Consider the following 72,089-nt stretch of genomic DNA (forward strand, 5'->3'; position numbering starts at 1 on the left):
AGGGTGTGGGGGATCCTAAATCGAGTGACAATATTTTTCTAAACAAATCTCTTGGCGTCCATGACCCTGATATTTACCAATGGTTCAGCTTCAACCCACTTGGTAAAGTAATTCATGCCGACCAACAACCACCTCTTATTCCCTACTGCCTTAGGGAAAGGACCAACAATATCCAAGCCCGATTGAGCAAAGGGCCAAGGGCTGGACAGAGGATTAAGGACTCCTCCTGGTTGACAAATGTTTAGGGCAAATCTTTGGTACTAGTCACACTTTTTCACATATTCTTGTACTTCATTTTGTATGTTCGGCCACCAATATCCCTATGTAAGGGCTCTGTGACACAAGGATCTGCCTCTCGTATGGCTTCCACAAATCCCTTCATGTAACTCTTTTAGAAGTAGCTTTGATGCCTTAGGGTGTATGCACAGTAAGAGCGTTTGTACAATTTTTGGTCCTCGGACAACCAAAATCGAGGAGCCTTTCTTCGCACCTTGTCAGCTTTTGATTTCTCCTCGAGTAAGATATCCTCCTTAAGAAATAGCACTATAGGGTTCATCCAGCTGGGCCCTACCCTAATTTGATGGATATGGACTGTCTCCCCTTTCATCTCAGTGGGCTTGCACAAGTCCTTAACAAGGATGACCCGAGGTAAGCCCTGTGCTGAGGAGGTTGCAAAAGTGGCTAGAGAATCAGTATGTGTGTTTCCACTCCTAGGGATGTGCAACAAGTTGAAAGATTCAAACCCTGATTGTAAATGCCTAACTCAATTCAAATATTCTTACATTCTCCCATCCCTAGCCTCTAACTCCACCATCACTTGGCCTACGATTAATCTTGAATTCGAGAATATTTCTACTGTCTTTCTGCCCATTTTTTGAACCATGGCCATCCCTACCAATAGAGCCTCATACTCAGCCTCGTTGTTTGTGGCTGAGAAGTGCAGTCTTAAGAATTTCTCAATAGTGATCTTCTCAGGAGATATTAGAACTAGCCCCACTCTGGATCCCCTCTGATTTGCTGCACCATCAACATATATCCTCTAGGATAAAGGCTCTTGCAGGGAGATCATGTCAACTAATTTTCCATCCATGCCCTGCTTCTCTACCTCTTCCTCTAATGGGGATTCAGCGAACTCAACCACCAAATCCGTGAGTACCTGACCCTTAACAGATGTGCGAGGCATATATTTGATATCAAAAACCCCTAGAATCGTACCCCACTTGGCAATCCTCCATCTATAATCAGCACTCCGAAGTAGAGATCTGAGCGGAAGTTGGGTTAGGGCAACAATTGTGTGTGATTGGAAGTAATGGGGAAGCTTACGCGTAGCATACACCACTACCAAAATGGCCTTCTCCAGTGGTAGGTAACGAACCTCGGCCTCATGTAGTGATTTGCTCACATAGTAAACTGGCCTCTGCACACCACTATTAACTCGTACCAGCACCAAGCTCACTGCATGGGAGGCCATTGCAATATAAGCAAACAAAACCTCATCCACCTCGGGTCTGGACATAATGGGTAGCCGAGAAAGGTATTCCTTCTACTACTGGAAGGCCAGGACACACTCCTTGGCCCATTCAAATCCCTTCCACTTATTCAACAACTGAAAGAAAGGTCTACACTTGTCTGCTGACCGAGAGATGAATTAGTTTAAGGTAGTAGTCATTCCTATCAACTTCTGAACCTCTTTGAGGTTCTGAGGTGGCTATAAATTGTTAATTGCTCTAATTTGGTTAGGATTGACTTCAATTCCACGATGAGTAACCATGTATCCCAAGAACTTCCCTAATCCAAAACTAAAAAAACATTTAGAAGCATTAAGTTGCAGCTTATGTCTCCTTAAGATCTAAAGATATTCCCGAGGTCGTTAACATGCTCAAATTCTAACTTACTCTTAACCACCATGTCGTCTATATAAATCTCAATGTTTTTTCCTAGCTATGGTTTGAACATCCTAGTCATCATCCTTTGGTAGGTAGCCCTAGCATTTTTTAAACCAAAAGGCATCACTTTGTAGTGGTAGTTTCAAGTGGGGGTGACAAAAGCTATCTTCTCTTGATCACTCAAAGCCAGTGGTATTTGGTGGTACCCCTAGAAGGCATCCAAAAAGCTCATTCAAAGATGGCCTACAGTTGAGTCCACTAGATGATCAATCTGAGGCATGGGGCAGTTCAAGTCCGTGAAATCCACACATACTTGCCACTTTCCACTTTTCTTCTTTACTACCACTGTATTGGCCAACCATTTAGGGTAGAAAACTTCCTTAACAGACCCAGCCTGCTTAAGCTTGTTCACCTCTTCTTCGACAGCATCAGAATGTTCTTTAAATGAGCGCCGAGATGGTTGCTTCTTAGGGAGGACAGCTGGGTTGACATTCAAATGATGGCAAATGAAGTCTGGATCCACCCCAAGAGCTTCATAAGCATTCCATGCAAACACGTCAACGTTCTCTCTAAGAAACGCTATCAACTTTTCCTTCTTTTGAGGAGGCAGCTGAGCTCTGACCCGAAAGAACTTCTTTGGATCACCATCCATAATGATTTCTTCCAGCTTCTCACACTTTTCCCTTTCTGACATCGCATCCGTAGATAGGACCAGAATCCTTGATTGCTATAAGCCCCCCTTAGTAGAGGCCGATGACCCAGCTTCAGGCTGGTGCATAATTGCAGCCACCAGGTACTGTCTAGCCATGGATTGACTCCCAACAAGCTCTTCAATCTGGTCTCCGGACGGATATTTTATGATGCGAACCTCAATAGACACGCTTTGAGACCCAACAAAAGTATTGGAATACTTGCCCAAGAAAGCTAAAATTCAGATTTTGATAAAAAAAAAACCTTGACCCAACGTTTATAAGTGAAACGCAAACCAAAGGTATAAGTAACACCTTGACCCAATGATTATAATTGAATCACGAACCAAAGATATAAAGTTTGAACGCCACAAGGAAGAATCCCTGATAAGTTCACAGTTCTTAAAGAACCAAAAGAAGAGCAAAACCTCACCTTTTCTAATTTCTATTCAATAATACATGAAAAACGTTTACAAACTTAAATGACTATTTAAGGGCTCCATAAAACTTGACAGACAAGAAAATATATTCTAAAATAACTCCTAATTGATACCTAACCATATCAGGAATAAAGTTTGACCTAAAAAGCATTAAATGCACCTAAAAACAAGGAAATAAATCACCTATACCTAAAATAACGTTTTTTACATAAAAATACCAAAAATAATAAATTACAATAATTAAATAGTAAATTGTGTCCTGCATCAGACCCCTCCTCTTGAAACAAACTCGTCCTCGAGTTCATCTTTGAAATCTGAAATCTTCCACTCCAAATAAACAAATATTTCGAATGCTTTAATAACTTGATCCGATTCTGAAACTTGAATCCTTCATAAAGTGTAGCATAAAATTTCTTCTTATCTACTTTCAATTTACTTGCAACATCAATCAACAAAGGGTTGATAATAAAATTAAAATTTTCTACTTCAAGAAAATCAACATATTGTATAGTCATCTTCAACAAATCAACTGAGACTTGAGGATTGTGAGTTGTGGACTCATCCTCATATTTGACCTCAATTGAATCTTCCATAATGTTCTCAATAATTACCATCTCTTTTTTTTTTTTTTTCTTTCACTTTATTTTTTTTTTTTTTTGAGCTTGGTGCACGATTTTGACCTAGTGCACGTCACAAAACAAGAACAAGGAATAAAGAACACAAAAGGAACAAGATAGGATGATAGCAGTAAACAAAAGATAAAAGAGATAGAAAACTGATTTTAGAACTTGTGCTCTGACACCAAATGATGCGAACCTCAATAGACATGCTTTGAGACCCAACAAAAATATTGGAATACTTGCCCAAGAAAGCTAAAATTCAGATTTTGATAGAAAACCCCGACCCAACATTTATAAGTGAAACGCGAACCAAAGGTATAAGTAACACCTTGACCCAATGATTATAATTGAATCACGAACTAAAGGTATAAAGTTTGAACGCCACAAGGAAGAATCTCTGATAAGTTTACAGTTCTTGAAGAACCAAAAGAAGAGCAAAGCCTCAACTTTTCTGATTTTTATTCAATAATATATGAAAAACGTTTACAAACTTAGATGACTATTTAAGGGCTCCATAAAACTTGACAGACAAGAAAATATATTCTAAAATAACTCCTAATTGATACCTAACCATATCAGGAATAAAGTTTGACCTAAAAAGCATTAAATGCACCTAAAAACAAGGAAATAAATCACCTAAACCTAAAATAACGTTTTTTACATAAAAATACCAAAAATAATAAATTACAATAATTAAATAGTAAATTGTGTCCTGCATCATTTTACCTTCAAATGCAAGGTGGAAGAAACAGCCCCCAGGGCATGGAGCCAAGGTCTTGCCACAATGGCCGTGTAAGGAGAATAAGCATCCACCATAATGAAGTGGCTTACATGCTCCACAGGGTCTGTACGACCATTGTACATGGTGAACGTGGGCTGAGTGAACCGCCGAAGGAGTCTCCCTCCCTCAATTCTATGCGTGAAAGGTGATCTGGAAATTTGGTTGAGCGCTTTGCTCATTGCAATGAGCAAAGCGCTCAACGCATCATTTCCCAAGCCTCTAGAGGATGAGTTCTTGTTTCTATGCTTATGGTGATAGTCCTTATCATATGAGAAGGACTCACTAGGAGGTATCCTTGACCTGGGTTTATAAATACCATCCTCCTCATCGTCAAAAGAGAAGTTAGATTTGAAGGGAGTTCGCCTTCGCTGTTCGTGGCGCAGCTTTCTCTTCAAATGATCAATCTCCAGTTGCAGGGCTCTGATATCCTCCTCATGAGAAAGGTGGCTCCCATTTCGGGCCTAGATCCTACTAATATGGGTGGTATGCACACTAACCTCCCGGTCCCTTCTTCGATCAAGGTTGACAAAATAATCTTCACATTAGGATCCCATAGATTCTGCCTGGTTTGGACCTGAACCTATCATAGTTGAACGTCAAACTCACTAAAACACAAGAATTCCCACAGACGGCACCAATTGTAAGGACACAATTTGAGTCCTTAGCCCAAAGGATAAATGAACTTAGGCCTAAAAAGCCCAATACAATGAATTTGTAGAGAGTAGGTTGGAAACCTGGGTTTTAATGAATCAAATAACAAATAAAGTGGATTCAAATGACAAGAAAATGAAGATAGACTGGTTTAATCCAAAGAAAATCATCCTCGGCACAGTCCAAGGAGACCGGTTCTTTATATATTTCTCTCATGATTGCTACAGTATTTTTCTCTTAATTTCTCGATCCCCTTCTCCTAGGGTCTCTCTTCCATTTTATACTATCTTCCCCTTTCATCTCCACCTTCCACGTGCAGATCAGATTGTTAGTGTTGATCCTTATCCCATCAGTACCTTCTTGAAATCTTTAGGTAGTAGCTGTAAGGCTAAAAATTACTGTTCAGATATTACTTCCTCATTAATGTGGCCAGAGAGTTAACTGCAGAGCATTTAATGAGGTGGTAATAGCTTTCTCTTTAGATATTTCATAGCCTCCCTATATCCTGTTCTTTCTTGATACTTATCCTCATCAGTGGAATTGTTCGAAACGTTGCTTTTGATGTCAGACCGTACCTTCCGACCTCAGCTTTGTTTAGCCGAGGAGGCATTCCTCCTCGGACCAACTTTTTGGATGTTCATGATCACACTTCACCTTTTCAATTACTAACACGAATTCTCATGAAAGTGTTTACTCGTCCTCAGACTACTTAATGTCTTCGAATTGGGCCCCTGGCCCAATATGTACATAAATATGTTCTACTGGGCTTATTATCCCTACAACTAGCATAACTCTAACATTTTTACCCTAAAAAAAACTCTAATATTTTAGGCCTTCTTAAGATTAGGATAAAATATACACCTAACTCACACTTTTTCTTTAATTAAAAAAAAAAAAAAAAAAAAAAAAAAAAAAAAAAAAAAAAAAAACTTGTTGTCCAATATTTAGGGGCCTTTTTATGTCAGTAGGCCTTAGGCCATGGCCTAGGCCTAGGGCCGGCCCTAGGTAGTGCATAAGCTTGTTATGCTTTGGAGTTCTTTGGATTACTTATAACATGAATTCTAAAATCCAAATTTGGCTAAGTTGAACTTGTTAATAGAAAAATAAAAGACTTTGGTTTTGGGTAGAACCTTATATGCTTTTATTATGTAAAATTTGATGTATATGGATCTACAAAATAGTTGCAAATATAGCGTATGATGACAAGGGATTGTGGTTTGGTTGGCCAACTCCTTTTGTTAATTGATAACAATTTTTTTATTGTTTTTAAAAGCCAACAAAATCCAAGTCTAAGACTAACACAAATGATAAAGTAGTCGTTATCTCTAATTCATATATATATATATATATATATGTATGTATGTATACTATTGTTTAAGGGACTTCCCCTGTTTGGGATCCTCTATTTTTTAGTTAAAAAATGCCTCTACACTCCTATGTTTAAGTAGAGACAAAACTAAATAACAATTCGGTAAAAATATAATTCTAACTCTCACAAAAGCATTGCCTAAAAAGTAGAGTCACTCTTCTGTTGATTTTCAAATTATTTTATCCACTTATAAATTAGATTTTCAAAATAAAAATTATACTATATAAAAAATAAAGACACGGTTTTTTTTTTTTTTTTTGGCTATAAAATAGGACCTCTAAATCCAAAAAAATCCTCATTGCACGCGGAAAGCGCATGTGACAAGGTTAGTATATATATTAATAAGTAAAACTGAGAGAAAGTTCAATTAGATTTTAAATTAAAATTCAATTAGAGTCTAATTTTACACCACGTGTCCTATCTAATTTAAATTTTGAATTTTTGTGCCAAGTGAGTTAATTCATTGTAAAAATTGGATTTTAATTACTCTCTCTGTCCTAGTTTTTTTGTCCTCTATTCCATTTTGGAATGTTCCAAAATATTTTCCTATTTCTAAAAATAAAAGTCATTAATTTACTAATATTTATATTATACCCCTACTTTATTTTCAAAACTATTTGAAAAGAAAACTAACAAATACTTAAAAAATCAATCTAATTGAGGCACCTTTTTAGTTGCCTCATTAAAAATAACTCTTTTAAAAAAAAACAGATATATTTATTTAAGGGTAGATTTGTAAACTTATATATTTTTATGAAGCAAACAAAACAATAAATGATGTTTCCTTAAAAATTTGACTTTTCAAACAGGACAAAAAAAATGAGACGGAAGGAGTATAATTTAATTTTGTGACACGAGTCCCATCTAATCTAAGCTTTTTAATTTTTGTGCGAAATGGGTTAATTTAGTGTAGAAAACGAGAAGTCCAATATAAATATACCATAAAAAACCTAATCATATGACTAAAAATAATTCAAATTTATAAGTAATCTATATATATAAATATATATATATATATATTATAATAATAATAGGTAAAGCTGAGAGAAACTCAAATTAGAATTTCAAATTAGAGTTCTAATTTTGTATCATGTGTCCTAAATTATTTATTCTTAAAGAGTTTTATTTCTTAATTTTGGAATAAATTGTGGGATCACATCATAAATATTCATCCAAGTGAGTTATTAAGTATAAAAACTAAAAAGTCTAGAATAAATAAATAAATAAAAAAAGTGCATCACAATAAATTTTTTTTTTTTTTTAAATGGAAAATTTACATTTTATACCTAATGATATCCTTACAAAAATTTTTAAAGAGTTAACAAAATATAAAAATAACTATCAATAGTATTTAAATTTTATATAGGAATTATATTATGCATCTTATTATATATTTTTAAGTATATCCATGCATATATATGGGGTTATAAGCTAGTTTATGTAATATACTATGATTATGTACGGTCCATTACTAACTAGATTTTATATATATATATATATATATATTGGATTTTGCTTTTGTTAGCTTTCCATATAAATTAAATTGTTTATATTTCTGTTGTTATTTTTTCTCTAAACTAATGAGCATATATTTTTATACAATTTCTATCAGATATTTTGTATGTGAAGATATTAAACGTAATAAACTATAATTGAGGTGAATAATCCCATACACCTATCCCAATTCAATTTAGGAGATACTATTTGACCAATTTATTATTTTATTTTGTGTTGTATTTAGTAGAATTTCACAAGCAATAATTGTGAATTGATATTGTATATGTAGTATCCAGTAGTAATTTTCAAAATTATATACGTAAAAGCGGTGTAACTAATATTATGAAAATTGTAAGGAAAAACTATTTTAGTACCTCCAAATGTCCTGGTAAAATTATGTCCTATATATTTAATAACCCAAGTTAACATCAATAGTATCACTATAATTTATCATTCTCGTGCGTAAGTATGAGTTACATACTAGTAGCAATAATAATCGGCTACGTACATCTTTAAACACTTCTCACCATAATAAATGGAGAGAATCTTGATTTGGGGTAGCATAGTTATTAATTACAATATTTACAAGTGCAGATATAGGGTTCGTTTGGATACAGCTGAAAACTAAAAACATTGTAGCAAAATAATTTCTAAAAGTGTGAATAGTACTGTGGGACCCATTTTTAATGAAAAAGTTGCTGAAAAGTGATGTTTGTGGGTCCTGTGAACAGTGCACCCGTGCACTGTTTATGGGAAAAGTCAACATTTACGGTTAAAAAAAGAAGAAGAAGAAGAAGAGAAAAACGCGATGCGGAAATGCAGGAAACAAGAATCCAAACAGCACCATAATGTTCCATAATTGTTAAGTAGTAAGTACCACAATTTTAGTTGAGAATCTTAAAAAAAAATTAGGGTAACTTCACCATGAATTAAGATTTTTCTAAGTGGGTTCCAGTTAACTAACCTGGTAAAATCTCTGATGGTTGTTTAAAAGATCTGAGGTTCAACCCCTGCCTATACCAAACACTAATTGGTGTCTTAATTTAATAATAAAGAGTTATCATCAAGAGCGGACATCATATATTGAAACTTTCTTTAAAAAAAAGATTTTTCTAAAATTATTAAAGTTATATATATTCATTTTTGGCGTAAATGCTCTTTTCGTCCCTACATTTTGGGGTCATTTCTATTTTGGTCCCTACATTTCTATTTTACCACTTTTAGTCTTTAATCCAATTAACGCTTATTATTTTAGTCCTTTCCGTCACTTAACTAACAGAAAAAGCTAACGTGACAAACGGAGTGCACTGTTGACACAGTAAATGCTGATATGGCGAATAAAATAATAATAAAAAAAATTATTTATTATTTAATAAATGCCAAGTCAACATAAAATAATAATAAATGCCACATCAAATCCATGTTAGTTTAGAATTTTAAATTTTAATTGATCAATTTTTTAATAAAAAAACAGAATTAAAAATAAAAAACACATGAATTTTGATCTAACAGCCTCTTCATCAAGAACATAGAAGAGCACAACCCAGGAAAAATATTCAAACCCAGAATATCAAACACAAAGAACACAAGAAAATCAAACTCAGAAAAATCATAAATGAACATTGTACAAAACAAAATCAATCCACATATATACATAAACCAAATTAATAAATGAATAAATAAATAAAACTTGAATTCAGATCTGGTAATTCATTGATTTCTCCATCTTCATCTCTCTCTCTCTCTCAAACACAGAAAAGAAACAAAACAAATCTAAAGTTGGGCTTTGAATCTAATAGCAACCCATGAATACAACAATTACAACCAAATCTGAACAAGGTGGAAACCCAGATCAGCAAAATCATAACCCACAATTACATAGACAAAATTTCAGAACCCAAACCCAAAGTTTTTTTCACATAATTGAACAAAGTAGAAACAACTACAAATAGAACCCTCTCTACAACATGAAAAATCTTTGACTAAGAATCGAAGTAATCCATTTCAGTGAGTGAGGAGAATGTCATTACTGAGCGAATCGGACGAGTCTTGGACCGAGTTAGGGATCGGGTTGAGGAAAAGCATAAACTTGGCCGCCACGAGCTTCTTCCTCTAGGGACAGCGCGGGCCATAGATCCTGCCGGAGAAGCAGGGGATACCATTGGTGAAGGCGTTGACCGGAGTTTGTTGAGCGGCAACGTTGGAGGACGGTGGAGATGACGTGCGGTGGGTTTTGAGGTTGAGAGTAAGAGAGTAGAAATTGGAGATAGGTGTTGTTTTGGCTCGGATTTAAAGGGATCGAGATGTGGAACCACCGTTTGTGGTGGTGATGAGGATCAGAGATAGTGAAAGCTTGGGCTTCAGCCATGGGAGCTTCAGAGGTTAAAGACAGAGCTCGGGTTTAGAGTGAAAGAGAGGGCTCGGTGAGATTTATTGTGGTGGCATTGATGTTCAAAGTGGGAGCTTGAAGTGGAGAAGGGTTTGGTAGATGCTCTGATTCTATGGTTCATGTTGAATGAAGAGAGAAAGAGAGAGTGGGGCATTGAGGAAATGGAGTAGTGAAAAAAAACTGGGTTAAGTTTTGGGTTTGGGTTCTGAAATTTTGTCTATGTAATTGTGGGTTCTGAAATTTATGATTTTTCTGAGTTTGATTCTCTTGTGTTCTTTGTGTTTGTTTTTCTGGGTTTGTATGATTTTTTCTGGGTTGTGCTCTTCTATGTTCTTGATGAAGAGGATGTTAGATCTAAATTCATGTGTTTTTTTTTTATTTTTAATTCTGTTTTTTTTTTTTTTTTTAAATTGATCAATTAAAATTTAAAATTCTAAAGGATCTGAGGTGGCATTTATTATTATTTTATTATTATTTTATGCTGACTTGACATTTATTAAATAATAAATAATTTTATTATTATTATTTTATTCACCATGTCAGCATTTACTGTGTTAACAGTGTACTCCGTTTGCCACGCCAGCTTTTTCTGTTAGTTGAGTGACGGAAATGACTAAAATAACAAGCGTTAATTGGATTAGGGACTAAAAGTGGTAAAATAGAAATGTAGGGACCAAAATAGAAATGACCCCAAAATGTAGAGACGAAAAGAGCATTTACGCCCTCATTTTTTAATAATGCTAGAGATACAAATTATTTTATGAAAAAAGTACAAACTGCCGATGTGGTGTGTGATTATTGGTAAATGAAAAAATAATATTAATTGTGGGATTAATTCAAAACCAATAAGAGGTTTGCCACGTTAATATTTTATAAAAATACTGTAAAATAGTTTGTGATTGTAGCATTATTCTTCATTCTAAAATAAGTAAAGTGGATCAAATTTTTAGGAATTCTAAAGCTGCCAGAAGATCTTAATCTCACAATATTGCCTTAATTATTGTTGTTAATGTTTACACGTGGGTGTGGCTTGTGTCCAGTGGAAGTTTCCACTACACATTGGATGGTGGACACATATCCAAGAGTGGACACGTGTCCATCATCCAACGTGTCCAGTGAAAGTTTCCACTGGACACAAGCCGTGTCCTACACATGTGAATTAAAAGATACACATTACATTAATTAGATGTTACACACTATGTTTGTGTGGCATTTTTTTAGTATAAATTAAATTAACTGATAAAATTAAAAATATCCTAATACCATATGATAATAGAAAGTTAGGAAATTTATCCATTGGACACAAGCCGTGTCCTACACATGTGAATTAAAAGATACACATTACATTAATTAGATGTTACACACTATGTTTGTGTGGCATTTTTTTAGTATAAATTAAATTAACTGATAAAATTAAAAATATCCTAATACCATATGATAATAGAAAGTTAGAAAATTTATTTTGTACATAGAATTCCTATACGAGACGATATCTCTTATTTTGGATATATTCAGTGGGGGTATCTCATCACAAAGATTTCGTTCTTTTCTGCAACTCTAATTCAGCGAAAAAAAGGACAGTCTGCAACTTTAATGCTTAATTTGTCTTCAAATATTAAATGCAATGTCTCAAACCTAATCTAAAGATTCCATTCTACTACCTATACTATAACTAGAGTAATTGGACATTTAGTAAGCATTTTCCCATATATATATATATATATATATGTTGCCAGCTCAGATTTGTAGTATTGTTAACTAATATGAATTGTTTCCTTATTTATTTGCTCCTTAATTATTCCCATTGATAACCTTTTCTTTTCTTTTCTTTTTTCTTTTTAATTATTTTGATACAAGATAAAAATTCTATATTAATCTAATTATTTTGATACAAGATAGAATTTAAGTGTATATGTATGTAAAACTCCCTTTTGAAAACTTAAACTACGGTCATTGCTTCTCACACTCCACGAATACTTATACTGGTGGAATGACTATCACGCCAAAGGTGCGCGGTAGTCTTTTCTTTTTCTTATCCATACTCTTTTGTTACTTTACTAGTAGTTTTAGGACCAAAAATTATTCTATAATTTTTTTTTTTAATCACAACCCTAATGTGGCAGATTGTAAAAAATTAACTACCACTTACACATGTATCTACTATTTTTTATTTACCAATCACACTCTGTCACGTTATAGTTATAGTAAGAAATTGTGAAAAAAAAATTAGTCCTAGGCTTTTTCGTTACTTTACTCAACTTTCTTATTTTTTGAACTCCATTACTTTACTCTTATTATTATTTTCAATATTTTTTTCTACAAGTCTCCCAAGTCCCAATCTCATTTCTTTGATTCTTTCTTCTCCCTTTTAGCCTTTCAGTTTTCCCAATTTACTAATTATTAAGATTAACTGACGTTTGACTTTCTATATTCTTAAAGCCAAGAGTCTTTTTTTTTTTTCAAGAATAACAGCCAAGAAAAAAAGAATGTAGTACGTTTTTTTTTTTTTTTTTTGGAAAGGGCCACAAGCAGGAAGAGAGGGAGAGAACACACTAACGCCACTCTGCAACTTTAATACTTAACTTGCATTAAATTAGTAATGTCCTAATTCTAATTAAGTATCCCGTAATAAATACAGGAGAATATGAAGATTAGATTAAGCTGTAGGAAAATATATACCTTTTATATGATTTTAGTCTTTTATGTGACTATGAATTTGAGTTTGATTTAATGACCAATTGGGAAGATAAGTTATTGGATAGCTAGATCTAACCATGTAGCATTTCTTTTTTCTTTTTTTGGAGAAACTATTTAGCATATTTATGACTTTTTTATGTGCCAAAAACATAACTTTTCTATGAATAAAAAGGAAATCCCACAAAAGAAAGAATCAGCCTTTTTTATTGTCTTTCAATGGTAGAACTAATAGACCACTGTATCTCATCCACTGGCATTTATTTATTTTTTTTGTATGGGGCACAGATCTGGCTTTAGATAAATAGTGGAGCATCTCGGTGCTGACTTGGCTTCAGAAGAAAGAACCTTAATTGGAACATCCTTAACAAAAGCAGCATAATATTAATATATAATTGATATCAGTGGTCTGGACGAAACTGTTTATATTTCTATACCATCACAGAGAATCAGAAGCCAGGGGATGCAAATAATGTGAAGTGCACAAATTAGGTATCACTGTCCGAAATATTTTTTTTACAGCAAAAAGATCAGTGCACTAATCTTACTGGCATTTGTTTTTTCCTTTTTTTTGTTTATTTCTTTTACACAACAATCTAAGCTCACCTTTTTTTTTTTTTTTTTGGATAATCATCTAAGCTCACCTTAATTTGTAGTACAATTCATAAATTTTGTCGTGACAACCGTAAAATAAGGCATTAAAAACTTATTAAACTGACTTAAACAAATATAAACTTATAAATTATCTGTAACTTACACTTTACACCCTGACCAGGGATATGCTTTGACTTTTAAACATCCGAGGTTTCCAGGGACCAGGAGTCCTTCACAGTTCACCCACCATTGTCGGCAAAAATCAAATTAGGCAAATGCATGTGTTACTGTTACCTTTTAAAAAAAATAAAGATATAAAATTTTTCAAAACTTTTTTAGAATTATTTATTGGGAAAATTGTCCTTACAATTTTGTCTAGAATGCTCGCTGTCTTGGGGCAATGATTAAGGAGAATGAAATGTAATCAACTACCTTTTAGGAAGTAGGAAAAGTAACAAAAATTTAAATAAAAAATTGAATTCTTTTATTGAAAGTGAGTCGATTATCTTAAAAAAAATAAACAAAATACACAAAAAATTCAACCTTAAAGTTTGATTGTACGAAAAAGTGTGAGTATAAAAAATTGGTAGGATAAAAACATGTGTGTTTGGTAAAAATGACGAAAAATAAGGAAAGTACAAGGATAAATAACAAATTACTATTATACATTTATTATGAAAAGTAGAAAAATGCAAAATTAACACTTTTTTTGATAAGGTTTTCAATGCCACTTATTCCTACCTAGTTTGGAGAGGGTAAAAAAAAAAAAAAAAAAAAAAAAGGGATGGATCCATAATGAAAAACTTTACTCACCTCATTTTCTTTTTTCTCCCTTCGTAATTTCATATTTTGTATCATTGTTTTTCACCCAACCAAATATAGCGTAAAGGCTTACCTTAGGAGTTAGGACAGGGACAGGGATAGTGGGAACGTTTATTTCGTTTTTGGTTTGAAAAAGCTTGGACAAAAAATGAGGCAATATATATAGTGAGTGGGAGTGGGAGAGATAGGAAGTCAAAGGGCAGCAGTAGAATTCGAAAAACGTAGCCGTTAGAGACATGGACGGCCTTAACAAACCCAATTTTGCCGACAACTAAATCCAAGTGGTCCCTTCGTTTTTTAAGGTTTGGGGTTGGAATGGGGGAGGTTGTGTCCCCTCTATTATGTAGGAGTAATAGTCTAAAACTAATAAATTATTCAAGAAAACATTGAACTCCCATAATTGAACGGATTCATTGAATTAAAAATTACTAAATTACAAAAAAGAAACTGAAACAAAAAAAGAAGCCGAAAGCTGAATCGACTGTTGTCACTTGTCAGTGTTAGAATTACATAACCGGTGCCACCTCATCTCCGATTCACAATCTTAACTCATTTTCCAAACTTGCTCTCTCTCTCTCTCTCTTTTCTTTCAGATAAAGAAAATAAACACACATTTATTGCATTCCATTTAGCTTCGAATCTGCAGATAAAACGCTGCGTTTTGGCTCTGCTCTGAACTCTTGAGGACTCTTTTTAACTCTCTTTTATTGCTTCACTCGTACAGTACACATAAATAGAAACAGAACGGTACTACTTTCTTTCTCTCTTTCTCGTTGATCTTCAAAAAGCTGCGTTTTTAGCTCCGTTTCCCGAGGTCTGTCTCTTGCTTTTGTTTTTTTTTTTTTTTTTTTTCCCTTGTGAGATTTAAAGAGCAGTAGCAGTTATCATTGATCACCAAAACGCAACGTTTTGGCTCTCTGGCTTTGGAGGGAGGCTTCTTCTTGTTTTCTGTGGTGGAGTCGATAGAGACATTGAGAGGTGTGAGAGTGAAAAATTTTATGTTTTGTTTCTGTTTGGTTGCTGAGGAATTGAACTAAAATGACAAGACTAGATCCAATGCATGTTGCGTTTGGTTCTTGAGAAAATGGACCGAAAGTAGAACCAGATGATTTTTCTATTTCTTTGTTTATTTGGGTTCCAAATGCAAATTTTTTTTTTTAAAAAACTCTAATGACTGTCTTTTTAATTTTCATAGTCTGTTTGGTAGCTGAGAAAATTAGAATTTGAGTTTTGTTATATTTTTATGTATGTATGTACATACATACATACATACATAGTATGTTTGGTTATAGTAAATTTTTCCCTTTTTTGTATGTTTGTATATATAGTAAATTTTTTTCCATAATTTTTTAACTTTCAGCGATTAAAAAGATGATCTGAACCCAATGGCTGTTTGGTTCCTGAGTGTTTATCTTACAATTTCACTGCTGTTTGGTTACTGAGAAAATGTGGGGAATTAATAGAGAATAGAACATATATTTCAATTAATTTTTCATTTCTTTGTGGCATAACTCGGAAAAATCAAATGGTGTTGTTTTCAGATATATTGATTAATGAAATCCTCTAGAATTGAAAATTCTCCACGCTCAATTTGGTTGCTGAAAGATGGAGCAAAATTTGACTCTTAAAATTGTGATGGTTATTCAAGTGGAATTTTTTTTTTTTTTTTTTTTTTTTTTTTTTTTTTTAATTTTGCATTTTCTTGGCAGCCAAACAGATTATTTATGGATTCCATCTCTTTTCCTTTCCTAAGTTTCAAAGTTTTTTGAAGGTCATTTATCTTCGTGTCAAGGATTTAACTAATTGTTGAGCAAAACAAGTTTTTTTTTCAGTGGTACTTTATGTTGAGCATCTCTTTGCCTTATCCATTTTTTAAGAAAAATATAATTTTCTTCTGAAGTATCGAGTATGGATAATTCTGAAAGCTGAATATCTCATAGTTTTCTTATTATTTTTTCATCCACTTGTATGATTTTGGGACCAGGAAGTCTCAAATCAAAAGAAAATATTTTCTCAATTTTTTATTTGACTCAGGAATACTTTTGGGATTTTATGGAACACTTACTTCATCATGACTTCACGAGGCACTTTGGTCTAGTGTCTAGTTTTATCATAATGTTTTTTTTTTTTTTTTCCTCTTTCTAATTAAAAAAATTTCTATAGGCTGATCTGAAATCCGAATACCCTGTACATTTGTTTTATAATGGAGATATCATCCTTTTGGTAAAGCACCGAAAGCCAAAAGTAGCTTTAATTTAAACCATATTTCAAGACTAATGTTGTTGTTGTATTTTTTTTTTTTTTTTTCAATTCCTTAATGAAGAAGGGGGACTCTCCCCTTTCACTAAAAACAGACTGCGTCCAAGTTGGTGCCTTGTGAATGTTCTTCAGTTGTATATTACCTGGTTATACATTAAAGCTCAATTTTGTTCCATCTTATGTTTTTTCAGGAAATTATCAGTTTGCTTTTTCTTTGAAGAGGGTACATGGCTACGCTTAAGGACATAGAAATGGCAGCAGCTATCAACTTCCTCACTGCGTTTGCTTTTTTTGTGGCGTTTGCCTTTCTGCGGCTTCAACCTATCAATGATAGGGTTTACTTTCCTAAATGGTATCTGAAGGGTTTAAGGAGCAGTCCATCAAGGTCTGGTGCAGTGGTAGGGAGGTTTGTCAATTTGGACTTCAGGGCATATCTCAGGTTTTTGAAATGGATGCCTGCTGCATTGCAAATGCCAGAGCCTGAGCTAATTGACCATGCAGGGTTGGATTCTGCTGCTTACTTGAGGATCTACTTTGTAGGGTATGCTCAAAAAGATCATTTCTCTGTACCTTGCATGCCTGGCTATGTGATTTTAGCTGTCATTTTTTCAGTCTAATGTTAGCCCATGGAGTTGAGTAGGTATTCTACCTTATCCATGTGTGTAAAAGTCATGGACTAATATATTCTGTCGAATAATTTTTTTTCCCCTGAATACCGTTTGGCACTGGGAGTATATAATGTATCAACCAAACTGTTTTTCTTTAAAACAATTTTGATTTGTTACTTTATCCTCTTTCACTGATTCTACCATTTCTGCTATTAAAGTGCAGATTAAAAATTTTTGTTCCTATTACATTCCTGGCTTTTGCTATCATCGTACCTGTCAATTGGACCAATGGCACCTTGGAGCACTCAAATTTAACTTATAGTGACATTGATAAGCTTTCTATTTCAAATATTCCACTTGGATCTCTTAGGTATGCAGAACCTTTTCTTGCTTTGTTGTATCTTTTTTGTTCCTTATATGTTATATTTTCTTATCTATCCTGGTCAAATGTTATTTATGAAATTTTTGTTGACACTATGTTCTGATTCTTCATTGTAGCAGTCCTGATTTCATTTACACTTATTAATAATGAATTTTCCAAACTTGATTCTTACATTAAAATTATATACTGTATCACTTTATTGTTTCAACTGAAAATTTTTTTTTCTAGCATCTTAAATTTTTATGGAAGTCCACGGGAAAGTTGGAATGATGTGGCTAGACTAAATCTATGGCTTGGTGAGTTTGATACATAAATTGTTGTTAAAATTGACCATTCATTTAACCTTTTATGAAAATGAATATTTTGAACTGTAAAGGGCCAAATAGAAAACTGAATCAAACATGAAGGATCCAAATGAAAATTTTGAAATGTAAATGGTCAAAATAAAATCAACCCCAAACTTTATGGGCTAAGTCAAATTTAAACCATTCTAAACAATGAGCCGAAATTAACAAATTCAATCTATCTTTAGGTTTGCATCAAGGATCCACATTAAGTCCATAACTCTTGGCACTAGTAATGGATGATCTCATTAAGTTGATCCAAGAGGAAGTCTCTTGGTGTACGCTTTTTGCAGATGATATAGTTTTATTGGATGAAACTAGAAGTGAAGTTAATGTCAAGTTAGAAATTTGGCGAAATTCTCTAGAATCTAAAGGCTTTCTATTAAGTAGGACTAAAACAAAGTACATGGAATGTAGTGAAAGTCAAAACATAAACAAATGGACAGTAAGACTTAATGGTCAAGAGATACTAAATAGTGACAGCTTTCGATATCTTGGATCTGTAATTCATAAAGATGGAGAGATTTAGAAGGATGTGAATCATAGCATAAGAGAAAGGAGATGGAGTGGTGAAGTGCATCAGATGTATTTTGCAATCATAGAGTACCTATTAAGTTAAAAGGAAAATTTTAGAATACTACTATACAACCACCTATACTCTATGGTACCAAATGCACGACGAAACTGTAACTAGTATGAGAACAAGTAGAGGAACCTCAAATGAGTTTCCTATTGGGGAGGTGAGCAACATTCAGACCTTGGCTAATATTCTTCAGTGCAGGGTGGGCAGTTTGCCTATGATTTACTTGGGTATGCCACTGGGAACTTTGTATAAAACATCCTCTATTTGGAATCCGATTCTTGAGAGGTTGGAAAAGAAGCTTTCAGGCTGGAAGCGGCTTTACTTGACAAAGGGTGGTAGACTCACTTTGTTGAAAAGTACCCTTTCAAGCCTTCCGACTTATTACCTTTCCCTTTTTACTATCCCTAAAGCTGTGGCGACTGGATTGGAATGTATTTAGAGGAACTTTTTGTGGGGTTCTTCAGTTGAGTGTTTCAAATATTCGTTGGTGGCTTGGGAAAAGGCTTGTTTACCGCACAAGTTGGGTGGCTTGAGAATTCGGAATTTGGCGTCTTTTAATCAAGCCCTATTAGGGAAATGGCTTTGGAGGTATGGCCATGAAATCACTCATCTATGGCGAAGGGTCATAGCCATGAAATATGGGGAGGGGAAAGGGGGTTGGTGCACTAGAGTTTGCAGAAGGACTCATGGTTGTGGTTTATGGCGGAGCATTAGTGAAGGTTGGGAAAGTTTTGCGAAGCTTCTGTCTTTTGTGGTGGGGGATGGTTCTCGTATTCTTTTTTGGCATGATAAATGGATTGGGGATGTCCCTTTTAAAATTCTTGATCATTATTTTTGTGTTCTGCCAATAAAGAAGCTTATGTTTCTGAAGTGTTAAGCCCTCCGGTGGGTGATAATGACAAAGTGTGGAGTTCAAGCTTTTTTAGGGATTTCAATGATTGGGAGTTAGCGGCTTCATACTCCCTTCTTCAATTCATCCAAACCCGGATTCCTAGGAGTGATGGGTGCGACAGGCTTCATTGGGGTCTTAATGGAAATGGGAAGTTTAACATTCGGTCTTTTTATCATAAGATTCGAAATGCAACCCATTCCACTTTCCCTTGGAAGGGAATTTGGAAAGTTAGGGTTCCTAAAAGAGTGGCATTTTTTATGTGAACAGTAGCTCATGGTTAGATTCTAACTTTGGGTAACCTTATACTTCGTGGTCGCCCTTTGGCGAATCGTTGCTGTACGTGCTGTTGTAATGCGGAATCTGTGGATCACCTATTACTTTTTTGTTCGATAGCTCATTCTTTGTAGCCGTATATGCTCTGGCTATTTGGGATCGATTGGGTCATGCCAGGTTCAGTAGCGGACTTATTATTTTGTTGGTACCATTGGCTTGGGAAGCATAGTTCTGATATTTGGAATTTGGTTTCAAGCTATTTAATGTGGACTATTTGGACTAAACGGAATAGGCGTTCTTTTGAGGATAAGGAGAAAACTGTGGTTCAATCATTAGATTTATGCCATCGTACCCTCTTTGATTGGTCTTGGTGTTGGGGTCTCTTAGATTGTTTTACCCTTATGGAATTCCTTTCATCTATTAGTATTTCTTAGTGGCTGCTTATGTTTTTTTTTGTTCACTACTGTGAACTCTTTGTATTTTCGTGTTTTTCCCTTATTAATAATATTTTCTTCTTACTTATCAAAAAAAAAAAAAAAGTTTCCTATCACTATAGGTTTGCATTGAGGATCACATTAAGTCCATAACTCTTTGCACTAGTAATGGATGATCTTATTAAATTGATCCAAGAGGAAGTCCTTGGTATACACTTTTTGCAAATGATATAGTTTTAATGGATGAAACTAGAAGTGAAGTTAATGTCAAGTTAGAAATTTGGCGAAATGCTCTAAAATTTAAAGGCTTTCTATTAAGTAGGACTAAAACAAAGTACATGGAATGTAGTGAAAGTCAAAACATAAACAAATGGACGGTAAGACTTGATAGAGATACTAAATAGTGACAGCTTTCGATATCTTGGATCAGTAATTCATAAAGATGGAGAGATTTAGAAGGATGTGAATCATAGGATAAGAGGAAGGAGATGGAGCGGTGAAGTGCATCAAAATATCCCTAAAATGAAAGGAAAATTTTGGAAGGCTACAATACAACCACCTATACTTTATGGTACTGAATGTTGGATCGTTAAGAAGCAACATATCCCTAAAATGAGGGTAGGTGAAATGGGATTTTTTTTTTTGACATGGAACCTTACCAAGGCACGACCTTTTTGGACCCAACCCTAGGGAGTAAAATAAGGGTAACTACCATAACCATATATCAAGTAATCCAGGAGAACTTTCAGTGGGTATTGAACCTAGAATGTCTAGGTCTACAACTCATCCCAAGCCTTTAGACCCTAGATAAAATGAGAATTTTAAGAAGGATAAGTAGAAATACAATGAAAGATAGGATTCGAAATGAGGAAACTCGCATAAAGATAGGGCGGCCCCTATTAATAAAAAGATGAGAGAGAGTCACTTAAGATGGTTTGGTCATGTTCAAAAGAGAGCGACTGACTAATGCACTTATAAGGAAGAGTGAGTTGATTTAAGTTGAGGGAACGAAAAAGATAGAGGAAGACCAAAAAAACACATTAGCAGAAGTAATAAAAAAGGAAATGTCAATTTAGAAAGTAATAGAGAGTATGACTTTAGATAAAATAGAATAGAGGAAAATAATACATGTAACCGACCCTAACTAAACTGATGAAGATCCATGGCTGACCCAAAATTTTGAGACTAAGGCTTTTTGTTGTTGTAAAGGTATATGATGTATATCTATAACAATACATAACCAAGTTTATATATAAAAATAATAGGCTAACAATGGGCAACACTAAGGTTGGACTCTCAACAACCAATTACCAATCGAATGTCCAGCAGAATCCGATTAAAGTGGACCAAACTAACATTAGTAGTTGAAGTTGCATGATATCTAGGCAATTAGTCTTTTTTACCAAAATTTTTTTTTTTTTTTTTATATAAAAAGTTATTGCATAAAACTTTTTATTTTCTAAAAAATTTCTTTCCAAAAAAATCGTACAAATACACATCACAAGATCAAGAAATTTTTCTTACTACGTTTACAACATTTTTACAACAAATCACAGGTGGTTAGTTATTATTGGTTCAAATTTCAAACTAATGCTAAGATTATTTTTTTGCTTCAACAATAACAACTAATAACAACTTGTCACTTAGGATTTGTTGTAAAATTGTTGTAGATATATCATTTCTCTTTCATTTCACCACATTTGTGGGTTAGAAAATTAATTATGTTTCCAAATATCCTAGGCAACACCAATGTCAAGCTCACCTACATCACACTTATGGCCTACTGATTTGACAATTTGACTCCGAATATTACACACCTCAAAGAAATAACTTAATTTTTTGAAAAGATGGAAATCCTTTAAATTACAGGAAATATTGCTAAATTTATGGGGTACATAAAATTAAATGTCAGAAATCATTTTCCTATATTAAAAAAAAAAAAAAAAATCAGAAATCATCATCCATGAAATTGAATTTACCCCTACAACATCCCAACTTCCACAACATCAATTACATAATCCAATTCATGGCCATATATTGCCCCATGGGCAGGGTCGGTGAAATTACTTCATGGCAAAGAATTCAATTAAGGGTGCTTACTAACATGAACAACTTAGTTTCACAAATGCAATAGCTCAAGAGAGAGATGAAAATAATATGAGATTAGAAGGGTGACAAGCATCCACAATATGGAAAAAAACATCTTAAGAAATATGGAACTTTATCAAGGAACATTCAATGGACATAACCACTAAAGCAAATTCAAACCTGTCCTTAAAACCTATAGCAAACCACACATAGCAATGCCTAACATGGAAATGTATAAAATTAATTATTATTCACTACTACGGGCTCCAAAGATTCTGTCAAAGACTCGTTAAAATTTAAATGTAAAGCCCTAAAGTTCTAATACCATTTATTTTCTGAAAAGAAATAAAGCATGCATCTTGAGAACATGTGGATTTGATTAGGTAAGGTGTGACAGTTCCCAATGATTCCCATCAATCCCTGCTAGTATTTAAGATTGAGGTTAGCTCTTACTAGCTGATTTGGGGTTGGTGAGGCCTGAATCAAAGATAGGGATGGGGATTGGCATAAAGAACTTGAGAGAGAGTGAGATTAAGGAGGAGTTGGTGGCTACCAATATGGAAGGGAGGTGGTATGTGGTGTTTCCCCTGCATTGAGCGGAAATACCATGTACTTTTTCATGGAGAGCACTAGGGCAACTTGAAACGAGAAGAAATAAATAAATAGTGGGTAATCAGGGTTAAGACTATTTACCAAAGTGCTCCTACTTAAATTACTTATTAGAAATTAGGGAAAATATTTTAGTTTTGCCCAAGTACAATATTAGGTTATATGCTAATTAAATTTTCTTTCAATATCTAATAATCAATTAATATTATTAAAATAAAGAATATTAAAATTTATGGGATGTTACATAAATCCACTGTCTTTCAAATCATTAGTTTTGCCCTCAGTTACCTTTTCTTATTTTGATGGCTACCTCTCTTTTTCCTTTTTTTTTTTTTTTTCTCTGTTTTTTTTTATGAGTAATCTTGATGGCTTCCTCTTTTGTCTGACAAAACCGTAAAGATATTAAGGATTGTCTGTATATCTTTGCTTTCTTGGTTTCAACTTTTAGCATATATATTACAAGGCAACTGGTGTACTGGCCTATGGAGTGGACACTAATACATCACCGTATATATCAACTGGTTCTTAGATTTGACCCAGTATGCAACAACATTCTAATGAAAATTTTCAATTAACTTTATCTAATTTTTGTTGCAGATTTTGGACCCATTTGGTAATGGCTTATGTTTTTACCTTCTGGACATGCTATGTTTTGAAAAAAGAGTACGAGATAGTTGCATCGATGAGGTTGCATTTTCTTGCATCAGAAAAACGGCGTCCCGATCAGTTTACAGTAAGTTCAAACTTTTTGTATCATCAAACTAATGGGATATGGGCCAAAGGCCAAGTCCCTGTAGCATGATAGTGCAGGTATAGCATCTGAATGGGTGGGATGGGGGTCAGGCTATCAGCAGTTCAACAGCTTAGGAAAATGTGATTATTTTTAGGTGTCCCTTGCATTTCTATAGGTTCTCATTACTTGTCATTATATATGAAAAAAAAGGGGGGGGGGGGGGGGGGTGGGCGGGAATAGCTGGATAAGTGCAGTCAAGTATATAACCCTTTCCATGTGCGCTATGAGCTTATATATATGGGGAAGTTAATTTCTTTAATCTGTCTTAAGTACCTAAATGATGGGTGGGACAATCAGGAGCTGTCAGATGTTGGATATTTATATTTTTACTTCAGTTAAAGGGCTATGCCAAGTTGCCAACCCTTGTATTTTGAGATCATATTCTTTCTCAGGATTGTAGTAGGCTATAGGTCAACATTTAGTTTACATGTTGATATATCTTATATTTAGTTATTCTGTTGGGTGCAGGTACTTGTAAGAAATGTGCCACCAGATCCTGATGAGTCAGTTAATGAGCTTGTGGAACACTTTTTTCTTGTCAACCATCCTGAACACTATTTCACCCACCAGGTTTGATTCTGTAGTTCTCCATGTATAAAGCGTACAAGTACCTGCATAAACCAAAATCAACTACATAAATACATATATAGATGCATACTCACACATATGCATTGCAGGCATCATAAATGCATACAAATGTAAGTGCATATACTCCACACGGAGACACATTCATTGATATGTACACCCATGCATACATCTTGAGTATCACAGTCATAGTTTGAAGCGGCTGATACAACTGTTATATGAAGGATGCAAATTTTGTTGCTGCACATGTTTGTAATCCCCTTTTCTACCTAATTGGTGTGCGTCTCCAGTTAAAGAACAAGTATGGGTTGTAATTAGTGTGATCTTAATGTGAAGTGCAGTTCTGTTACCTATCAAAAAAAAAAAGTTATTCTCATTACTATGGTTCGATGGGCGTTGTATCATCTTGGACCACTATACCCCAACCAAGGAAATTTGGGTGATTGGTAATGAGATCATCTATATTTATAGTCCCTTTCTTGTGTTCTTGGAAAATATGGAGAACACTGTGGAGACTGGTTTCCATTTTTTTTTTTTTGGGTGAATGATTTCAAGGGAATAGTATTAGCTTTGAGGTATAGATAATTTAGGGAAAAGGATAGCCGCATTTTTTGCATGTCTCATCTCCATTGACCATATCATTTTTCTTTTAGTGGGGTCATGTGGGGGAAGAGGGGGGGGGAGAAGGTTCAGAATGACCTTGAGAGGGTAGATAAATACACATGCTTATCTATGTTATCAAACCTTGAAATCAGGGGTGGAGCTACATGTTACGCTGGGGTATGAAAATTTCTTTTTACTATATAGAAATATTTGATATTTTAATAATTAGCAGCCCCCCAAAATATTTGTTTCAGTCCAATAATGTTCTTAAAAAAATTGTCCAATTTGTTTAGTTGTTATAGAGAATGTATTGTTTCTCAAATTCATTTTTTATGGTAAAATGTGTTCTCGTATCTCTTGAAGTTTTGGATCATTCATGTTTTTGAACACTTCTTTAATTCAATTGAAATTTTTTTACTCATAATGGTAGGCAATTTGGTAACTTCTATTGAAAAGGAAAATTGTAAGGATTTCACTATGGAAGATGGTGAAAGATTAATTTAATACTATGAAACATTTAATTTTAAGGATTTCATTATGAAAGATACTAATTTCTGTGTATGTGTATGAAAGTTTGTATAAACTAATAAATTAATAACACAAATCGGCCCCTCCAAACAAAAATTTCTGGCTCCGTCCCTGCTTGAAATGCACAAGTTTACAAACCAGTTACTATGTGAAGGATTATTTTTCTTTAGTTTCTTACCTAGGTTTATACATGCAGGTCGTTTACAATGCAAACAAACTTTCTGATTTGGTCAAGGAGAAGAAGAAAATACAGAACAGGCTTGACTACTATCAACTTAAATATTCTAGAAATCAATCTAAAAGGCCTTTTTCAAAGGTAATGCACCTGCTAATGGTTTGGTGCTGTATGTGATTCTTTCCAGATTTTTTTTCTGTATCTAATTCTGATACCTTTTGGAGGGTTGTTTTTCATAGTCAAATGAAAAGAACAATTGCCATCGTATTATGTCTCACCTTTTGTAACTAATGTCTTATGAGCAGACTGGTTTTCTAGGCCTATGTGGAGATAAGGTGGATGCAATTGATTTTTATGCATCTAAGATTGAAAAACTTTCAGAAGAGGTAAGCCACACTTTATTGAGCATCTTGAGTTTGCTTATGATAGCTTATTGTGACTTCCTAGAAAGAGTTAAAGTAATGGTTGAGTAGTTAAATTCACTTTGTTCTATCAGTTTAATTCTAATGTGATTTTAGTGCTCAAGGACCTTACTTGAGGAAAGTTTTTCTGTTCAAATGTGTTCCTTTTACCATTCTAGTGGCATGATTGCAATTGAGTTGAGAAAAAGCATGTTTGTAATACTATCTTTTTAATGAATAATTTTCAGATAGCCTCGGAGAAAGAGAAGATAATGAACAATCCTAAACATATCATGCCAGCGGCATTTGTTTCCTTCAAAACTCGATGGGGTGCAGCTGTTTGTGCACAAACTCAACAGTCCAGGAATCCGACTATATGGTTAACTGAGTGGGCACCGGAGCCACGTGATGTATTTTGGGATAACTTGGCGATTCCATATGTTTCACTCACAATTAGGAGGCTTATTATTGCTGTTGCTTTCTTTTTCCTTACCTTCTTTTTCATGATTCCCATTGCGTTTGTACAAACGCTTGCAAACATTGAGGGTATTGAAAAAGCATTGCCTTTCCTAAAGCCCATAATTGAATTGTGAGTGTCCTCCACTTCTTTTTCTTTGCATTGCTAGAGTAAGAATATGGAAGGACTTCACTTACTTTAATGTCATCATCTTTTTCACATTTTGCACATCATGAAAGAAAATAAAAGAATAAACACACAGGAGGAGAAAATAGTAAGATATTAAAGGTTAGCTTAGCAGTGACACAGCAAGTCAGTTTGGTTTACTCATGAGAAGCCATTCTGTACCATTACTTGTAGATGCGGTACTTAATCTGTGGTTTTCATTTAGCTTATGGTTCTTTACTGGTAAATGTAGTCTCTGGAATTTCCTTCCTGCTTGAAAAATTTTAGTTGATAGTCTGTGGTAGTTTGAGAGTGAAGACGGCATTTAGAAAGCTACAATGTTTCCAGATGTCATGTTTTGGGCTACCTTAAAAGTAGTTATATGGGCTCAGGCTAATTCCTGTGTGTATAACATAATTTAAAAAAATCAATTACCACCTTTACTTTGATATGAAATTCATACCATTCTATTTCTTGAAGATCCTTCAATTTAGTTGTAATTATAAAAAAATTGAATGGTGTTTGTTCATGATTGTTTTACCCTGAACTTGTGCAGTTGTTCTTTATGTCATTATCTACTAATATATACTAACAGACCCTATTGTTTCTTGCAGGAAAGGAATAAAGTCATTTATCCAAGGATTCCTTCCAGGGATTGCTTTGAAGATTTTTCTCATTTTTCTACCCACAATATTGATGATAATGTCAAAATTTGAAGGATTTATTAGCATATCTTTTCTAGAAAGGAGATCGGCAACTAGATATTACATTTTCCAATTTATTAATGTCTTTCTTGGGAGCATAATTACTGGAACTGCATTTCAACAACTAAATAATTTCATTCACCAGTCCGCAAATGAGTATGTCCTTTCCATTCATCTATTATGCATTATATATTTTTTTTTATTAAACATTTATAGTTGTGTAAAATATGGCCACCTTGTGATTGTTGGAAGAGTCAATTTATTTTTTTGATAATTTGATAATTGGGAGAGGGGGATTTGAACTCTGTATGTCTCCTTTGGAAACACCAGGAGGTGCCAACTAGGTGAGCTACAAGACTATTCGTATTTTAGTAGAGCTAGTATTTGTTTTGCTCTGATTAGCATTACCAGCTTTTCTTAAGCCATGGATATACCAATTTAATGTACATTCCAACTGTTGTTCTCAATTGCAATTTCTGAATTAATGACTTTTGATCCTTCCTGCTGGATGTTGTAGTAATATGGCTGCAATTAAGGTGCTCAGTACATAACACATCTTTGTTCATTTTTTTTTTGCTAAGCAACACATCTTTGTTCATTGTGGACCATCTAGAGTCCGTTTTGTGTGTTATTTGCTAAAGGCAAGATTTCCCAGTGATCTTGATTGGCCTTATATCTATTGTTTCTTAGTTTCATTAATATGTGTCCCAAAGCAAGACCTGGTTTCCTCATTAAAATTGATGGATTCTTAGGGAGAATTTTTCTGTATCTTAATATAATTTAGACATATGATAGAAAAAAAAAATTTAGTATTTTGCAGAATGTCTTTTATACCACTTATACATTATAATTTATCATGCAGTAGTCTGGTAGTCTGAATTAATCTCTTATTTAAAAAAATATAAATTATCAAGCTCAATTTAGTTTGGTTCTATGCTTTACCATTTAAAGAAAGCTTTCTGCATCATCACTATTAATAGATATTTTGAAAAGCTTTATCCATCAATTTCAGTTTTTACTTAATGTTCATGACTTAACCCGTGCATAGATAATGGCAGATGTGACCATCATATACTACAATAAAAGCATTTTTCCAGCAGTTTTCTAAAGCAAGTGTTTCATCTATTTCCAATTTGTTGAAGTTTTCTGGCTTGTCTTAAAGCATACTATACAATTCTTCACCTCTTTGTACGACTGCCATAGGTTGATCTAGCATATTAGATGTGTTATTTACATTCTTCATATGCTCTCTAACTGATATGAGAATTTTTATAATAAAATTGTGCAGTATCCCAAAGACAATTGGTGTGTCCATTCCAATGAAGGCAACTTTCTTCATAACTTACATAATGGTTGATGGGTGGGCTGGAGTTGCTGGAGAAATTCTAAGGCTGAAGCCATTGGTAATTTATCACATCAGAAATTTTTTCCTTGTGAAGACTGAAAAGGATAGGGAAGAGGCAATGGATCCTGGAACTCTTGGTTTCAACACAGGCGAACCTCAAATACAACTTTATTTCTTACTTGGCCTTGTTTACGCTGTGGTGACTCCTGTCTTGCTTCCATTCATCATAGTATTCTTTGGATTGGCATATGTTGTATACCGTCATCAGGTAAATGTAGCCCATTATTATTATTATTTAAATGAAGTATTTTCATATGTTTGTAATGTAAGTATAGTGATAATTTATTTTCTGATCTGATAAGCAAGGAGGAAATACTGTTTAAGCATTTGTCTCAATTTGCATATGATATTGTACTTGTTTATCCCTTTTGCTAAATTCAAATTGAGGCATTTTTTTTCAATACTTTGTGTGTAGTTGGGAACCTCAAACTGCATACAAAGGTAAGCTCAAGTTAGAGGAGTGTATTACATGCTCAGTTTGTTCTCCAGTTTGGGGATTGTTAAATAGCTAATAATTGAATTTTGTGAAATGTTTATTTTTATGACTGGTTTTCTCTTGGATGTTGGCATTCATACTCTAGAGTGGCAGCTTTTTTCTTTATTTCATACGCAAAACATCTGAAATGGTTGTTGGCTCTATCACTTCAGGCTTTTCTGTCTGGTGTTTACTTGCTCTTTTATTTGAACAGGCTGGTGATATGATCATTCTTTTGAATTTACGTTTAGTTTTAAAAATAAATTTTGCAACCAAAATAATCAATATAGATGCATATCTGATGAACCTTCTTAGTGTAAAGCATTAACTGCACTTGGTCATAATGCTGATGAGTAATTTAGGCCTGCCTGCTAGAAGTTCTGCTATATATTGCCAGGCTTGATGGGGAAACTTTGCTCTGATGAAACTCTTGTATGAAATCTGCAGATTATAAATGTCTACAATCAGGAGTACGAGAGTGCTGCTGCATTCTGGCCTGATGTCCATGGGCGCATAATTGCTGCCCTAGTTGTCTCACAGTTGCTACTGATGGGATTATTAAGTACAAAAGAAGCTGCTCAGTCAACTCCACTGCTCATTGCACTCCCAGTGTTAACCATATGGTTTCATATCTTCTGCAAAGGCCGTTATGAACCTGCTTTTGTTAAATATCCATTACAGGTTTGTGTATGTTTTCTTTTTGTTAATGTCTGTTGCACACAACCTTGGAAACACAATTTCAGTTATAATTTTGAAATCATGTTTTGAAAACACGATTTCACAAACTAACTAAAACCATGTTTTGAAGACACAATTTCAACTGATGTGGTGTACACACGCCATACACACTAGTGTCTAATAATCATTGCTCTTTCTTTTATAGGTGGATTGTTTGCAAGAAACAAATCATTGCTTTGTGGTGTTTCATTACTTACTATTGGGTTGACACCCCCTTTTTTCCTATTTATTTGGTCAAAACTTTTCTTCTGACCACCTCTTTGTCATAACTTATGGGTCTTTTTTCATCTATAATAGTTCTCTAACATTTTGTTTGTTTGACAGATTAATGTGAGCTTTTGAATGATATATCTAAAAATAATGTCAACATCCTTGTATTCTCACCCTCTCCCTCTCCCTCTCCCTCCCCTTTCTTCCTTTTGTTTTTGGTCTTATACCCGTATTATATTTTTCTTTTGGTGTATTTTTCAGGAAGCAATGATGAAAGATACCTTGGAACGTGCAAAGGAGCCAAACCTGAACTTGAAAGGGTTTCTTGAAAATGCCTACATTCACCCAGTTTTTGTGGAAGAAGATGATAGTGAGAGTCATGCAGCCACAGAAGAAGAAGATAAAGAACCTAAGCTCATCCCAACAAAGCGACAATCTCGAAGGAATACACCTTTGGCCAGCAAACATAGTGGTTCGTTATCATCCTTGCTGCCTGAAGCTACTGAGGAGCATTGACAGGACAGGCTTTATAATGTGACTTGGACTCTTCCTTCACTAACCAATATAAATGTTTGTGGCTATAAAAGGAGGTGGTTAAGTGGGCAATTATACACGACAGTAGGCAAATTTAGTTCAGTTTCTAGCAAAACAAAATAAGTAAAAAAAAAAAAAAGATTAAATGGGGGGGTGTATACATAACTTAGTGTTGCAAGACATCAAATAATTAAAAAGACATATTTAGAATGAATTATATTTGAAATTCTTTTGCGGTGACATGACTTTAAGAAGCAACTCTTTTTATAGAATCAAATCAATCCAATTGTGAGTTTGCCAACGAAGGTTTGCTTTAAACAGTAGAAAAATTCTCAATGACATAATATAAGGTATTTTTTCCACAATGATATTTAATAAATAAATAAATAACTGGATGAGTTTTTGGAAAGTTGAATGTATCGTTGGTAGGAAGTGATACCTTGAATACCGTACGAAGTGAAAGGTTAACAAAAAAAAAAATTTACACGTCCTCTTCCCTTTCCCAAAAAAAGAAAAAAAAAAAAAGAAAAAAAAAGAAAAGGAAAGGTTAAGAAACATGTGTGAAAAAGGCATTTGATTTTTTTTTTAAGTCCATTTAGATACAATTTATTTTGTTAAAAATTGAAAATATTGTAGTAAAATAATTTTTAAATATGTGAATAATATTGTAGGATTTATTTTTAATAAAAAAGTTACTGAAATGTAAAGTTTATAAGTTTCAAAGCTTAACAATTGCAGCTGAAAAAAAATAAATAAATAAAAGGAAAAAGTGATGTACAAAACGCAGACGCGCAATAAGTTGATTCAAACGCTACCTTAGTGGACAAACATTCCCTAAACGCATGTGCAAGTATAAGATTGACATAATATAAGGTATTTTTTCCACAATGATATTAAATAAATAAATAAATAAATAAATAACTGGATGAGTTTTTGGAAAGTTGAATCTATCGTTGGTAGGAAGTGATACCTTGAATACCGTACGAAATGAAAGGTTAAGAAACAAAAAAAAGATTTACTCGGCCTCTTACCTTTCCCAAAAAAAAAAAAAAGATAAGGGAAAGGTTAAGAAACATGTGTGGAAAAGCATTTGGTTATTTCTTAGTGGACAAACATTCTCTAAACGCATGTGCAAGTATAAGATTTACTATGCGAAATTTAAAAAAAAAAAAAAAAAAAAAAAAAAAAAAAGGAAAGAAAGAAAGAAAGAAATTTGAAGATACAAAAACCGTTCTCAACCTTCTCTGCTTGTTTCTTCGTAGCAAAAACCCAAAAGAATCCACCTCTGGCTGACCTGTCTGCCTATAATAAAAAAATATAAATATAAATATATAAAATTACCTAAATTCCAGTCTTCTCTTCTCTGAGATTTGTCGTCTTTAACATTTCTCTCTCTCTCTGTGTTTTTAAAAAAATAAAAAGATTAAAAAAAAAATTGGACATATAAGAAGTCAACAAAAGTCATCTGATAATAAACAAAGTGATTCGGAGTCGGAGATGGAGGAGGTGAGCGCAGGGGCAGGGGCAGGGAGCGGAGCGACGACAGCAACAGCAACAACACCGTCCTTCTTGTTGCTCCCTTGGAATCTCCCTCTCTTGTCAGCCATCCTCGCCGGCGCTCTCGCCCAGTTCCTCAAGCTCTTCACCACCTGGTCCGTTTGATGCCTTCCCTTATTATTTGCAATTGCACCACCACTATTTTTATCATTTCCTTTTCTTTTCTTTTTTCATTTGTGTGTTTTGCTGGTTTAACACTTTTTTTCTGTTGTACAGAAACACACAGAAAGATTCAATGCATGCAAATTTATTGTTTTCTTTTTCTTTTTCTTTTTCTTTTGTTTGAAAAAGTTGATTGGTCTTGAAATTAATTTCTGAGCTGAGTAGGATTAAGAGAGGAGTTTGCAATAATGATGCACTTTGATTGATTCATTAATTACTTGCATAATAAAACAGCACAATTTTTTTTTATTTTTTGTTTTAATTTGGAAATAATACTACCTCACATTAATTAATTAATTAACTAATTTTGAGTTATGTGTTTCTTTGCTAGATATCATCAGGTATAAAGAAAGGAGATGGGATACCAAAAAGATGCTTGATTCTGGTGGAATGCCTTCATCCCATTCTGCAACCGTCACTGCTCTTGCGTTTTCTATAGGTCTCCATGAGGGAACTGGGGGATCCACTTTTGCCATTGCTGTCGTCTTAGCATGTGTTGTATGCACTCACTCACTCACTCACTAACCAAACCATTTTTTTTCCCTATCATTCTTTGATCATCTACTTCTACTCTTATTGCCTGATTATTCTCAATTGTTACTGATTTTTGCTCTCACTAAGATTACCCTTTTGTAAACCAATTAGCAAGTTCAGTATTGCAGCTATGAATTTCACTTTGAGTGCTTCTATTTATTCAATAATGGAGGATATTAGGGATCTGGGTTTCATCAGTTTTAACCATAATTGCACCTTGCTTCTAAGCTGCCATTGCCATTGTTGTAGAAGACCTTTAAAATTGTAATTAAAGTCCAAAGTGTCAACCTTCTGTGGAATTTCAAAACACCATGTCCCCTAATTCCTTGTTTCATGATATCATGAATCTTCTCATCTTTTTGTTGTATCTCATCATTTTGAGAATAGGTTTAGTTTATTCAGGAATAGTTACCATAAATTCAAGATGTACATGATTGATTGTTTTAATATATTTTGCAGGTGATGTATGATGCCACGGGGGTCAGACTTCATGCTGGTCGTCAAGCAGAAGTAAGCTCCTCATATAAGTCTTCACGCTTCTACTTTGTTGCCTGCTTTTAGCTAGTGAGGAAAAGTCCTTTCCTGATTAAAATTTCTTTGTTATATTGTTTTCTGTGATTCTTATATGGTTCTCATTGCAGTTGCTGAATCAAATTGTGTGTGAACTTCCTTCAGAACATCCTTTATCCAACATAAGACCTCTACGAGATTCACTAGGGCATACTCCACTTCAGGTCTATTGTAATCTTACTGCATTTCATTTCAATTGTTGGTGTTTCTCTGGTAACATTGTTCATGTCTTTGGTTGTTGATGAGTTAATTTAAAATCACGGGTTCTGCAGTTTTCAACTTGACTATGATATTATTGTCACTGAATCTGTTGGAAGCTAATCATCCTAAGGCATAAATGTTTGCACCAGTTCATTATGCTATATGTGATCTGATGCATGTTTTAAAATTTCACAGCTGGGATGGCTTGTCAATTTAAAGTATAGAGAGGACAAAAAGATTTGCAATGTTGGTTGAAAACTTGAAATAATAAGGAAATAGGATTTTCAAGAACAATTAAGCAATAATGAAATCCCAAGATGAATTGGTTCTTTGGGTAACCAAATTTACAATCCCAATAAAGAACTAGCATTTTTACCTTGAAGGAAGGAAAAACACTGATATCGGCTTATAAAAATAGGGATTTTAAAAAAACTGAGGAACCTGATCATCCTGGCCTGACCTATTTCCAATGGTTTCACTCACCCAATAATTCAGTTGAGTATAGGGTCCTATCTTATCAACCTGACTGAATCCTATTCTTTTAGCCCCATCCTCTGCCACTACTCCTTACCCACCTCACCTCTTGCTGCCCCGCACCCTTCTCACCTACCTTGTCGACTCCCCCCACTGTTGCATCCTCCTGGTCCAACCACCAAATTCCCTCATCTGGCATCCTTGTCCCCACTTTCTTCCACTCTCACCACTGTCACACCACTCAATTGATCTTCAACAGATTCTCACCCTGTCGATGTTAAAGAAATGTATGTTTCCTGAGACTCGTGTTTGTGCAGCACTCATTTCCCACTTTCTCATGGAAAATCTTTCAACATGTTCTTCTCTCTCTTCTCTAGGTTGCTAAGTAACCAGTTCACTGTTCATTATTTCCCCATTTTTGTGAAGTAGGAGGGAAGTAACCTGTTATTGTCTGGAAAAGTTTACAGGGTACTAGGTAAAAGGAAGGAATATTATTCGCCATGTATGGATTCAATCACTAATATTTGTCTTATTTTCTAATCCCACTGTAAGGCCTAAGACCAAACATTATTGGTCATATTTGATTCAAGCAAGAGTACCTTAACAATATTCCTCACATGGTCAAGTAAAGGTACCAAGGGCAAAGTTGAATGACCATTTTGTTATGAGGGAGAAGCTAAGTAAATTTAGTTCTTTTTTTATATAATGATCTCTAGGTACTAATAATATTTATATTTGGCATGTAACAGGTTGTTGCTGGTGCTGTGTTGGGATGCATAATAGCATATCTGATGGGAAATTCGAAATAGGATATCAAATGACCAATATTATTTCCCTTGTCACGAATTTGGATACATGTAAACTGCATACTTGTAATCTGGTTACTCTTATAGTGAAACTACTTTGTTCATGGACTCTTATTCAGCTTTATCATTTGAGTTCCTCTTTTGTTCATCAATCATCATTTATAACTTTGTTCAGCATGATCAATAGGAAATACAGATGCAGTATATGAATCCATATTGGCCGGAACAAGTGGTCAAGAAAGTTATGAGTTGTATTTTACTATAAAAGGAGACTTTGAGGGAGGGCTTAGAGTCAAAAATTTTACTGTTGCAAAATTATAGCCGGAAATAATTTGGCAGACTTTCTCAATGTGCTAAAATATATTCCACATCACAAGACAGCTTGTCACTAAATACTTGGTGCAACTTCGGCGCTCATTGTAGAGTTTTCTCTCCTTATGAGTTCAACTGAAGGCTTGTCCTTGCTCTCAATTCTCTTATATTCATGTTACCGTCTTGAATCTTTGTTTGATGCTTTTTATAAGCTCTCTCCTTCTGTTACATGGTGTCTACCGTTTTCATCAGCTGTCACTTGGGGATATTTGGGGACTAGCATAGTAAGGGGATAGAATATAGTAAGTTAAAACGCGTTTGAAAGATTTTTGCAAAATAGCATCTCGAGTATTAGAAACTTAAGTTCCATATAAAACTCGAAGCTTAAAAACTCACTTCCTACTTGCTGAGTTGGACACTATTATGCCACATAGATCTCGAGTCTTAAAGACTCGAGTTTTACAAAGTAAAACTGAGTCTTTAAGACTCGATTTTCTTTGAGAAATACAATTATGCCACATAGATCTCGAGTCTTATAGACTCGATTTTTGCTAGGCAAAATTTTATAAAACACAGATACGTATCAATAAGTCACTGAACACTCTTTCACCCATAACACTTAGCCTTTAACACTCAGCCTCACACTCCTCAGCAACTCATTGCCTCACTCACCCGTAACACTCACACTTCTCACACCACTGGTCTCTAATCTCACACCATATTGCCTCTCTCTATCACTGTTCCTCCCTCTCAACAAATTTACGTCTCAGGTAAGGGTTTGGATTTGATTGTCATTGCAGTTGGGTATTATTTGTTGTTGGGTGATGAAATTCATGCCCTTCCAATGAATTGTAATGAAATGGGTATGTAATTCATGCTATTTGTGTAATGAAATGACTTTTTTTGTATTGGGTATGTAAATGTTATAGGTATGTTATTAGATAAAATCTTGTATACTTTTACAAGGATTTTGGCTTCTTTTTTTTTTCTTTTTCTTTTTTTTTTCTTTTTCTTTTTTTTTTCTTTTTTTGTATTGGGTATGAAATGGGTAATCTTAGCATGATCGAAAAAGGATTTGGGTATGAAATGTGTAACGAATGTGTAATGAAATTCATGCCCTTTGAATGAATTGGAATTTGTACTTTGTGTAGTTTGACTAGAAAAAATGTTTTCTAACTAACATAGTAACTTGACTCTAACAGGTTCACAATGACTATAATTGATATAATCCTATACTACAGTGGTCCGCTTAAGAATGCCAATGCGAACAAGGGATTTCCATTTGAAGGGCTAGGTATAAAGTGCTATTATACTCAAATTGATCGTAGATTGAAGACACTTGATGAATTGAAGATGATAGTTATGAAAGAATTGTGTGTAAATCTTACTGTGCACAACATACAAATTACTTATCATTCTCCACATGAAGTCCTAAAGCACCAGATTAACTACAAGTATATGGCGATAGAAGCAGACAAACATGTAAAGATCATATTTGACAAGTTTGAGAAAATATCCGAAGTAAGTGGTATTGAGTTGTACATACAGTTGGAGCTGTGTGTAGAAGTTGGTATCGAGGAAATCCAACAAACAACCACAAGTTTACAGGTTACAATTCCAAATGCTCAATATGAGTATTTTACACAGGTAAAGGATGATGATGTTCATGATGACAATGATGATGATAACACTGCCATTAATGGTGAAGATTTTGTCGATAGAGATAAGTATGAAGAAAGGATTGAACGAGAGGAGTTTGAGAGGGACATTGATGACGATGAGATATTTTACCGTAGTGAACCTAATGCAAACAATGTTATTAGTGTTCAAAACATTATGAACACAATCCTTACCTACGCACCTCCTACCGTGTTATTTTCTACAAATACTTGGGAAAATATGGTTGATTCTTTAAATATTGAGATACCATTTGTGTATACTTGGAGAGAGGGGATGAATTTGTGCAAATGGTTGACTTTTGCCAATAGAGTGGAGGTGAAGCACGCAATTTATGCCCTCAAGGAAAACAAACATTTTATGATCAGTAGGTCGACAAAGGTCAAACTTTGTGCGAAATGTGTTGATGATTCATGCAAGTAGTATGTCGCGGTAGTCATGAAGCTCAATCTCCATGGACTATGGATGGTCACTGTGTATGTGGGTCCTCACACGTGTATACCGATTAGATTGCGAAATGATGGTAGAATGATGACTTGTAATTTTATTGCATCAGACATCCTTAAGAAGTTATGTGAGGATCACACTACCCCAATTAAGCATCTCAGATCTATGATAGAGTCAAAATATGATAGCTATAAGCCTTCTTACTATAAGATATGGGATGCAAAACAAAAGGCGATTGAGAAGATATTTAGGAATTGGGAAGAGTCTTACCAAAGGTTGCAAAAATTGTTAATGGCATATATTGATCAGGATCCGAATACCCAAGTGTCCTATCGTACCACACCCACCAATGTAGATGACACCGTATTTTTACATTATGTGTTTTGGTCTTTCGGTCCATGCATTGATGGATTCAAATATTGCAAGCCGATTATCAGTGTTGATGGGACCCATTTGTATGGTAAATATTAAGGAAAGTTGTTGGTTGCAATGGCAACCGATGCTAACAACAAGGTATTCCCTCTCGCCTTTGCTATTGTGGATTGTGAGTCAGGGTCCAGTTGGAGGTGATTTTTACAATGCCTCAGAGATACAATTGGCAATGTGATACCTGATGAAGGCATTTGCATAATTTTTTATCAACATCTTGGTATCAAAAACGCCATTGCAGCTTGGCCTACAGATAGAGGTGGAAGAACGAGGGTATTTCATAGATATTGTCTTTGACAAGTTGCTAGCAACTTCAACACACATTTTCAGAACTCAACTCTAAAGCCAATGGCGTTGAAAGCGGGATATGCTACTCAAGCAGTTAAATTTGATAATATAATGGAGTCCATTTAGTAGGTGGAAATTGAGGTCATTAGGAAGAACAAGAAGGTGACGAGGAAGAACGGCGGGGAAAAAGATTATCTTCCATACACCTACCTAATGAGCAAGTTTGTGGATATGTGGACCCAGTCACATGATGGTGGGAGATATTTTGGGGCAATGACAACCAATATATCAAAGTGCTTCAATGGTGTACTAAAAGATGCATGGGGCCTTCCTATTGTCGCAATAGTTGAGTTCACTTGGTCCAAACTTGTTGCATACTTCCACGACTGGCACAAAGAATGATTTGTTGGAGGGTAAGAGATGGAGTACATATGCCATGTCCACATATTTGGAAAATAGGCGTAAATCTGAGAAACACTATGGCAGGGCATTTAACAATGAACGTGCAATATATCAAGTAGTTACTTCACGCAACATGTATAGCACTGGAGGGGGAAACCACAATTATGAAGTTCGGTTACTGGAAAGAACATGCAGTTGTGGGAAATGACAAAACATTAAGATCCCGTATTCACATGCAATTAGAATATGTGATCTGCTAAACATTGATTCGACCACATATATTCACCCATGTTATAGTTTGGAATATGCCCTTAACACTTATTCACGTGCGTGGTTCCTAAGTCAAAGTCATCGTGGAAAGATCCCAAGGGGCCAAAGTGGTTGCCTAATCTAGAATTGTTGCGAGCCAAAGGTCGACTAGTGAAGTCAGAATAAGGAATGAGATGGATGAAGTGAAGAATAAGGATCAAGAACCGAGAAGGCAGAGGGAGAATGCAGATTTGATAGAGAGTCAACCCAAGCAGACATGTGGACTGTGTCATGCTTTTGCGCATAACCGCAGAAAATGTCTGCAATCCTGTGGCGCTTCCACAAGCGGTCATGTTCCAAACTAGGTAAGTGAAAGATAATACAAAGTTCTAGATCGATTAAATAATTGTTGTTCATTCTATGTTTACCTAATGTTTATTATCTTGTCTCCTAACATGATTAGTCTACATTAATAAACATGTTTATTAAATATTGTTGTTCATTCCACTGAGTGTTTTTCAGCAAAATATAGTGTATGCTCTCTGCCTAAAAACCAGATGTTACAAACCTCGAGTACTATCTCGAGTTTTTAAAACTCGCTTTGTAGAACCCGAGTTTTATAGGCTCGAGTTCTACTTTTTTTTTTCTTTTATAAATATGGGCTTTCAGAATACGCAAGATAAGAAGGCTCCTTCCGTAACATTTTATTGCATACACGAAATAAACTAAAATATTACACAAATGTTCAAATTCAAATCTTAGTTTAAACCAATTATACTTGTGATTATCATAAGACTTCAAATCTTAATACATCTTCAAGAGAAAAGAAATAATAACATGTGGCAATATTTACTTGCATCCAGTTTGAGAATTGAGATTGTTCATAGATGTTGCCATGTTAGATTTCCAACTAGATGATATAGATCACTCTAGCATGGAAACTCTTGACAGAAAAACTAATGATATAACTCGCTCATTGTAGATTGACTTTTGACCTCTCCAATGACGCCTGTTAGTGAAGCTGTTGGAGGTGGTTAATAGATTGTATGAGTAGCAATGGCGTGTTCCTCGAGTATCCCATTCTCGGATATACGGTGCGTATTCCTCCCTCCAATTTTTGTCCACCTTCCCATGCAAGTCTATCGCATGTAGTCTTGAACTGGTGTCAACAAGGGCGGGCTCCTCCTGTGCCAACCCAAACTGTCAAAGGACACGGTCTGGGTGGTGTGTCTCTACTATGCAAAAACACACAAGTGGCACCCTTGCCCTCCACATATCCCTCCCTACAACGCAGAAGGCAAGAAGGTGGCCTAAGTCTGCCTCATATGGCTACCACATAATCTACAATAGAAACAAAAAACAATTATGATAACATCTTAAAATGTGAAACAAAATTCAATAACAAAATGTGATAGTGAACATGGTCTAAAATGTGAAAATGAGGTCAAAATCTTTTTAATCACAAAAGTCAACATGTCCAAATAAAATTCACTCTTCAAATTGTGGTAAAATTGTAAATAATTTGTAGTTGACTGTAAAATAAGCCCTCTTATGCCCCCCCCCCCCCCCCCAGCAACCTCTCACCCATCACTAAACCCAAAGTAGACTTTCCAAAATGACCTTTCACTCATATGACAAAGACAAAGTTCAATTCTCAAAGCAACTAATCTGGGAGCAAGATATTGTATAGCCAAAACATGCTCTTCTTGGGCTTTAGACATGTCAAAATCTATCAAAAGAGAGGAAAGAGGAAGATGTAAGAATGTAGCATGAATCATTAAAATACACACTTAAAAAACTATCTCTACAACAACTAAAATAGAGCAGCATAGTTGATTACAACAAAACATAGTAATTTTTCTGCACATTGTTTTAAATTTTGGTATGATAAGCATTGACAACTGCATCATCTTTACCCTAAGCAAAAATTATGTCACAAATATTTTTTCAGTTAATGAGCAGTCGAGAACATCATGTTATGTTTAACACTAGCACTAATTTCCTATTTCCTAATCTGCGTCATTCTATAAGCTGTGTTTTCCATTTTTTTTCCCAAGTACACTAATGCAAGAAAAATTCTTTTGTCAAGAAACCTCTTATTGCACTATTAGACTCATAAGAATCAACAATGTTGTCCTTATCCACAGTTTTTTTTCTTTTACGATGCTTTATTTTTCACCTTTCAAATTTTCATCATACACTAAAGTCAATCAGAATTCAATTCACAGAGTTTTGTTCAAAGAGCACATATAGCAAATAGAATCACTCAAAATTTTTCTTTTGTATAGATTAGCTTTTGTGGGCATAGCATTAGAGCAGGAATTCTAAATAACATGTTTTATCTTACTAGTTAATTTAAGTTTCCAACATTGTTTCTAGAAAATATTTTGAGCCTCTAAACTGGAGGTTTAAGCTTGGTCTAGTGTAGATTCTTCACAAAGGGTTTGGCAACCCGTTTTGACAGAATATGCCCATTTTTTTCTTTCAACCAAACCAAAAAATATGGTTGTGGAGTTGCACACTTGCACAAATAGGAATGGAGTTAATTTTTTGAGCTTCAGGAGGATAGAAATATTGGTCTATGAGGTTGGAATTCCACCACCACAAGTTAGAGTTAATAAGAACTTCAACTCTTGCTTCGGCAGGAAGAAGTGTAAGGGGAGAGAAAACACTCTACCATAACACTCTTTAGGTAGTTAAGGATCATAAAATCCAAATAGACTTGCCATCTCCAACTCTCTTCCTAGACCCCATAGAAATAATCCTTCTAGATTGCATCCAAGCCTCCATGACATTGTATTAAAAAATTCTACCTGCTCTTATGTTATTTTCAATCTATTCTATTTAGTTAAGTTAATTTACCAAGAATTTTATTTCATATAATTTATCTTTATACCTAATTTATTTGTAAACCTAGCTTGTGCACCTGGAACTAATTAACATTAGTGGAATGACAAAAACTTGAGTAATATTAGGACTAATACAACTTTTACATATTTAAGTGTCAGAGTAGTATTTTTAGGCAAAATTGAGCATCTATAAACATTAACAAGGTAGAGTACTTGATATCCCACCAATTTCATATTTTGTTTTTGGATTTGAGTAACTCTCCAATGATTTTAACTTATTCAATGGGCAGGTAAGTTCATGTGCTGTTATAGACATGGAGGGGCACTAGAACTTAATAGCCCAAAATGGATTTACACCCACTGCCTGGAAGTTCTTGGGTTAAGTGGTAAACCTTTTGTCACATCAAAATCATAAGCTTAGTTAATTAAATTCATATAATATGTAAAAGATCTTAAGATCAGGGTTTGTAGACTTTAAGATCAGGATTTTAAGATCAAGATTTTAAGATCAGGATTTTAAAATAACTCTTTCCCTCTTTAAGTATTATTACCACGAGTTGTAATTTGTAACACTATTATCTACATCCATAATGGAAGATATTTCTTTAATCTCAAAGCTCTCTTTGGTTGAACTTATTTATTCATTTCATTTGTGTATGAATCAAATTTCAATTCAATTAAAATAGTACAATACTAAAACTACAGTAACAATATAGCATTCTAGCCACTAAAGCTTTAAACAAAAAGCCTTAGCTTACAATCAATAACAACAATTTCTCAAAAGAAGAAAAAAAAATAGGATCAATAGTGTAGTTTCGCCAAATTATTATGAGTGTTGCAATTGTAGTTTTTCATTATTAAGATGACTCACAAAGATTCTGAAGATTATAAATAATGACTAAATACAAGAGCATAAATCCTAAAAGCATTATCATTATTTGGAGGTGAAAGATGGGGAAGAAAAGTTATAACAAAGATTAGTGGCACAGGACATTATTTAAGCATAACATTTCCATACCAAGAGTTAATTATGAGTTCTTTTTCCCCATTTCTCTTCATTTTGGGGTTTAATAATCATGTTTCCCCCAGCACATAAAAAATGAACTTAGTCAGGGCAAGGCCAAAGCAAAATAGTTGATATAGGGTTTGCATTTGAGAATTTTTCTGCAATGGTCTCAAAACGCTGTTAAATCATACTTTGAACGAAAAATTTTTAGAAGCAAACAGAATTTGGATTACACCAAGTGACAAATTATGCAAAGTGCCAAGTCCAAAATAATAATAATAATGATTATAAAAATATGCTTTACCAACAAATTAAATGATGGGAAGGTGGAGGAGGCAGACGTTTTAACAACACACACACAAAACCCTAAACAAAATTCCTTTTTTACCATGTTAGGAAGGATTATAGCTAAAGAAGGCCGTTATGACTCTTTGGAAACTCACACTCCATATTCACATAATCCAACAAAATTTTTTGTATATTATTACCTGGCTTGATTGCATTCTAACTAATTGCTCGCGATAGTGGACCAATGCCATGCCCAATATTGGACCAATTGCAACGCCCCACCAATCTGCGAATGATCTTTATGGCTTGCCCGACATAACTCTCTCTACAACCATGTCAGGCAAGCATTACTCCAACTATACTATGGCAGATCACAAAGGTCCCGCAAGAACTCCAAAAATAACATATGCACCCTATCTCCCGACTTGTCTATGAAAATCATATCCCCTAATAGCGCTAAAATATAGCACCGGGCATACTGATGTATCTGAATTTTTGTTGCATTCTAAGGCAATGGCTCTACAATGCACTCAACAAGGCAACTAATGAGAATTATTTGCCCCACCAAAGTTTTTTTGTCATTCCCCGAAACTTCAAAACCAAGCAACTCCTCGCACAGAGTCCTCCAAACCCCCCCCCCCACCTCCCAACAATCGGCCCAACCAAGACCTCATTGTCTATAGGAAGTCCCAAAATGATCTCCACATCTTGTAGGGTGATTAACATCTCACCATATGGAAGATAGAACGTATGGGTCTCTGGCCGCCATCACTCAACTAGGGCCGATATTAGGCCATGATCTATCTCTCTGGATGGGGCCCTAAACAATCCTTCTAGCCCCACCAACTTGATAATGTCTATCACCCAATTGTCTTGCATTGATATCTTTGCCATCTCTTTAGAGAGACCACAACACTCAAGTGGGCTCGGGTCCTGCAAAATTGATAAAAATTATAGCGGTTGTTAGAACTAGATATACAACTTTGAAAGAACTTGCTAAAAGTCAAAGAGAACGTAAAAATTAAAGCAGTTATTAAAACTAGATATTTCACCTTACCATTACAAATGTCGATTGATCGATGATTTGGTTGTTGCACCAACACTGAATTATCAATGGGACCAGGGCACATGATCTCTGGCTCCTCACCAATCCGAGGGTCCATACTGCAAAGAGTGCTACTGTAAGATCATTTAAACCCATCGTAACATTTATGATCAATGATTTTACAAAGTATGAAGAATGTTTGAAAAGTAGATTTAATACGAGTATGCCGCTAGTATATAATAAGAGCAGATTTGATTATATCATATGAAAAATAAAACAAATCATACAAAAATGAAGAAACTAAGCAAATTCAATCATAATTTGACTCCAATGTTACTAGATAGAGTCCAAATAACACATGAGAGAACCAACATCGTGCCCAACAAAAAAAAAAAAAAAAAAATTCAATACAAAACATAGATCCCAACTAAACTAAACTAAAAGCATGAACCATACTCATACTTGTGTTGTTGTCTGAACACTCCCACATAATGTCTTTGAATCCAAAAGCTACAATTACACAAAGGCAAATAATCCTCTTAAATTTTCACATGGGGCACCATGAATCTATGAAAATTATTAGTAAAATGTTTGATTATAAAAAATAAAAAAATTATTAGTAAAATGTTTATCACATGGGGCACCATGAATCTATGAAAATTGAGTACGCAACTAGTGGCCTAACTAGACAAGCATGTGGTGTGTACCACTTTTGAAGCCTACCCCTTCCTTTAATTACAAGCTCAAATTATCTACTGACAATTTAACTCTACCTGCTATAATAATTTTGTTAGGATTACATGTAAACAAGAAATTCCATTGTTGAAGCAACCTCTAATAAGATGCTTGCTTCAATATAACTTAAATTCCAATATAAATCTCTCCACTCCATCCATATTAACCACATAATGAGAAGCCACTACCCACACAATACTATTATGATGCCTTCCATGCACCTCTATCAAACAAGAAAAGCCATCTATCACCTAAGACAACAACACTCAATGCACCCCAAAAATAAAAGAAAACAAAGGACCATAACTCATAGTTAAAGATGGCAATGGTGCAAAAGATGATCAACAAATTTGCCACTCCTTTTTAAAAGGCTATGTTTGAAATCTTACCCAACCAAAAGTTCACACAAAGAAAACTGCCTTCTTGGGTACCATGTTGTGCCAAACAACCTCTAATGAAATGTTAATCAAAGAAGCAACTTTCAATAACTTTCATTTTCACATTCCTGACAACCAAACAAACTAAAAGAATACTTTGAACAAACATAAATAGAAAAATGTGATTTTGCTCTTTACTATTAGTTGGGTCGGTGAACCTAACACAAAATGTGGCAGTGAAATCAACACCAACCCAAAAAAGACCACCACACATAAACCCCTATTCATGCAACCCATTGCCTTAGCATAACCCACTTAAAAAATCCCAACTTTCTTTTTGAGCAGAGAATACATAGCACTTCATACATAGCACTCCCTAAGAACCTAATATCTAAATAATTTTCTTTTTGTTTCCTACAATATTTCATCAACCAAAACCTTAAATTAATTAAAGAATATAAAGAATATGAAAATTTAAAAGCTAACTCAATACTGTACCCTTAAAAACTCTAATACCCAACTCAAAATCATTTCTTTCCAACATTTTTTTCATCAATCACACACGCCAATTAACAACAACCAAACAAAAAATGGGTACAAACCAAATAAAATCCTTCAGAAGAACAAAGAAATCGGGTCCAACTATAAATGAACATAGAAAGGAAAAAACATACCTTAAGAGGGTTTCGGTGAACATCTCCGGTGTCTGGCTGTCTGAATGTGTGGCTGCCGGTGAAGGTTTTGATGCTAAAGGATGAGAGTGTTTGAGGGTGAGAGTGAGTGATTTGGGTGGGTTTCGATGTTTGACAATGGAGAGTGTTTGAGTGACTAATTTGGGTGTGAGAGTGAGTGATTTTAAAAGTTTCAGAGTGAGTGATTTTGAGAGTGACTTTGAGAGGACTGAGCGAGTATGAAAGTTTAAGAGTGAGTTTGAAAGTTTGAGAGTGACGAGCGAGGTGATGATATAATTGGTCAGAAATCCAGTATCTATAACTCGAGTTTATAATACTCGATTTCTACATGGTAAAATGGCTTCATCCACGTGGCAAATTTGTCCATGTCAGTGAATGAAAACATCTTGAACTCGAGTATTAAAAGCTCGAGTTCTGCATGGATCTCGAGTTTTAAAAACTCAAGATGCAAGTTTCTCAAAAACTTTTGAAACCTAACAACTAACGAAATTGTTAGGAATTTAAGGTTAATTGGAAAAAAAAATTCCGCTATCACTTCCAAACTACAACCATTTGATGTGTGTTGTCTCAATAGAGGATTTGTTATCAGTTTAGGAGTTATGGAGAATATAGTTGATTTGGTGGCTACAACATAAGAAATTCTTTGATTGGGGGAAGGGTTGGCTTTGGTAGTGAACAGAATGATAGTTGATGAAAATGCAGAAGCTAGTAATAGTGGACAAGATTATCTCTACAAAAGTTCTAAACATAATATATTGTTGGAAGTTTAGAACACAATAAGGGTTAGATATAAAGGGAAGGACAAGGTTTGGTTACAATTCTATTCAATATCTTTTTATTAAATGTGAATTTTTACAAGAGATTAAATTCTATAAGGATGTGGTGTAAAATCCAAGTTTTACCCTTCCAATCCAAACATGTTGTATCATCATATTACATTTTTTTTTTTTTTTGGTTGAGAAACTCATATTACATATTAAAGAATAGAAACAATTACACTCAATTAATTCTAATATCAATTTGAAAACCCAACTTAAATGTGAGTTAAACATGTGTGTTAAGAACATAAAGAACATCAATTCGACTATTAAATTTTCAAAATGTGTAAATATGTTAATTTTTTAGTAGAAGTTGTAGTTATTAGCTATAACCAAGTTGGTAGGGAATTGATAAAAAGATAAAAGCTTGTGTGTCTTTTTATAACGATAAGGGGAAAGTTTATCAAAAAAAGGCCATGGAATCTTAAGAGCATTAGCATTGGAGAATGCTAATGCCAAATGTAAGAGATATTTGGCATTTCAAGCCCCAAAATGTATTGCATCAGGAAATGCTATTGCTAAGTATTGCAAATTTTTTTGCAATAGTGCTACAATGCAATTCTATCTTTAGAATTGCATTATAGCACAATTCTAAAAAAAAAAAAAACTAATATTTTATTGTAATGGTGATTGGGAGAAATATTATTTTATTGTGTAGGTATATTATTTTAATAAGTAGAATAGAAAAATAAAAGTTTGAGATGTTGGAAGTATTGTAAAATGGGATGGTATAATTGATAAAATAGTTTTTTGGGATGGTAAAATAGAATAAAGTAGCATTTCCTGATGCTAATGCTCCAAGGTATTAGAGGCCATTTTTGGACAGCAAATTAACATAAGAAAAAAAGTCCATAAAGTTCAGTCCAAGGCCCATTAAAATCAACTTAAAGCCTGCGAATTTAGCCCAAATAAGCAATAGGAATTAATTTAATTTGGGCACACAATGTCAGCCCACTAACCTGGTCCGTGTGGTACTTGGAAATTACTTAAGCCCACAAAAAGCCTACGGCTAGAACAGCATCAAACTTGAATTGAATTGAAGTGCTTCCCTCTATCACCATTCACCAGTAGCAAAGGGAAAATAGAAAGAGCTTGGAGTAAATGTGAGATTATTGGACTCGTGATGGATGTCATGTGTAAGTAAGTGTAAAAACTCGTGAAAACATTAATATATTTGCTGTGCAGTAAAGCTTCATCTAACATAATCATTCATTCCATAAAACTAGGCTCATTTAGCATTAACGAAAGGCTGTTGAAATGGGGATTTTCCCTTTAAATAATCAGTTTTTAAGGCGTCTAAGCCAACCATCTTACTACTCTCAACTCAAGATAAAACAGTAGCAATATCTTTTTTAAGACATTTTCATTTTGTGCCCTGCTCATTTAAGAGGAAAGCTAAATACCCAATGGCTATTACTAACTTTCCCTTCATTCAACAGGTCCTCAAGTGATTCAAGCGTCATCATTATTAATTTTTAAATTATAAAAAAATAAATAAATAAATAAATAAAAAACTCAAAATATGAGAGGGGAGATCAGATTAATTCCACACCAAAAACCATAGCACACATACAATACACAGATTTGAAAAGCACTAAAGCATTCATACATCCTACAACATTTTTCTTCTTGTTTAGCAAATGTGAAAACCATGTTTATGAGTTCTTTACTACACAAATAAGTGTACTCCTTTCTTCTTCAACTCATTATTCCTTATTTCCCTTATTTGCTGGAGCTAACATCTAATTCCCTCAAGTTGTGGGAGCTTTGTTGGCAAGATTTTGTTGTTGTTACAATTGTACACTCAGCTAGTGTGAATCCTTTAAGGCTTAACTTACTACATGTACTTTATGATTCGCTTTGGCCAAGATAAGTTGCTAATACCTTACTCTCTTTATTGGCATGAATTTAATGCTTTGGCTTAACGTACACAGCTTCGTATGATGTTGCTTAGTAAATTTATTGGCATGAATTTAATGCTATAAATATTAACTTCTTTTTTTTTTGAGAGGAGCTATATATATATATTAACTTAGGTATAGACGAATATATTCGTTTAATATCGTCAAATATACTTGCTCATTTGCTTGACATTTCTTATGATAGTCTAACATATTTCTTCATATTTATTTGCATATGTTTAAAAGTTTAAATTACTAACACATGAGAAAGTCTCATTAATTCATTATTTACATCATTCATTGTATTACGTTTTTGTCTAGGAGAAAACACAATGGTAGCAGCCAATGGGTAACTCATTGGGCATGAGAAGTAGACTCAACTACACCAAAAGAATCCGAGTTTAGCTAATTAACTTATCAAAACACAACATGTGTCACGGCCACAAAAAGATCCCAAACAACACATTGATAATTAGAGCAACTGAAAAACATGTTGTTTGTCCCTAAAACTGCAAGTCATGCATAACTAGGCTGTAGTTTATTAACATATGACAAGATTCCTCTCTATTGGTCTTTGTGCTACAAGTCAATAGTCTATAGTTGTATTATTCTTTTAGCGAACCAGTGTGTATCAATGTAAACATGGTTACCAATAAACAGAGTTTAATTTGACTAATCAACAACATTAACAAAAAATTAAATTAAGAACAATCTCACAGAGTTATAGAATTAGATTAAAACATTATTCTTAAAGGTTAATTCATACAACCCAAAAAAAGCTCGATGTAAAACAGTTTTTCAACCGAACAACTCCTTCGGGATTAGACTATAGTGTCTACCTTTATGTCGTACACAAACAAAATTTCAAGAACAAACTTTTTAGGTAGGTCTTTCTCTTATTCTCACTGTTCACTATCTCTCTTTTCTTTCTTATAAATTTATGTTATAAATTCACAAACGAAGGCACATATGTATAGGGGTTCGGAGTTGGTAGGTATGGAATTAGGCCAAACAAAAATCACACCACTTGAAAGCACGTGGGCCGTCGATCTTACCGAACTCACACAAAAATGATGGATAGGATGTGGTTACTTGGCCGTGTGGGAGCCGCAAATCCCACCTATCTCAATGAGATGAAAGGCTAAGATTTTGCCACTTGTTAAGCAAGGGTGACCTGATGTATTTGAGAGCCTAGGCGAAAACTAATTTGAAGTTTCTTTTTTTATATTTAAATATGAAATTTTTTGAGAAAAAAATTTTAATATTACTCAAATTCTATTATCTTGATTTAGATGCAAAATTACTAATTAACCACGTAGATCTTTTTTTTTTCAAAAAACCTATAGACACAAAAAAAATTGACAAAACTTTTCACAGCTATTGATGTGACAAATTGGTAGTGGTAAGTAAAATGATGATATTTATGGTAGGCCAGAGTTTGCTAGACTTAGATGAAAACTAGTAAAAATTTACCAACTCAACTGTCATGAAAAATGTTGTAAAATTTTATGTATTGCTCTTTTTTTTTTAACAATATTTTTACAACAACTTCTAAGTATTAAGTTGTTACTAGTTCTAATTTTAACCCAGTATTGAAATTATTTTTTTGCCAACCAGTAACAACCTGCCACATAAAATTTGTTGTGAAAAATATTATGGATGTAGCATTTTTCTCTCTCTTTTTCTTGTTTTTCATTTGATAAAAAAATACCATTTTATTTATTGACTAATATACGAGCTTAATTAATATTTTTACAATAAAAAATTACTCCATATTAAAATTTGGGGACTTTTTTTTAGTTAGGACCTTTTAGGCGACCGCATTATTCGCTTCTATAGTAAAGCCGACCGTGTTATCAAGTCAAGAATGAGTCGGTCAGCGACATGAGAGCTATTGGCTAAATTTGTTGGATTCAGTGATTCTCCGAAAGGCCATGTATGAATTAAGCCATATTATATTGTCCCATTTAGAGACACCTAAATCCCTTTTAATTCGCTACGTTTCTTCACTGTCATTTGTCACTGTTCAGTTTCTTTGTAACAAGTAACAACCATAAAAACAGAAAAAACAAAACACAGTTCTCAGCTATCCTCATTAATGCTTCACTCTAACGCACTTTGAAACAGTCGCATTCAATTCCCTCTCTCTCTCTGACTCAATCTCTCTCTCTCTCTCTCTCTCTCTCTCTCTACACACACATTGCATGAGAACATTGAGAATTGGAGGAGGGCTGAGTCATGTCAAGGAAGCGAGCATCACCACCCATACGCCACTTGTGGAGGTTTTTGTCAAACCTCATAATCTTTCTTTGTGTCTTCCTTTGTCTATTTGCTTTTGTCAGGCTGCACTTTCAATCATCAATCTCTACGTCTCCAAGTTATAGTGCATTACATTATCATGATGATCACCATTTTGAAGGCCCTCCAAAGATTGCTTTTCTCTTTCTCGTTCGCAAAGACCTTCCTCTTGATTTTCTCTGGGGTGCCTTCTTCAAGGTTAATTTCTAGCTGCTATTACTTTAATAAATATTTAATAGGTTGCGATAAAAACAATAAAAGACAAATCAAAAAAAAAAAAAAAAAAAAAAAGGAAAATTTGGATAAGTCATATGGGAATACGTAAAAATTAAAAATTAAAAGAAACAACATAATGGGTATTGATTGCAACTACTAAAAGCATGTAATTTCAATTTAGAACTTATGAGAGTATCAGAAAAATCATTATGATATAAATAGTATGTGTACACTGAGGAGGTATTGATATGTTTTTTGTGATCTGGATTTGGTGAACTTTACAGAATGGTGATGCGGCAAATTTATCGATTTATATTCATTCAGAGCCCCGTTTCGTGTTTGATGAGACAACAACAAGTTCAGCATTCTTTTATGGCCGACAGCTAACCAATAGCATTCAGGTATATATGCCTCTAGCTAATTTACTTTGATAAACAACTAGAACTAGTTCATATTTTTATTTGATTTTTGCTTACCCTCAATTTGTCTGCCAAGAAAATGATGGAAAATTTTAGAAAATAAGGTTTGAATCTTATGACTCTTAACTTGAAAAATTTTATCTTTATCAGCCTAAGTTGAACATAAATTCTTTTTTTTTTTCCCCTGCATTTTTTTGTCATCCAAACAGATTAGTTGCATGCAATGATTTGGTTCCAAATATTAATATGCTTATACTTTAATTGATATGGATATGGCAGGTAGTCTGGGGAGAATCAAGTATGATAATGGCAGAGCGGTTATTACTTGAAAAAGCACTTGAAGATCCAGCCAATCAGAGATTTATTCTTCTCTCTGATAGGTTAAATCCAATTTTATGAACTGCTGCGTATTGGATGCTACATTGCTAATGCTTCTGTTTTGTGCTTTGTGCTATGCTCTTCATGTAGTTTCTAATCCAATAATTTGTTGATTTTTTCTTTTGAAATGATTAACCAGCTTATAAGTTTTCCTTGTTGACTATTGCATTTACTTGATGCAAAATTAATTGACATTTTTCATTAGTGAATTTTTATTTTTATTAATCTCGTGTTACAGTTGTATACCGTTGTACGACTTCAGTTACATCTACAACGCTGTGATGTCTTCTCCAAAAAGTTTTGTGGACAGGTAGTAATAAGAGCAGTTTTGGGTCCATGAAAACTATGAATAGTTGTCTTTCTTATATCAATTCGTTTAGCAATACTCTGATGTCTTTTGCAAATATGGAAGAAAGAATGAAATTAAGCTGAGTTAGTGAGTTTTATGTACTCTGTGTGACTGTGTTAGCTTTATTAACATCAATGAAGATCGCTATGATCCAAAGATGTCACCTGCAATACCAGAGGAGAAATGGCGAAAAGGATCCCAGGTTTTATATCTTCCCCTGAAATTTAGTTATTTATATCTTTGCTTTCAATTTAGTTTATAGTTCTTCCCATCCAAAAAAAAATAGTTCATAGTTCTTACCACTTGTGACAATAAAGACATAGGAATTGCAATTGCATAGAATGTTATTCATCCCTCTTCTCCCCACCCCCACCCTATAACTTAATTTCGAGAAGCAAATTTGTTAGATGAAAGTGTACATTTTGTATCAAAGTCGTGCCTCAGAAATGCTACCCCATTTAGGTCACATTGTTGATTCAAATACTTTCCCTATCATTTACCTAATTTCTGATTCAGTTATGGACGTCCTCTTTTAAAATGAATGGCCTGACCTTGTCTAATACACTAGCTTAGGTGTTGTCTGGATGCTACTCAAAAAATTGCCCTCACCAAAGTAAGACAAAGGCACTTTTCTTTTCCCTCCCTTATAGTCCTGCACTATCAACAGTCAAAAACTGGAAATTGAGTCCTAATATTACTTCCAAGCAATGCTTGTTTTCTAGAACAAGACAAGGCAGACCATATATCATCATAATTGTTTTTAATTTACAATTGGACAAACAATTTATTTTTCTAGTTATTGGTTCCTATGAGTTCCTATTATGAACTTTCTTTATGTTGATCTCAGTGGATTGCTTTGGTCAGAAGACATGCAGAAATTGTCGTGGGTGACGACATAATTTTTACTGTGTTCAGGGAATTTTGCAAGGTATGCAGGAAGACTCCTTGTTGGTCCTGTTTCATATTATTTCAATCTAATAAAGTTGCATGATACTCTCTTCTTGAAAGCAATTAGGTTGGCGATGAATTTCGCTAACACATAGTTCTGTATCTACTTCATCATATAGAATATGCAATTTCTAGCTAATTGCTAAATGTGAGACAAAACAATCACAGCATACTTATTAATTCCCTCACTTTTCAGCGATGGCCACCGACAGACTTAACAAAGAGAAGGCAAATTCTTGTAAGCAAATACTCTCTGGCAATTTTCAGATGAAATGCAGGATGATCCTACTTCATGCCTCTTAAAACGGCAAATGACATAAATAACCTCTTTTGTCCAAACAGGAATTTGGTTTCAGATTTATGTTCCCATGGCTTACATCACTTCAGAATCCCCACAATTGTATCCCAGATGAACATTATGTGCCGACACTACTTGCAGTAAGCAATTCGTTTTCTTCTTTAATTTAATCCACATTTACAGTTTCATTAAAAAAAAAAAAAAAAAAAATTGCAGTATAAATTGTCTTTACCATGCACAGATAATTTCTTTCTGGTCTTCTGGATGAATAGTACATAGATAAATATTGTGTTCCCTATTTTTCTTTAGTGTCCCTCATTCTCATTGGGAATAATATGGCTATTTTCAGGTATGCTTTGAGTTCAGATTCAGATAATATTTGTTTCCTTCTTTAATTGGGAACAATCAAGAATATAATTTTTCATTATGGGCATTTCATTCAAAATCTTTTGTTTGTGTTTTATATAAGATGAGTGGACTTGAAGACGAACTTGAACGAAGATCATTGACCTACACATTATGGAATCATTCTGCCATGAGAAATGATACAAAATCTTGGCACCCTATCACATTCGATCGTGATGATGCAAGCCCTCAAGAAATCAAAAAAATAAAGGTGAGTTGTTATGCGAAGTTAATCACATGATAAATCTGGTGTATATAAAGTTTGGTTTGGCTTTTTGGCATAACTTTGGATTTAGATAAATTAGATACCTTGCAGTGTGTACTTTTTTGGTGACTCTGCATATAAAAGATCTTTTGATTTTCTCGATCAAATTCTTGTTTGCCACTATATGATGAGCCTTGTTAATGTAGCTGCAACCAAAGTATACTAATATTCTGGCATGTCATGGTTCTTTTCTTATTTTGACTATCCTGTTGTCTCTGATTGTTCTTGACTTGTTCTCTTTACTATTTTCTCACAGGATATCAACCATGTCTATTATGAGTCTGAAAACCGGACTGCACAGTGCTCAATCAATTCTAAACTTACTCCATGTTTCTTATTCGCAAGAAAGTTCTCATATGGCGCGGCCATCCGTGTATTGACTATGGGATTGGTTGGTCCCTATGATATTCTTGCATTAACAAAGGCAACAGCTTCGAAAAGAAAAAGTAAACAATATACATAACTCTTGCAGTATCGTTGAATGACATTGAACATAGAAAATTTTACAGAATGTAACTTTATGTAGTGTTACAAAAAGCAGTATCTTATACCACATAACTATCAAGATTCACAGAATTGGCTATATTTGTACAAAGGATAAGTGAAGACGGAAAAAAGGACAAGATGAAGATTAAATGAGGACTTTGTACATCGGGGGATATAAGATAGGTTGAATCATTCACAAGTATCAGTATACTTCCAAATTAGTTCTGATCTCTGCAAATGACTCTAACATGTTCTGTGACCATTCCAATCTTTTCTACTTTCATTTCCTTCTATAATAATAAAGAGAGTAAAAAAGAAGGATGAAGAGTTTTGTAGGGGGCATTTTTAAAAAGCTTTATAGAAAGGAAGCTGACGTTTGGAGCAATTTGCTAAGCTTCTCTTTTTAAATTGTATTTTTTTTAAAATTCAGTATGGAGCCATCTTGGTTTTTTATCAATTTAAATGTGAGATTGAAAAAATAGAGTTCTGGAAGCTTGTCACTCTAGGGGAAAAAAAAATGGAAAGCTCCAACCTCCATATAATGCAAAATGCAATGTTGAAAACGAGATTAAAAAATTCAAGACTACGATTTTCAAGTTTAAATTGTATCATTTGATTACACAATCAAAACCAGTATTTGCTGCCATACATTTTTTTGGGGATAATATAGTAGTTACAATGAAGGAGAGGGATTTGAATCATGAATGTCTTGAAAACACTATGAAATGACAACCAATTGATTTACAAGGTACTTGACAATATTTGTAATAAATGGTAGGGTTATAATTTTGAGGAAGCATAAGTTAAATTAAAGTATAATTTTGCCCTTAAAGTTTGAGGTTGTTTTCATTTTATCTCTTACATTTCAAAATTTTTATTTGACCCTTCATTTTTGATCTCTTTCTCATATTGACATTGTCATACATTTTCATTAGTAATCCGATAACATCTAATATTATATTGGTGACGTGACTTAATGTATGCCACTTATTTGGCACTTAATGATAAGATTACCTCAACATAAATCGATGGCAGAACCAATATCAAAATGAATTAAACATGAAAGGCCAAAATAAAATTTTGAAACATAAAAGGGTAAAAAAAAAAAAAAATCACCAAATTTAAAAGACCAAAAGTGTAAATAATTCTATTGTATGGGTTATAGCCTTTATAGTGGTTTATATCAAACTAAAAATGGAAGAAACTCATGCAATTTTTTTTTTTTTTTTGGCTCTCTAAAGCATCTCTTTACAAATAGCCGCATGATACTTAGGTTATATTTAGTAACAGTTTTTGTTTTCTATTTTCAAAAACTTGTTTTTGGGAATATTTTTTTAAAAAAAAAAATCTTCTATTTTTGAAACCAAAAACATGTTTGGTTAGTTGAAATTAAAAAAAAAAAAAAAAGTTTTTGAATAAAAAAATTAGAAAATACTAAAATATGTTATTATTAAGATTTGAACTCTAATACTAACTCATTAAATGTGATAAATTCATTAAATTAAATAGTTGTTTTCATTGACTTTTGAAAATTAGAAACTAAAAACATTCTTTTGCATATTTTCAGTTTCCTTCACAAATTGAATTTTGAAAACAGTTTTAATTTTCTGTCCATTTTGGGTTGCCAAACAAGTTTTTTAGTTTTAAAAATAGAAAATTGTTTTTGGAAACAGAAAATAAAGGGAAAAAAAAGTTACCAAACATACCCTTACTTTTTTCTTTGGACAATTTAGCTACAAAATTGATTGTAACTTTAGACTACAACCTTATTCAATATTTTTTTGTTGAAGGTGAATTTTAACAAATCCACTATTGGATTACATCTTCTTCTTATATCTTCCATACCTGCAAAATTTTTAGAAAATTAAAGATCAATAGTTATGTCATCAATAAATTGTTTAAATTAAAAAATTTTGTAGTTTAAAATTATGCATAAAATATAAGCTTATATATCATATAATAAATAATCTAATTGACACAAAATTTGTCATGTGTATTATGAGCGTAAATAACATACAATCAATTGTTAGATTTTCAAAATATATAATAATCTTTATTTTATTAAGTAAAGTTATAGTTTTAGATTACAACCAATTTTGTAACTAAACTTTGTTCTTTCTCTTTTACTCCTAACCATTCTCAAGAGTCACATTTTAAAGTAAATAATTTTATTCTATTATATATATACACACACACATATACATAGTACATACTATATATAAGAGGAGTCTTTTCTTTGGACTAGACTTTTATGTGGTTCAAAAATACTCCTAAATCTTACGTTGGGCCCGTTTGGTAATGTTGTTCTTGTAACGTTGTTTAAGTTTTTTGGAAATACATGTGGGTGAAAAAATATTATAGAAATACATGTTGTGTTGTTTAAACAACGAAAACTGTTATTTAAATACCCTTACCAAACACCCCCTAATAGGAAAAAACTTGAGGATAACCAGGTAAAAATATATCTTCAACTCTACTTTAAAATGCCTACAAAATATATATTTATTTATTATGACTAGACCAAAAAAAAAAAAACAAAAGCCTCATCGCACTTGCAAAGTGTGTATGATGAGATTAGTGTGTGTGTCTATATATATATATATATATATATAATAGGATTCCCTTCTTTCAACTAGACTTTTATATAGTTTGAAAATACCTTCATTAATGAAGAGAAACTTCATTTAAAAATAAGGTCATAAATGTTAGATAACAAATTTCATTTTAAATCCAAAAAGAGAACTCCTAAAATTTAGAATTTTTTTTTCATTTGTGTTCAAAAAAGAAATTACAATTACTACTTATTTCTAAAGTTTATCATTTTTTTTTGTTTGAAAAATAAAATATATATTTTTCTAAAATATAATTGAAGGGATGGTAGGCCTGAAAGGGTGTATTAGGCCAGGAGCCCTATCCAAGGACATTTAATAATCCGAGGATAGGTAGATGCTAGTGTGGGAGTTTAAGGTAGTGGATGGGAAAAGGGGTCTAGTTTTAAGGTTCAAGGAAGTATGTTCGAGGACAAATTTCACCTCGGCTTAACAGGGCAGAGGTCCAAAGGTTGACCTGACATCAGGGACAACATCCTGGGCGATTCTGCTAGTAGGGATAAGCATCAAGAAGGGATAAGGTAAGAAGAAAGAGAGAAATTTTTGAGGAAAAGCTGCTACCATTACATTAAATGTTCTGTAACTAACTCTCTAACCACATTTATGTGGAGGTGATACCTGAACAGTGGGATTCAGTCTTACAGTTATCCCTAAGGACTTTAGGAAGGTGTTGATAGGATAAGGAAAGGAGTCAGCCATCTGATCTACACGTGGAGGGCTGAGATAGAGCAAAGGTAAGAAATATAAAGAAGAAAAATCTCATTACAGAGGGGGCATCGGAGGATTTGTAAAGAAAAAACACTGTAGCGTTTAAAATTGTAATTGTAATAAGGTCTAGGAGAACTGTATATACTCAAGGACTATTCTCCTTGGACATTGCCGAGGAAGAATTTCTCTCCATTTGAAAAGAAGTTTTACAAATAAATAAAAATACTTTAATTTATTAAACAAATTATATTAAAGTAATTTTTTTTTCAAAAGAATATTTGGCTTACAAAAGTTTACTAATAGCCCTTAATATTGTTTTTTATACCCAAAAAAAATTCAAAATCAAATTAATAAAATTATATTTAGAATCGATTATGTCACAACAAATATTAAGTGATCAACCATATTTTAAAATTTAAATTTTAGCAAAACTTGAATACATAAACTTCATTACTATTAATTTTGCATCTTCAAAAGTTAGAAGAATGGATTTTAAATATTAAGAAAATTATAATACCCAAAGTTGAATATATCTAAATAAATAAATATAATAATGTATATATATATATATATATATGTATTAATTAAACCTTTTATAATTATCCTAATATGAAAAGATAAATTGTTTGCTTCTTCAACGATGAAATCGGAATAGCTCCTTTCATTCTTATAATATTTGGATTAAATTAAATCAAACCTGTCGAACTCAAATATTTTCTTTAATTGATTCCTTAAAAAAACAAATAATTTGAACGGAAGATCATATCTTTATATATATATATATATATAATATATTATTTTGTATGGTACACTTCCTTTGATTGTAGGATCATTTTTTCACAAGATCCCATTTAAAGTATAATTGTAGACCTCGAATCATGTATTGATTCCACCTTACATATGTCAATTAAAAGTAATTATGACTCACTATTTTCTTAGAACAAAAGCAACTTAACAGTCCCTTCCAAAAAAAAAAAAAGCAACTTAACAGTAAACAAATTCTAATTAAAATTAGATTAGAATAGAATAGTTATATATATATATATATATATAAAGAGTCCGAATTTGGTAATGAGGGTGTGTAAAACTCATATTTTACTTATCATTTTTTATTAATTTATTTATTATGTCAAAAAAAGAGTTTTAAATTGACTACTTATAAGCAAACTGAAGAGTTTTAAACCAATTAGTACTTAGCAATGTGAAGAGTTTTAAACCAGACCGACCTACTATTATATATATACAACACCACACCAAGACCTTCTATGTGGTTTACCTTTCTCTGCCGTTTCTACTTTTTTGTTTCTACAAACCCTTCGTCATCAACCCTCAAGGTATTTTTTACATGAATTTCTCTTTTGTAAATACTTTTGTTTTTCATACTTCTTCTTTAATATTTTGTGTTTATGTAACTTATTTTTCTATTTTTACTTCCATTGCCTGTGTTTGTGTAATATTTTATGAATAACCAAACTTTTAGACACCATGTTTGATTCTAGAGTTTTTATGGATGGAGTAAATGCTAAAAGAAAGCTAGAGGTAGAGGTAATATATGCAACCAAAGTATCTTGATTTTTTTATTCTCATGTTTGACATCTTATTTTTGCTCGATGAATACTTTGTGTTATAGAATATTATTTTTATATTACTTTATTTGCTTTTCCCCCCTAAAAACCTCGGCGGAACTTAGAAAGTTTTCTTTTGTTAATAAGTTGTTGTTCCATATTTCATAAAAATTTAAACATGGTAGAAACAAAAATAGTGTGCATTTGTTTCATCTTAAAAAATATATACAATATGGTTATTTTTTTCAAACTATGTATATATTTATTTCGTGTTATAAATATTTATTTTCATTCATTTTTAACTAATTGCAACATTGAAGATATTTAACCATCGTTAATTATCCAGTGTATCGCATGAGTTAGCGACTAATTTATAAAATAAAAGCATTTGACTTTTTGATTAACATGTTTTCATATTGCTATATAAACTTTTGAAAACTCACATTTTCCCAACTCATTGTAATATATATATATATATATATATATGAGTCTTATGAGAGAGAGAGAACCAAATATAACTCATTATTAATGTTTTGTAAGATAAAGTGACGCATCACTGATCAATTCTAATTAAATTACTTTTGGTATTTTCTAAATAAACTTCAATTTAACTACATTACGCAATTTTTTTACAAATTCTTTTATTTATAAATATTTTCGATAAACTTTCTCATGCATTATTAATTTATATTATAACTTGTGTGTTACAGAGTTGCCTACCCATTAGAACAACCGTGAATTTTGACAATCACGAATGTCCCTCTACGTCTAGTAATTAACTTACAATTTATGATGACTCTAAAAAAAAAAAAAAAAAAACTTACAATTTATGATAAGAATTGGGGATGCAAAGAATTGGTAAAAGGATAATTAAAAATTAGTTAAAACTGTGAGTTCCAGTTACTTCAACTAGTAAAGTCTCTAATGGTTGTATAAGAGATCTGGGGTTCAATCCCCGCCTACACCAAAAATTTATTGGTGTCTTAGTTTGATGACAAAGAGTTATCATTAGGAGCGGACATCATAGGTTGAAACTAGGACTAGAACCACATCGGAATAAATAATCATCAAAAGTTTTGATTGATGTCTTTTGCATGGCAGGATCTATCACAAAAAAATTAAATGACACTAGTCACTAATTTGTGTGATGCACCAAATAGTTAATAACTGTTAATTATCTTTACTATGTTCAATGCTATAATTAGTAAAAAATGAATGAAAATCAATATTTATATATGGAACAACTTTCTCCCAAAAAAAAACAAAACAAAACAAATAGATACATATTTTGAAAAAATAACCATACAGCTTATGTTTCTACCATGTTAAACTTTTTAAGAAACGTGAAATAATAAAATACAACAATTTAATGATAAAAGAAACTTGACAAGTGGTCAAGGGTGACCTATGATTTGCTATCACCCATCTTTGGCAGCCACATCACCTTGTATACAGCAATTACTACAAACAAGGTTGCAGACTTGCAGCAAATACTCTTCCTATTATATATATATATATATATATATATATATATAGATTAAGGAGTACAAAAAAAAAAAAAAAAAAGCCTGTAAGCATCTTTGGTAATATATTTTCTAATATGGAAAAACCATGCATCTAGGGTGTTACAGTTTATTGTTTGTAGAATTTACTTCCAATGGAAAACTTGCAAAAAGATAATGCCTTGCTTTTTTAGTAAAAGATCTGGATGATGCTGCTGCATTTGAAATATATGGAGATATAATATGGATAGTATTGTTGTTTATTCCTTACGTTTGCTTTATATAGAATCAAAAGTATATCATATTGATGAGTTGTGCTCTTGTTTTAATGATAAAAATATTTTGTTGTGTCATAAAATTAATATGATCTAGGTTTTCTCACAATTCCTAAAGCCTTTGCAACTCCAGCCTTTGCAAATCCATTTTCGTATACAAGTAGTCAAATACAATAAAGTTAAGAAGAAACCGCCTTCAAAAAGAAAAGAAAAATAGTAAAAGTGAAGAAGAAACCATGATGTTCAACAAATCTTTTTTGGAACTTGAGATTGCAACGGTGGGTAGTCATAGGATGTTGTTCTTGGTATATCATGGAATTTAGATTACATGGACAGATAGTACTGCAATTTTTTTTTTTTTTTTTTTTTTTTTTTTGAGACAGTAATAGAAGTGCTCTTATAATTTTTCTCTTCTACTTGCATTTTATTTTTTGTTTTATTCCTTAAGATATATAATTGTGTTTTTCACTAAGAGCCTTATAGCTTTTAAATGTAACTGACATTTTTTTTTTTTTTAATTTTATAATGAAGACGTATAGGGTTCAAATATCTCATCCCTCATTGTAAATATCAAATTATAAAAAAAAAAAAAAAAAAAGTTTACCTAAGGAAATATATTTCATTTATAGAACTTGCGAGTTCTTATCAAAACTGTTTGTACTTTGTAGTTTTATAAATTCATTGTTGTTCTTATCAGAACTTATTTTGTTTTATAATTTCATTGTTAAAGCCTTAAAGGTGCTTTCTAGATAAGGGAAAAAGTAAAGAAAATAAGATTGTTAAATTTGGTCCCCCACAAGTGAAGATATATTGTTTAGGGATCGATTCATCTACTGGAAATAGTAATGACTTTTAGAGAGACATAAGTTTCAAGGCTGATCAATGTATTTTCATGATAAAACATATTACAAAGTGATAATTAGGATTTTTAAAATAATTATACTTTAAGATAAGTACTTTAAAATCCTATTATTTGACCGTCTTTAAATCTTATCAACTCACTTATTTTAATCCCATGAAGCAAATTATTTTTTAAGACAAAGACTCAATCAATCACAAAAATTCATTTAATTAATTTTAATTAATGAACAATCAAAAAATTAATTTTCATTAATCATGTGTGATTGGCTTCACCCAAATAAATGCATGCAGATTGTTAAAATTTGATCTTGCGATACCTTTCGATCCACCGTCCAATTTGAAAACCAAATGTATTGTTATGATTGTTGGAACCTCAAGATCATTTTCATGATATGTGACGAATGATTTAGTGATTAAATGCAATCACAATTTTTGGGTACATAAAATGACCATTTTGCATTCTTCCAAGATTAAATTATAGTTACAAAATGGAGTGTCTACAGTCACTACCACATAAATTTTTGCAAGTATTGTTCTTTCAAAAATTTAGATATAACAAAAGTGATACACCATAATTTTTGAATTCTGAACTATACAATTCTAGTACGGTATTCAAGTTTAGAGGGGAAAACACCAAATTTTAGTCCCAAAAATTCAGTTTTCAACCCTGAGATTTCATAGTCGCAATTAGCAATTGAAATAAAACCATGAAAATGAAAAGTAATAATAATAAATTCACAAGCTAAAAAATAGTGTAGAAATAAAGGATGATCAAGCTAAATCAAATGAAAAATAGTGATGAGGGAAAAAAGGGTTACTAGTGGTGAGAATGGGATTTGTCATTTTGAAGGAGGAATTTGCCAAGGGAAAAAGCCTAGCAAGCAACAAATCACTAGCACCACACAAAAGGTTCACAATAGTGTTTGAAGTTGCCCTAATAGAGGACGACTAAATCCACTTCGATGATAAACTCAAAAGATAACTTAATTTGCAATACCAGTGTTTTAGACTCAAAGTTGCTTACCCCTTGTGTGTATGTATTTGTTTTTATATATATATTAAAAAAAAAGGGTAGTTATCCCATATTATTTAAGAGAGTGTGTTGTATGTAGTAAAATTTTCTTCATCCTCCCTAAAAAGTTACCATGGTTATTGAGTAGAGTTTGTGGTGTGTTTTTGTGTTAGAACTTCATTCTTTCTCCCATGTGTGTGTGTTTCTAAAAATACCAACAAAAAAAAAAAAAAAAAAAAGTTACTTTCCCCTTGTGAGCTTTTTCGGGTATCTTAATTGCATTAGTTTATTTTGAGAATGCTTTATATTTGGTGGGGTTTCCCAGAGTTTGGGACTAGTTAAAAGCAAACTATTTTTCAAAAAAGCTAGTTATTTATTTATTTATTATTTTTTTTAAAGCTATGACAAAAGGCAAAAAACCTAAAAGCTTTTTTCAAATAGATACTTAGAGCATCAATATCCGGTTTCTAAAAGATATCTCATTTTACCATTTCACAAGTTACTTTATTTATTATACCATATCATTTTATAATGCACCCAACATCCCAACTTTTATTTTACGATACAACACATCAAAATAATATAAATAAATTATACAATAAAATAATAAAAAATTATCTATCACTTCTCTCTCTAATTTCTCCCACTCTCTCAACCACACCACCACTAATGATCTCTCTCAACCACATCTCCACACAACAACCACCGTGACCCCAGACCCACCACAAACTCAGCAAATACATAGCCACAAACCAAACAAAATACAACCATAAACCTAGCAAATCCATTAAAAAACAACCAAACAACTCAATCACCACCATGCCCACCACGCCACCACTGCCCACCAAAATCCCATCGGAACCAAACACCAAAATTGAAAAAAAATAAAAATAAAAATAATTAATTAATTAACAAATACCCACCAAAAACCAACCAAAACCCCAGACACAAACCCAACAAACTTATTAAAAAAAACAATCAAACAATTCAGTCACCACCACAACCCCAGACACAACCAAAACCACGCCACCACTGCCCACCAAAATCCCATCGGAACCAAACACCAAAATTGAAAAAAAATAAAAATAAAAATAATTAATTAATTAACAAATACCCACCAAAAACCAATCAAAACCCCAGACACAAACCCAACAAACTTATTAAAAAAAAACAATCAAACAATTCAGTCACCACCACGCCACCACCATGCCCTCCACTATCCCATTGCCCACCAAAATCCTACCGGAACCAAAAAACCAAATTAAAAAAATTAAAAAACAAAACCAACCACGGCCACTATTACCACCATTACCCAGAATCGAAACCCAACACCACCACCACCGTTACCCAACCACAACCGCGGTTCCACCACGATCTCCACGCCTCCACGAAGCCGTTGTCTCCATGCAACCCACCTCAAAAAATTGGTTTGAGAGATCATTTTTTGGGTTTAAAGAGCTAGAGAGAGACAATTCGGCCATTGGGGGAGGGGGGGGGGAAGAAAGTGAGAGATCGAGCTGAGATTGGTGGTGGCTATTCTAGGTTTGAGAGATAAATAGAGTTAGAGGTGAAGAGAGACCACCGTGGTGTTGGTGGCGGTGAGTGGTAGAGCATGTGAGCTTCGAGCATGGAAGGGAGAAGAGAGTGAGAGGGAGAGTTAAGAAAGGGGAGATTCAGAGAGTGAGAGGGACAAAGGGAGAACAGAGAAGAGAAAGATAAAGGGAGAGAGCAAATGTGAGTCAAAGAGAGAGAGAGAGAGAGAGAGGTGGGAATAAAAGAGATTAAAAAACTATACAACTTTGCTACTGTACCATCATAAATTTAGGATGGTATTATAGTTAAGTTGTGAATTTTTTTACAATTGCAAGTTGGGGTACACATCTTTTTAGAGGGTTGATGCTAAAATTTAGCATATCCGGAGTTTTACAACTCCAAATACTGATGCTCTTAGGGTGTGTTTATTTGGAGAGATTTTAGGGAGGATAGAAAATTTAGGAGAGAAAAGTGGAGAGAGAAATTTTAATGGGTGTTTGAATGGAAGGGGGAGTGGAAAAAATGTGGTGGGGTCTAGGTGTTCTTCCCAGGCTCACTAAAAAGTTTTCTCTCCAAAATGGGAAGAAATCTAGGGAGAGAAGCTCGCTAACATGAGTTGCCCAAAATGCCCATACACATTCTTCTTTGCTAACATTTTTTGTTTCTTCTCTGTTACTACTTTATGCACATTTATGTTGTTTTGGATTTTTTGTTTTATCTCACTTTTTTTTTTCTTTTTCTTTCTTTTGTTTTTATTACTTTCTTCTATAGTTCCTTTCTTTTCTTTTTTTTTTTCCCCACCATTTTTTGGATCTGGTATGTGCCTTTGAATTTTTTTTTAAAAAAAAAGTGATATGTCCATACATAATATTTTTAAATAGATAAATGTGTATAAAAAATTGTATTGCATTTTCTTTTATTTAATAGGGACATAATTGTAAATTTATACCAAATTCATTTTTCATAGTTTTCCATTTCTCCACTTGTCTATCCTCTCAACTAAACACATATGAGAGAAAACTAAATCTTTTCTATCCTCTTACTTTTTTATCATTTCCCCATTTTTTATCCTTCCACTTTTCCACCCTTTTATAGGTGTAGAAAATGAGGGGAGTTTAGTAGTCCAACAATGTTACAAATGTAAATTTTTAAAAAATATTGAGGTGGTAGATTGTAATTAATGTATATAGTATATTATGTTTGCATAGGATTCAAAATTAACCGTTTAACAACAATTTGAAGTACAATAATTATGATTTGCCATTTTAGTAGTTGTGACTTGTGAAATATATTTTGCATTAGACTTTCATACTCCATGTTGATGCCCATTTTTGCGAATCCATATCCAAAAGCCCATAAGGAAGAAAGCCCAATAAAAATCAAGGCCCAAAGACCCACCAAGAAGACCAAAGAGCAAGAAAGGTCTAGAGAAAGAAGTGCAAGGGAAAGCGATCTATAGCAAAACGTAGATCTGTAGCAAATTACAAATTTGCAACAGAATACAGATCTACTGCAGAATACAGTTCTTCGGCAGAATGGCTTCGGCAAATCAAGACAAATTGGGCTTAAGACCCTTTTAATCTAGTTAACATTATTTGGCCCACAAAGGCCCAAATCCTTTTGTATAAAAGGATAGGTGTGACAACTATATGAAAAAGCACAATGAAAAGAAACAAGGAACAGTAGGAAGTGTCAGCAGTAGGAATCATGTGAAGGAAAGAAAAGCCAAACTGAAGGAAATGACAAACACGGTAGGAAACGTGTGAAGAAATAAGACAAAAACATGCAGCAGAACGAAACAGAACTAATCTGCTATGGCAGAAACAGCGTGGGAACTAAAGAAGACAAAAGCAAAAGATAGTAAAGCAAGCACAGAAGGGCCGGAGCACCACCAACCTATACCCAGCCAATACAAGAGAGCTGGGCCTACGGTCAAGGGGATTCAGAGGGTGTGGTTTGGTGGTGGGGGGGAAAATAGGGTCTATATTTGATTTCCTGCATGACTTCTTTTGGGAATATACCTTGCTGGGATGGTATCTTACCCAAAAGAAGTAATAGATGGTCAGGGTCATTTGATACATGCCATAGAGCTAGGTAGTGAGGTAGCCCAATCCTTATCCATTTAAACATAGAGGTAGAGGTATACAACAGGAACAAACAAAATGGAATTTTGTCATGAAATGAGTAATGGTATAGCTGACGTATTCTAAGTAATGGCAGTGATTGGGGCAACCAATGGGTTGGTAGGTAGTCCTGAAGGGATGCCCACAACAAACCAAAAACAGTTTGTAAAGCCCTAGGGGTAAAAGGGAGAAATCCCATTGAATCAGTTCGCTATAAAAAGAAGAGGTAACCATGACAGAAGAGGGAGAGACCCAATTGGGGGGGGGGGGGAAGCACCTATGGGAGGCACTTAGAAAGAGAGAGTCACCTAGAGAGAGGGACCTAAAAAAAGAAAATACTAAAGGGGAAATAACCCACGGCAAGAGAGTAGTAAGCAACTAAGAGTAAAAAGAATGGAGAGAAAGAAAGAAAGAAAGTGGTAAAAAGAAAAGAGAAAACATGGCAGGAATAGGGACATGCATCAATAGACCATATTTTCCCTCCCTCTTAGCAAACCCACTCTTTGAAGTCTCCAAAAGTAATAGCTAGTAACCATTTAGGCTTATTCTCCAAAATGCACAACTTTGATGGCAGAAGTCTATGACAAGGTTGTTCAAGTTGGGGTTTGGGTTCTTTCTTGGTTTACTTACTCTATGAGAAGATTCAATACTTGATTTTGATTGCAAATATATTTGATTTCTCTCATTAAAAACTATATTTGTTGTATTTAGTCATTTTGTTGTGGCACGTTTTTATCACGTTTGCTGCATCAGTTGTCTTGCTGTGGTATCTTTATTTGTTGTAGTAGTTATTCTGCTGTAGTACCTTTTATTATATTTACCGTGTTACCTATTATACTAGCTAAACTTGTTTTGCTGAAGTTTTCTGCTTTATTTGTTATTACGTGTTTTACTTTTGACACGAACTAATCATTATTCTGCCATAAGTATATATATACATATATCTTGTTTCTCATTTTCTGCAAAATATATTTTATAGATTTATATGTGAATACGTATAAATATATTTACCAATATGTGTATGTATATATTTGAGAATATGCTAACTCATGTAAGCTAACATTTACTTGATTGGTATTTTTTTTGGGTTTTAGATTTGTTTATGTGCAGGAAGTAGAAAAGTATTTATGCAGTAAAAAATGAAGAGTAGTCATTCATATAGCAAAAAGCTTTACTGCACGACAGAAGGCTTTAATGTACAGCAGATAGTTTTAATGCACAGCAGAAGGCTTTAATGCACAATAGAAAACTTTATTGCACAGTAGACGGTTTTATTGCACAGTAGGAAGTTTTACCGCATAGCAGAAAAGTCAGTCCTGCGATAGAAACTAGAGAAAAGTTCCTTTTGTGACAGAAACTGGAAAAAAGTTCATTCTGCGGCAGAAACAGAGGATAAGTCCACTTTGCAGCGTCTTCCCTTGGGCTTGGACTCAACGTTTGCGCACAAACTGGCCGCAGCAAAATGGTACTTTGAAGACCATTCTGCGAAGCGCCAGACCTAACTTCCTTCTTAGAAAAAGAAACGTAAAAAGAACCCTTGATACTCCAAAAGAATCCTCCCCACCCGCCTATTTCATCTATTCACAATTCAGACTAAATTTTACAAATCTAAAATTGTACATATTGTTATGTTATTTAAAATTTGAACAATGAATTGGGTGAAATGGACAGCATGAGCATCCAAGGCGTTGGCCTGCAGTTTTAGTTTGTTTACTTTAAAGCGGCATGTCGTTTAGAACCTGCACCCCTAAAATTTCAAAAAAACTAGAGGGAAATATCATTTCTTCTCTCATTCACAAAAATTCCAAAACCCAGAGAGAGAGAGAGAGAATCATACTTCTCGCTCTCTCAGTCTCAGCAATCAGCAATCCCTACAAATACAATACAAATTAAAAGCACTTCCATTTCCAAAAAGCTTTTCAATTTAACAATGGCCGAAACCCTAAGCCCAAACCCCAAACAAAGGCTCCTCCAATCGCCCACCAGCCCCTTCTTCCTCGGCTCCAACGACGACCACCTCGAGCGCGCCCAGGCCCGAGCCGCCCGCGCAGCCAAGGTCCGTCGCATCTCCGTCGTCTCTCCGCCTCCACGTGGCGCCTCCGATCCCGATAAATTCCTCGGCAAGCATCAGATCCTCGATCTCTTCCGCAATTGCATCAAACTCGCCAGTGAAAATGTCTGTATAACTCTCTCTTGCTTGCTCTACCGTTTTTCTCTCTCTTTAATTTTGAATTCAAAGTTTGATTTTTAGTGAAAAGTAAACACTGATAGAAAAAAAAAATGACGAATATACTGAATTGTAAGAAATTAGGTTTCTTTTTTAATAAAGATATTTAAATATAATATCATGTTTCGTAAATTATGAATTTTGATGAGAATTCTCTCTGTTTAAAACAATGTACTTGTTTAATTTCGGTAGAAAATAACCGCTGAGAGAAAGAATCAAGTTTAACTATAAGAAATTTAATTTCTCTTGAAAAAGAGAATCACATATATAATCATGCTTTGTATAATGTGAATTCAAAAGATATTTTGTCCGTATTTGTTTGCGCTTGAATTTTACTGCTTTTATATATAAATTTGATTTTTTTCCCCACTATTGCATGAAACTTTTCAGCAAAATTATTTGTATTCTCTCTCTCTCTCTCTCTCTCTCTCTTTACGATTGTCTTCTTAAACTATATGTTCCTGTTTATTTTGAACTAGAAGTTAAGTGTTAGCGGAAAACAACCATAGAGAGAAAAAGAGTTTAACTTTAATATAAGATTTTTAAAGCAATTGAATATATAGTCATGCTTGGTAGAATGTGAATTTTGAAGTGATTTTCTTTTTCTGGGTACTTAAATTTTTGTGCTTTATTATGAATTTATTGATTTTTTATTTTTATTTTATTTTTTTGGCGTGCAGAAAATTAATCAGAAGAACACTTGGGAGCTGAATTTGATAGACCATTTAACAGAAGTTATAAAGGTTGAGGAAGAAGATGATGCTGAGACGAACTTTCAAAAGGTACGTGTTGTGATTTTTGTGGATTATGTGGTAGACAATGCAGGTCTTTTAGCAGCTGATTGCTGCAAAAAATTCTTGAGCTGAAACATTAGTTGGATGTTAAGACAAATACTATTGGATAGTGACTAGAACTTGGATTTTATGTGAAACAAATTTTGGATTGGGAGAATGATGATTTAAGTGAGGGTGGGGCAACAAGATGCGCCTTTAAATCTGGTTAGAAATTAGGTCTTGTAGTGTGATGTGGTTGTTTTAAGCTTTATAGGAATTGATGTAGGTAATATTATAAGACTATATCATTCTATATATTAAAGAGTAATTTGGCTTTTTATAGTTGTTGAGCAAGTGATGATTCTAAAACTGTTGATTTAACATTCCCAGTGCTCTTTTGCATATGCTGCAAGTATTAATTAATTTCTTATTTGTTTAGGCAAGTTGCACTCTTGAAGCTGGAGTTAAGATTTACTCTTTAAGGGTGGATTCAGTGCATTCAGAGGCATATAAGGTCCTTGGTGGGATGAACAGAGCAGGTCAAGAAAATGAACAAGGTTTGGTGATGTAACCTTAGAGATTGGCCTTTTTGTTTCTGTTTTCCTTTTGGGTGTGTATGTGTGTGTGTGGCCATTGGGGAGGGGGTTGTTAAAACTTAAACATACTGAAGATTGTAGTTTTTTTCATCATTTTTGTCTATTGACACTTGAGGGTTGTAAGAAATGTAAAGGATATTCAAGTTGAGGCATGGTGACCTTCACACTTTTTCAAATTATAAAAGGAACAAACAAAAATGACTTTCTTGGCCTTTAGATGGCAAAATTATGCATATTTTGTAAGTCTTGCTGTCATATGTGCCAATGAGCTCTGGCTCATACAGCACCTCCTCCTCTCCTTGTAAAGGCAAGATGGAGGGTGATGTATTGGGTTCAAATCCATTGGATATGAGTGTAACTTACCTATAAATTAAAAGTTACTATCATATGCATGCTGTGGACTGTAAGTATAATAACTTCATGTTGTAAGATTAATTTTTATGTTGCTGATGTGTGTCACTGTGTTTCGCATTTGAATTTATACCCTTTAAGTTTTGTGAGTCTTCTGATTCTTTTTTGTAATTCCAGATGCTACTGAGGATGATGCCAATGTTGACATTGGACAAGAGGGAGGTCATTCCAAGAAAGAGACAGAGAGAAAGGTTGATAGTTCTCTTACCATTTAATGGATTATTTCAGAAAAATATATACTAACATTAGTAAAAACATGCAGTTGTCCCCTTTATCAACACTGGAATCATCTTTCGAGGCTCTTAATGTAAAGAAGTTTGATGGTGATCACACATCCTGTGCTGTCTCTGTTACTAGTGTGGAATGTAATTTTGAGATTATAAAGAATTGCCATTGTTTTTTCAGTTGCATTTGCAGTCGATCCACTTTATCATCAGACCTCTGCACAATTTGATGAAGGTGGAGCCAAGGGTCTTTTAATGAATAATCTTGGAGTATATGGTGGATGTAGGGTGCTTTTTGATTCACTTGAAATACCAGGGAAGTGCACATCATGTAAAAATCAGCATGATAAATCCGATACAATTGATCTATCTTTTGCCAAAGGTTTGTTGCTTTTTTTCATATATGGTGTTTCTGGTCTTTACTTTATAATAGAAGAATTCAGTTCCAAAAACAACTGTGTTCTTGGTCTATTTACAGAATATGTTGAACAGATGGTATTGAACATGCGAAGAGAGGAAGAAATTTCGCCAACTCTGAGAGACATAGTCAATCAATTTGATGAAGATAATAGAAGGCCATCTGATCTCTATTCCTCTGGCCAGAAATCAGCAGAAAATGTTGATGTAGCTTATGAACCTGATTTTGTTGGTGATGCATTTGACAATTGTGGGACCTGGAATTATGATCATGATGACCAAGCAAGTGTGGCTGATGAGGGCCCCATTTATGCGGAATCAACTAATCCAAGTTATCATGAGGTGTTTGCTAAAGTCTACCCATATAATTGGTTTTGGGCAGTCATATATATTCTTTGATTTTCTCTTTATCTTTTGAGGAAATAAAGCATGGTTCTGTTTGATGATATCTTGTGTTGAATTTTGTAGGAAAATGAACCATTTTCTTTCGAACCTAATATGGATGACAGATTTGAGAAAGTTGATGGTTATCTGTTCTTAAGTCTGGGATTGACTAAACAAAATGCTTGGGCAGGTCCTGATCATTGGAAGTACAAAAAATCTAAAGGTAGGGTTCCGGAGACTAGTTCCAAGTTATTGCATCAATCAGCTTATACATTTTAGTACCTTTTCTAATGGTATTGTATCATGGAATC

The 72,089-nt window shown here is 33.6% G+C and overlaps 4 protein-coding genes across 9 annotated transcripts in view; all 4 read left to right on the forward strand.

Annotated features, from left to right (window-relative positions):
- The first annotated feature begins 14,897 nt into the window (after positions 1 to 14,897).
- On the forward strand, positions 14,898 to 30,917 carry LOC126695310 (CSC1-like protein At3g21620). Of its 6 annotated transcripts, none has more exons than XM_050392002.1 (12): positions 14,898 to 15,179; positions 16,883 to 17,232; positions 17,523 to 17,669; positions 23,502 to 23,637; positions 24,166 to 24,267; positions 25,610 to 25,729; positions 25,894 to 25,974; positions 26,238 to 26,578; positions 27,226 to 27,471; positions 28,604 to 28,928; positions 29,643 to 29,876; positions 30,405 to 30,917. In XM_050392002.1, the coding sequence occupies exons 2-12, from the start codon at positions 16,919 to 16,921 to the stop codon at positions 30,657 to 30,659; spliced, it is 2,301 nt and encodes a 766-aa protein (XP_050247959.1). In that variant the 5' UTR covers positions 14,898 to 15,179; positions 16,883 to 16,918; the 3' UTR covers positions 30,660 to 30,917. The 6 variants fall into 6 exon arrangements, with proteins under 6 accessions (XP_050247959.1, XP_050247961.1, XP_050247958.1 ...); XM_050392004.1 differs by lacking the exon at positions 14,898 to 15,179 and adding an exon at positions 15,188 to 15,246; XM_050392001.1 differs by lacking the exon at positions 14,898 to 15,179 and adding an exon at positions 15,254 to 15,410.
- A 1,141-nt stretch (positions 30,918 to 32,058) lies between these two features.
- On the forward strand, positions 32,059 to 35,105 carry LOC126695311 (uncharacterized). Its single transcript, XM_050392007.1, has 5 exons — positions 32,059 to 32,329; positions 32,738 to 32,894; positions 33,390 to 33,440; positions 33,572 to 33,664; positions 34,925 to 35,105. Exons 1-5 carry the CDS (start codon positions 32,175 to 32,177, stop codon positions 34,982 to 34,984), a joined length of 516 nt encoding a protein of 171 aa, XP_050247964.1. The 5' UTR covers positions 32,059 to 32,174; the 3' UTR covers positions 34,985 to 35,105.
- A 15,621-nt stretch (positions 35,106 to 50,726) lies between these two features.
- On the forward strand, positions 50,727 to 54,727 carry LOC126693964 (glycosyltransferase BC10-like). Its single transcript, XM_050390008.1, has 10 exons — positions 50,727 to 50,992; positions 51,295 to 51,411; positions 51,709 to 51,809; positions 52,046 to 52,117; positions 52,277 to 52,358; positions 53,004 to 53,084; positions 53,301 to 53,342; positions 53,447 to 53,542; positions 53,872 to 54,018; positions 54,329 to 54,727. The coding sequence occupies exons 1-10, from the start codon at positions 50,735 to 50,737 to the stop codon at positions 54,533 to 54,535; spliced, it is 1,203 nt and encodes a 400-aa protein (XP_050245965.1). The 5' UTR covers positions 50,727 to 50,734; the 3' UTR covers positions 54,536 to 54,727.
- Positions 54,728 to 68,531: 13,804 nt separating this feature from the next.
- Positions 68,532 to 72,089, forward strand: part of LOC126695312 (condensin complex subunit 2-like) — a 7,073-nt gene continuing 3,515 nt past the window's right edge. The window contains 8 exon segments of the mRNA XM_050392008.1: positions 68,532 to 68,922; positions 69,654 to 69,755; positions 70,186 to 70,303; positions 70,871 to 70,944; positions 71,016 to 71,076; positions 71,159 to 71,359; positions 71,456 to 71,736; positions 71,863 to 72,001. Of these exon segments, the coding sequence (XP_050247965.1) occupies positions 68,677 to 68,922; positions 69,654 to 69,755; positions 70,186 to 70,303; positions 70,871 to 70,944; positions 71,016 to 71,076; positions 71,159 to 71,359; positions 71,456 to 71,736; positions 71,863 to 72,001 (1,222 nt within the window). The 5' untranslated portion in view covers positions 68,532 to 68,676.

The sequence above is a fragment of the Quercus robur genome, chromosome 8 (genome assembly GCF_932294415.1).
Source record: "Quercus robur chromosome 8, dhQueRobu3.1, whole genome shotgun sequence".
In the NCBI taxonomy this organism is placed as follows: Eukaryota; Viridiplantae; Streptophyta; class Magnoliopsida; order Fagales; family Fagaceae; genus Quercus; species Quercus robur.

What these genes read in the sequence shown, in the direction of transcription:
- LOC126695310 (XM_050392002.1), top strand. Translation starts at nt 16,919, where the DNA reads ATGGCTACGCTTAAGGACATAGAAATGGCAGCAGCTATCAACTTCCTC. An exon ending in TTGAAAAACTTTCAGAAGAG is followed by an intron (nt 25,975 to 26,237) that starts GTAAGCCACACT and finishes AATAATTTTCAG; the next exon opens with ATAGCCTCGGAGAAAGAGAA. An exon ending in CTAAAGCCCATAATTGAATT is followed by an intron (nt 26,579 to 27,225) that starts GTGAGTGTCCTC and finishes TGTTTCTTGCAG; the next exon opens with GAAAGGAATAAAGTCATTTA.
- LOC126695311 (XM_050392007.1), top strand. Translation starts at nt 32,175, where the DNA reads ATGGAGGAGGTGAGCGCAGGGGCAGGGGCAGGGAGCGGAGCGACGACA. An exon ending in CTCAAGCTCTTCACCACCTG is followed by an intron (nt 32,330 to 32,737) that starts GTCCGTTTGATG and finishes AGATATCATCAG; the next exon opens with GTATAAAGAAAGGAGATGGG. An exon ending in ATGCTGGTCGTCAAGCAGAA is followed by an intron (nt 33,441 to 33,571) that starts GTAAGCTCCTCA and finishes TTCTCATTGCAG; the next exon opens with TTGCTGAATCAAATTGTGTG.
- LOC126693964 (XM_050390008.1), top strand. Translation starts at nt 50,735, where the DNA reads ATGTCAAGGAAGCGAGCATCACCACCCATACGCCACTTGTGGAGGTTT. An exon ending in TCTGGGGTGCCTTCTTCAAG is followed by an intron (nt 50,993 to 51,294) that starts GTTAATTTCTAG and finishes TGAACTTTACAG; the next exon opens with AATGGTGATGCGGCAAATTT. An exon ending in AGCTAACCAATAGCATTCAG is followed by an intron (nt 51,412 to 51,708) that starts GTATATATGCCT and finishes TGGATATGGCAG; the next exon opens with GTAGTCTGGGGAGAATCAAG.